The 59,657-nt window shown below is 41.7% G+C and overlaps 3 protein-coding genes across 3 annotated transcripts in view; 2 read left to right on the plus strand and 1 right to left on the minus strand.

Annotated features, from left to right (window-relative positions):
* The window catches only part of LOC307244772 (patched domain-containing protein 3-like), a gene marked incomplete at both ends in the record, with an annotated part of 10,960 nt that extends 959 nt beyond the window's left edge, over nucleotides 1-10,001 (plus strand). Inside the window, 7 exons of the mRNA XM_080020076.1 lie at nucleotides 40-167; nucleotides 402-547; nucleotides 2,436-4,082; nucleotides 5,618-5,623; nucleotides 7,610-7,845; nucleotides 9,631-9,704; nucleotides 9,791-10,001. Of these exons, the coding sequence (XP_079876202.1) occupies nucleotides 40-167; nucleotides 402-547; nucleotides 2,436-4,082; nucleotides 5,618-5,623; nucleotides 7,610-7,845; nucleotides 9,631-9,704; nucleotides 9,791-10,001 (2,448 nt within the window). The remainder of the gene's footprint in view (nucleotides 1-39; nucleotides 168-401; nucleotides 548-2,435; nucleotides 4,083-5,617; nucleotides 5,624-7,609; nucleotides 7,846-9,630; nucleotides 9,705-9,790) is intronic.
* Nucleotides 10,002-11,501: 1,500 nt separating this feature from the next.
* LOC307244773 (mycocerosic acid synthase-like) lies at nucleotides 11,502-22,047 on the plus strand (the record flags this gene model as incomplete). Its single annotated transcript, XM_080020077.1, has 6 exons — nucleotides 11,502-11,559; nucleotides 13,543-13,696; nucleotides 14,072-14,232; nucleotides 14,734-14,940; nucleotides 15,914-16,095; nucleotides 16,477-22,047. The coding sequence occupies 6 exons, from the start codon at nucleotides 11,502-11,504 to the stop codon at nucleotides 22,045-22,047; spliced, it is 6,333 nt and encodes a 2,110-aa protein (XP_079876203.1).
* A 7,564-nt stretch (nucleotides 22,048-29,611) lies between these two features.
* Nucleotides 29,612-41,248, minus strand: LOC307244637 (mycocerosic acid synthase-like; the record flags this gene model as incomplete). The annotated part of the gene is made up of 6 exons (XM_080019894.1): nucleotides 29,612-35,599; nucleotides 35,976-36,157; nucleotides 37,251-37,457; nucleotides 38,594-38,754; nucleotides 40,339-40,492; nucleotides 41,191-41,248. 6 exons carry the CDS (start codon nucleotides 41,246-41,248, stop codon nucleotides 30,029-30,031), a joined length of 6,333 nt encoding a protein of 2,110 aa, XP_079876020.1. The 3' UTR covers nucleotides 29,612-30,028.
* Nucleotides 41,249-59,657: the final 18,409 nt, after the last annotated feature.

Consider the following 59,657-nt stretch of genomic DNA (forward strand, 5'->3'; position numbering starts at 1 on the left):
TGAAATGCAAATCCAGAAATGTTTCCCATTTATTTGCAGGTTGATGTTTCTTGTTTCACGTCCCTGTCCAGAGAAGAGGAATTTGAAAAGAGCTCTGATTCCGTCATTTCACTCTTTTCAGTGACCTATGCTCTGGCCATTAACTTCTCCATCTGGTCCTGCATGAGGTATGTGGAATAAATTATATCTTGCTCATGAATTTTATTTTATTTAAATTGTTGGTGTTGATGAACATTTGAGTTGTGTTAAACATGGAGGCTGTGTCAACGCTAGAGGAAATTATTATTGATATTTGAACAGGATACGCTTAATACTTATAACGTGTCTAAAGAATAATTCATTTTGAGAATGCATTTTGTGGGATGTAGAATATTCCTTCTATGTTCTTGTCTCTTCTGCAGGCTGGACTGTGTGAGGAACAAGGTGTGGGTTGCTGCTTTCGGGGTCCTCTCTGCTGGGATGGCAGTTCTGTCCAGTTTTGGTCTCCTGCTTTACTGTGGAATGCCTTTCTCTGTGACAGTAGCATCAGCTCCTTTCCTAATTCTGGGTAAATTTATTTATATCTACAATCATCGTGGTGAGGCAGAAGTTGTATTTTATTCTATGATAGATTTTTGTAATATTATCTTTACAATGATTGGAATAATTATGATTAGACTATTGTAGTTTCTTTGTTGTCGGCAATGTGTTGATGAAGAAGGACTCTCTGCTGGCGCTGACTTGATTCAAATATTACGTTTATTACAAGTAAGAACAGCATCAAACCAGACTTACCATGGATTGTCTGGGAGAGAACAGGAGCCAGATATATTCTCTCCTGAATGGAACTAGGGTATGTGTTTTTATGCTTGTCCAGAGACAATGTTGCCCATCTGATTCCAATCTATGGGTCACAGTTCACATTCTACCTCTCTTATCACCGGGGCCCCTGGAAATGGGCTCTCTCTCTTGGGACCCCTGGCACCGTCTGTTAGTAATTATATTATACAATGGGGGCTTTCTTGGGACGCCACACATTCCATGACACCTCACTAATAATTTGCATACTTGCCTTTTTACTGCAGTACGTACAGACATGGTTTAGGTCTCAGTAGAACCCAGAAGTCTTGCCCTTCATGTTTGATAAATATCAATGTACGTTTGAAGCAGAAATTTGTGAAAAACTCATTTTCCTGGAAAAGCAAAAAACAATGACGCGATTTCATCGGTTTCAGGAGTGGTGCACTTTAAGACATCATCACCTCAAGACATCAAAGTTATTTAAGTCCAAACTTTGTCTCCCGAAAGTCATTCCCAAGCAGCAACTTGCATCTTGTGAATTGCATAGTGTTTGCTACACCCAGACAGACAACTTCAGTCGATGCTGCGTTGAAAGGAAACTCTAAACTGTAGCCCCTGCTGCGTTTTACAATCCTCCGAGAGCTATAATGGGTCACAGAAGGCGTCTTCACACCACAGGAAGTTCTAAGAACCTTTGGACGAACCGTCCCTTTCCTTTGTGTCGACACTACATGATCCAGGATCGTTCTCGTTAAAACACCGTTCTTGAGGGACATTTAGACCCGACATCACAGTCTACAGGGCGGACTCGGAGCGACCTTTGGGTCGCGTCGCCAGTCAGTCACTCACTCAGTCATCACAGTCGTGAAAAGACCAAACAAATCTCAGAAACCAATGAAAAAAGTTATGAACCAACGAGTGGGAAACAAAACTATGCAGCGTTCAATGTTAACTCAGAAAATTGTAGAAGAAGATCCCAGAAAACTGTAATACGTACCTTATGACTAAACTGGACCCCCTGTGCATTGCTGCCGGCAGCTATTATAATCATTATTATTATTATTATTATTATTATTATTATTATTATTATTATTATTATTATTATTATTATTAATAATAATAATAATAATAATAATAATAATAGTATTATTTGTATTATATTTTCAGTTATTATTTTTGTGTTTATTTTAATTATGCCTTTATTGTTATTATTCGAATGTGCAAGTATGTATATATATATTTTTTATTTTTTTTATTATTTTTTTTACATACAGGTTTAAAAAGGGTACTTATACACAGCATTGAAATTATTTAATCGTCACATTTTTATGTATGATGTTAAAGGTTTGATTTGATCTAGTTTTTGATAAAAACCATGATCCCAAATGAAATTTATTTCAAAATCATGTAAAATGGTTAAAATACATTTTTCCTTTTTTTAATGTATTTTTCTAACAAAGAAGGAAGGCATACCTCTACAACGATATAACAATGTACAAACACAAGACTATAAATTCCTCATGTTTTTTAATTGTGACTTCATGTAAACAACAGAATACACTGATCATGAAAGATGGCGGTTCCAACAGACTCCATTAGATTTAATTATATATATTTTAAAACAAGGTTATATCTAAACTCCTTCCTTCACACAGGGATCGGTGTGGACGACATGTTCATCATGATCTCATGCTGGCAGCAGACCAAGGTGAAGAACACCGTGGAGGAACGCATGGCCGCCGCCTACAGGGAAGGGGCCGTCTCCATCACCATAACGACGCTGACGGACGCCGCAGCCTTTGCCCTCGGTGTCCTGACACCGTTCCGCTCCGTCTGGGCCTTCTGCGCCTACACCGGCATGGCCGTCCTGTTCTGCTTCCTCTATAACCTCACCTTTTTCGGGGCCTTCCTGGCGCTGAACGGCCGACGGGAGGCAAGCAACAGGCATTGGTTCACCTGCCAGAAGGTCCAGGAACCCGGGGAACCGGGGTCCAGGTCCAAGCTCAACTCCATGTGCTGCGTGGGAGGTGTCTACGACCAGGTTACCGGGACAGAGAAGCCCATGCCGGTCAACAGCTTCTTCGAGAAGTTCTACGGCCCGTTCCTGACCAAGGGTTGGGTCAAAGTGTGTGTGGTCCTGCTCTACGCTGGCTATCTGGCCACCAGCGTCTACGGGTGTTTCCAGGTGAAGGAGGGCATAGACCTAAAAAATTTGGCCTCTGACGACTCGTATCTAGGCCGTTACTATGATGACGAAGACGAGTATTTCTCACAATATGGTCCAAGTGTGATGGTTGTGCTGAATGACAGGGATTTTAAGTACTGGGATAAAAGTGCGCAGGATCAACTGCAAAGGTGTCTGGAAACGTTTGAGAACTTGAAATTCGAGAACAAATCCCTCGTCGATGGGCAGCTGACAATATCTTGGCTCCGCTCTTATCTCTTTTATGGAGCGATAAAGAACTTAGATCTTTCCAATGAAGTAACATTCATCACTAATTTGTCCAGTTTCTTCAGTTCGTCGCCCAACACTAATTTGTTCAGACAAGATGTTAATTTCTCGCTTCCTGAGCTAAAGATCTACGCCTCGAGAATCTTCATCCAAACTGTCAATATCAAGACGGCAAACGATGAAAAGAATTTGTTGAATCTGCTCAGGGAGACGGCCAAGTCAGAGTTGTGTCCACGGTCCTTGGGGGTTTACCATCCAGCGTTTATTTTCTTTGACCAGTACGCAGTTATTGTCAGCAACACCATCCAAAACCTGGTTCTGGCCACGGTCATCATGCTAGTGGTGTCGCTCATGTTGATTCCCAACCCGATATGTTCCCTCTGGGTGACCTTCGCCATCGCCTCCATCATAGCGGGCGTCTCGGGTTTCATGGCACTGTGGGACGTCAACCTGGACTCCGTGTCCATGATCAACCTGGTCATTTGCGTCGGCTTCTCCGTGGACTTCTCCGCGCACATCTCGTACGCGTTCATCTCCAGCCCGAAGACGACGGCCAACGACAAGGCCGTGGACGCCCTGGTGCGCCTGGGCTATCCCATCCTGCAGGGGGCGCTGTCCACCGTCCTCGGGGTGGTGGTCCTGGCTGCGTCCGTCAGCTACATCTTCAGAACCTTCTTCAAGATCATGACGCTAGTGATCTGCTTCGGGGCACTGCACGGCATCATGTTCCTGCCAGTGTTCCTCACTCTCTGTGGGGTTTGCGGCGGCAAGGTCCAAGATCAAAAAGAAAACCAAGAGGGAGATTACGATGGCCGTGACTTCTCCAAAGACTTCACTAAAAATCGCTGTGGTACGACTGGCTTTCCAGAAACTCACATGTAACGTGTTCTCTGGCATTCGAAGGACATGTTTTCCAGTTAGATGTCATTAAAATGTTGGCTCCCATCGTTTTTCATAATTTTCCACCTTTTTCCATCATTTGTGGAAGCCGATCTGCCAGGTTGAGAACATCTGGTGCCTACACAGGCAGCAGGGGGCCCCGTCCCTCCCCCGGAGCCTCCGGCAAGCGGCGGGGTCTGTGCAACCTATGTGTACATTATATTTGAAACATAGACTATGAATGAAACATCACCAATGAGGTTCAAATTTGCCCGCTAAACTGAATAATTTTACGACACCGGACCAAGTTCTACGACAGCGGTGGAAAAAAGTGCAATTGAACTCATTCTGCAAATGCGAAAGGTTACATAATGCTGTAACTGTACTGTAATGTAATTCCTGACAAAATGGAAGGGTGTGTGTCATCACTTAACTCACTCACATCAATGTTGGTTTTATGATTCAAATATTGCTTTATTTAATTAATATTGTCAACCATATTCTGCATATCCAACATATACAATGATCATAGTTTTTTTACAGCATTTAATGTATTTTAAACATTGACATAAATTTTGACACTTGAAATATTGAGTGTATGGCATTGATATGTAACACCAGTACAGTAAATTAACTATTTAAGTCAACTGTAAATAAAAACAAATGATTGAGTATATTACTGTGATGTGATATTACTATTTTTTCATATTTAATTGTTAAGCACCTTTCATGAAACCCAAAGACTCTACAAAAACTCCCTTGCTCCATTGTAAAACATGCCACATACACACTCCCCATGATTTTCTCTTTTCCATAGTTATTTCCTCACACCGTGTTATTTTGAATAATAGTTATTAGACATTAACTAAATACATTTTATACTTTCAAACGTTTATGTTTTAATGCACTGGAAGTCACAAGGAAGTTTCCGTCGGGGAGACAAAGAACACCTCATTTGAAGGCACCATAAAGCTTATGCACGGAATCACATGGTGTGAGGACAAGGGAAATGATTACTTTACAGCCAGTTCCAGCAACACAAACTGGAAGGAACAAGGAAGTTATAATCATAAACTTATTTTATTTTGCAATATTTTCTAGTGATTTTCCGGGATACTATCAAAATTGTATTTATATGTCAAAGAATAGTAGAAGTATTAAAGTAGTTGCAGATGATAGTTTGCCACTACCTAACTTCAGCATCATGAGGACTGCACATGGTGTGAGGACAACGGCAATGATTACGTTCCAGCAACACTTCGTGGAAGGAACAAGGAAGTTATAATACACGCATCATATATCATGTTTCCTAGTGATTTTCTCAATTGTTAAATGTATTTGGAATATTATCAAAATGTTATTTATATGTCAAATTATAGTAGAAGTATTCAAAGTAGTTGCAGATGATAGTTTGTCACAGGAATGTCATTGGGTTTGTTGGCTGACTTAGAAATTGATTAGCTTCATCTGTATCTGTAATAAATATAATTTTTATCTTTATAACAGGTACAGGTAATGATGGAGCTTATCAGTTTAAGGAACCTGCGTCTTGATTTATATTTATTTATCAATGTTCCTGGCGATAAAAGAGGAAAGGAAGGGGATTGTTCCGTCTCCTAAATCAAACACAATATTCTCTTTCAAATAATGGAGTTTGGTGTCACCTACTGGCCGTTTATATACATTGCCTGCACTTAAGCTTTTTTTCCCCCAACACTTCATTTGGGGAGGCAGGATTTTAACATCTTCCATTGACCCCGTTTTTATTTGTTTATGCACGCATTGTAAAAGCTATGGCAACATTATTTGGATAAGATATCTATTTTGCGATTGTGGTGTGGGGATGGTCTGATTTGAGCGGCCTCTTCTGACTTTTATCTAGTCTATTGGGGTCAGAGTGGCTGCATACCTGTTGCTCGTTGGTTGGTTTAACTAGCGGCAGGTAAAACCCCCGTCCCCACACACACTCAGGAGAGGAGCCATTGTCATGACATGTTGTATCTGCTCCTGGTCTAATTCCAGCTTGCCCACTCTCTACAATAAACTGGTGTTTACAACTCCACGTCTTCTGTGTCTCTGTGGCGGAGGGTCCTGAATAGGTCACTTGGGGGGCGTGTTGTAGGAGTTATTGGCACAGCGATGTTTATTTGTTTTTACTTTCATGCTACCAAGTGAGATGTTATGCTCTCCAAGCTTCATGTTTTTGTATTTACCTTACATACTTTCCCGTGTAGAGATTATTTGTTATTTGTGAAGTAAAAATGCGTTTTATGTGCATTTTTCAACATGCACGCTACCTTCCAGCGTTGCCGTCACAGGTTCAAAACCTGATTCTTCTAAAGTGAGATTTCTTTCAACAAATGATCGGAGGAGTTAACCAAGCTTCATAAGTCTCAGTGGCTCAAAGAGAGAAGCTGCTCTAGAATGTCTTCAGTGTTGGAAGACCCGAGGGTGTGACACGAGTCCACGTTTAAAAGTGCCCGGAGTCAGTAGTTCAGCAGGTCGGCAACCTGTTGGTACGACGGTTCAGATGCTTCCTTCCAGCAGAGACGTTAAGAGGGGCAGGTGCTCAAAAAAAAAAAAAAAAAAAGCAAAGGCACATGGCCCCCTGGCTCCGGTTTTAGGTACACATACCCATACCCATAGCGGCACATATTGACCAAACCTCGCCAGATTTTTTTATAGGTTGTGAAGGAGGTTCAGGTGGAACAAGGACAGCAATGTGAGTAAGTCAGCAGCTTGTGGTTTGTCTAGGTGGATGTTGATGTCACACAGGATCACAAGCGAAGGGATGTCCTCTGGGATGGATGAGAGCAGCATGCCCGGTTCCCCAACAAAGCTGAGCTGGAACAACAATGTACATTTTAACAGGATTGATAATAGTTATTGGATTTATTGATATTCAAACAAGGTATTATTACAGGGGGAGAGGAGTGGAGTGGAGATTAGCCAACCTGTCCCTCCTCCCCGCCCAGTCGAGTGAGGGGTGTGGGAGGAGGTGATGTGGGTCGAGACGGCAGCAAGCGTCGTGGTGTTCTCTGCGAGGTGGTTCTGCACAATTTAAATCTGAGCCCCAGTCTGGAGAGAGTTCCAGTGCTGTGGAAAACTTCCTATGTGGTTCCAGTACCAAAAGCTAGGGCGCCCAACGGCTGCAGACCAGTGGCCTTAACATCTCACCTGATAACGACCATGGAGGGGATCATACTAAACCATCTCAGACCCCTGGTGAGCTCAAAGCTGGACCCCCCTGCAATTCGCTTATCATTTGCTTATCTATGTACTGCACAGATCCCTCTCACACCTTGAGAACATTGGGAGCCCGGGTGAGGGTCATGTTATTCAACTTTTCTAGTGCCTTCAATACAATCACTGCTCAGGGTGAAGCTAGAAGGTGTGGGTGTAGACGGCCACCTGGGTTGCGTGGACCATCGACTACCTCACCGATAGACGACAGTATGTGAGGCTTCATGACTGTGTGTCTAATGTGGTGGTTTGCAGCACGGGGCCCCGCAGTGTATGGTGCTCTCCCCCAGAAGTTCTCTGATGATACAGCCATCATTGGATGTGTATCAGGGGGAAACGAAAAGCAACACAGGGAGGTCATCAAGGACTTCATCCATTGGTGTGAGCTTAACCCCCTTCACATAAACGCCAGCAAGACAAAGGAGATGGTCTTCTGCAGGAAGACGACCCAGACCACACTGGTGAACATCCAGGGATTGGATATGGTGATGGTAGGAGCGAACAAAAGCGGCCCAGAAACATGCAAACATGCTCTCACTTACACACACACACACACACACACACACACACACACACACACACACACACACACACCGAGAAGACGTCTGCTCCCACTTTCCCGCTCTCTTTAACCCCGTTTGTGTGGGAACCTGCACAATGTTCCTCCAAAACATTCTACGAATTATCTATGGCTGCACCCTCACACCTGCACATCGGGGGAGGGACGAATGGGACAAAAAACTTCATCAGAGTGTGTAGGTCACTTCAACTCCAATCCTCCACCAGCAATATGAACAAAAGCTTCACTGCTCAGAGGGCCTTGGAGCTAATATTGTAAGAGAGTGAGACACATAATATGTGTCAATATTCAATATTATTGAAGCGGAAGTGGAGGATGTTTCAGAATATGAGGATAATGTAGAAATACATTTTGAGTATGAATGTAAATTTAAAGAGCATGCACCAGAAGGAGCATTACACCTGCTTTGCACTATTTATCTCAGGTTATATAGAAGAAGAATCTTTATTCATCATGACATGACATGACACACCGCACTACAACAACACACACACACACACACACACACACACACACCACATGCTTTGGGTGGTGCTGGTGAAATGGCTCCTCTGCATTTGACCCATCCTGGCTTGTCCATCCTCCGGGGGGGGGGCAGCCAGGAGCAGTGGGCAGCGTTCAACGACGCCCGGGGACCTGGTACCAAGTGTCCATCACTGGTCAGACCCTGATGTGCATGATTTGGGTGGGGGTCCTGACTGATGTTAGGTGGAGGAAACCCCATGTGAGCACCTGGAGAACATGCAAACTCCACACAGAAAGGCTCCTGTTTGGGAGATAACCCACCGGAGCACGGTGCCAACAGCGCCCCAGGTGGGAATCGAACCCAGGACCTTCTTACTGTGAGGCAGCAGTGCAATGCATTGCAAAATTCATTCATATTTACTATTCATACTGTGAAACTATCCTGTGCGATTTCTGCTTGTCTCCTGTGCAATCCAATCTCTGTGCAGTCAACGACTTTCCAGTGCAATATTTTATATTTGGAGTACAGACCTCTAGTACACACCCTGTGTGTATAGCAATCATGTGTGCACTTACTCTGTGAGATTATTCATCGTGGTCATACAGTATATGTATAAGAGAAAGGAGTATACAGTTTTTATTTTGATTTTATTTTTTATACATCATTCTGTTCCTCGACCTTGGACTCTGGAGCGACTGTAAGAAGTTACTTTCCCCAGTGTGGGGTTTGTTAAGTTCATCATATCTTTCTGTGAGTGCCAGAACTTGGAGTGCGAAGTGGGTGGCAGAAATGAAGTCATCCTGGCTGCAGACTAGCAGTTCCACAGTCCAATGGAGAAGGAAGTGGCAACATGAAAGGCAGCAGAATTGATAGGCTTCATCGTAATCTGTCATGAAGATAATGAATATCTATGTAATCTAACACATGGTGCTGACTTGGATGGAATATCTGCAGGTGGAACTGTGATCTATCTGCAGGTGGAGCAGCTCTAAAAGCAAATTCAGAATCAGTTTGTAGAATAAAAAGCAAAAGAAAGAAAAAATTGCCAAATATACAGAAATAGCCAACAAACAGAAATAGTCAAACATACCAAGTACAAATATACCAAGTACAGTACAAATATTTCCACTTTCAATATGATTTCAGTTACTCTGGACTCATAATTTCAGATTTATTACATACTATATTTACATTATATTTCATAACATTTACATTATATTATTGTGGCAGTTTCACCTACCATGCACCACCCAGGTGGTGTTGTCAGGGCCCTCCGGCACAGAGACCCAGAAGACGGGGGGGTTGTATACACCAGCTTATCGTGGAGAGTGGCGCCCCATTCAAAAAGATATATATATTTGTAAGGCGTGGCCAGATTTGGCTTTTGCAGGGGCTGCTTGAGGGGTGTCCTGGCTGCTGAGCTACTGGCAGGTCCCGGCGGTGGCTGCTGGGCGAAGAAGCTAGCTGCAGGTGGTCACCCGTGGTGGCTGCTCCTTCACCAGGTCCTCTGCCGGACACCGGACAGTTTTGCTCACCGCATGCCTTCCAAGAGGCATTTCAGGGACCTCTGGCACAGAGACACAGAAGACGGGGCGTTGTAAACCCCACTTTATTGTAGAGAGTTGGCAACTTGGAATTAGACCAGGAGCAGATAGAGCATGTCATGTTCCTATCCTGAGTGTGTGTGGGGACCCTGATCCTGGATCCACCCATTACCTAGATGCAGGACAGGTGTGGCTGCAAAAACCACACCATCACCACACACCAATTATTATTTTGTATGTATTACATTATATATTTACATTGTATCACATTATATTAATTATATATTTACATTATATTATTTTATATATTGACATTATATTACATTATGTATTTACATTATATTACATTCTATATTTACATTATATTACATTATATATTTACATTATATTACATTATGTATTTACATTATATTATATTTTTACATTATATTACATTATGTATTTACATTATATTACAGGTAGCTGTGGATGTGAGATGCCACAGACACCTCTGGAGTTCAAAAAACATCGTAAAATATTCACACAAAAATATCCATTCTTCCTGGATCAATAACTGACTAAACAGGATATTATCTTATGATGTTAAAATGTAATCCATATTAGTAACCATGGGAACATAGACAACAAGCTCCAACCTCTGAATGTCGTGTGTTTCGGGATTAGGAATCTATGAACAGATAACTATCTTTTCAAAACTCACTTCTAGACGATTCAATCATTAACAATTTAAGTGTTCAGATGTAATCAAAATAATCACTTTGTACTACGGTCTTTACTTTCTAAAATTATATTACAGTTATTAAAATAATTATATTATTGTATAATATACTGTATTATCGTTTATTAACTTATATTATATTATATTATACTCTATAATGTTCCATTCTAAGCTGTTACTTTACCTGATATCAGAAAATAATATTTAGAAATATGTTATCAGCATGTTTTCTTAGATGGAAACAAGTCAAATTTGTAAACTAATAAGTGTAAACTATATTTATTGACATATCTTTAGTATAGTTAAAGGTACATTCCACTGTACTCCATCGTATCTTTCATTTGATCTTTCTGTATTTATTTCTGTGACGTGAAGCCAGGCACCTAACTGTCTTTCCATTTCTAAAAAAACATTTTATACAATAAGCATAATGCAAATGTGTCTGTACCCCAAAACATGCGAGAACAGACTACAGAATATTCATATCCAAACAGCTACTTTTCCCTCATCATATCTAATCAAAACCTACTTTTAAGGAGTGGCTCTCGTTATCATCTTGTTCGAGAGAAACTGTTATCATTGGTACCGTCATTTATTTACTTTTTTAAATCATCTTTACAGTAGACCATAGTCAATCATTAATGTTTAATAAACAAAAGAAATAAAACTCCGTTGCCACCAGACACCAGCTCATAGCCTACCCTGACCAAGACCAGCGTCGTGGGCCTTTCCACAGGCTAAACATTCATGTTAAAAAGTGCATTAATTTCTTTTGTTATAAATACTTTTTTTTTTTAAATAAATTCATAAACTGGACCTCACAGTGATGCGCAGTGGGCATGGAGGACACTGAAGACGGCATTGCTGTAGTGGGCATCGGATGCAATTTTCCAGGGGGTAAATCAATTTAAATAAATATTTTTAAAAGTATATAAAAAAATATGATGAGGACGATATGTGTGAAAAATGTGATAAAGCAGTAGTACGTTTAGCTTACTATGATTCTGGAGGGTTTTTTTACCTGGCAGATGCGGAATTATTGTAAAGTTTTATATTATATATATCATTTATTGTTATATGATCAATCACTACTTAACTGTGGTTATAACAAGCAAGTCCTTTTAATTACATTTTTTGGGGGGTTTTCCTTTGTTTTTTTTTATATTCTGATTAAACTTTGTAACATTTAAACATCTGATTTCACTCATCAAAATATATATATTGGATTTTTCTTTATTTTTACTTCTTGTTACGAGTGTCTGATGCAAAACAGGAAGACACCTTGACAGAGCAAGAGACAACGGACAAAATAAAGTTTATTCCCCCGTTTAACGTCCTGCATCAGGTGGATACCTCTGTACTAGTCTGCTGACTCACACACACACACACACACACACACACACACACACACACACACACACACACACACACACACACACACACACACACACACACACACACACACACACACACACACACACACACACACACACACACACACACACACACACACCAAAGTGATATATTGTATATATTACAACACCCTATATTCCTATAATGTAATAGCAATTATTTGTTCTGTGCATAGAATCACACTTTGAAGTATTTGTTTTGTGTTTAAATGTAATATATTTTTAATTCATGTCTGTATATTATATTTTTATATTTAATTGGTTTATGATAATTGTCTTTAGAGAAACTCACCAATCCTGACCACGACAAACACCTCTTCCAGATAATCATATATATAATGTACACTGATCAGCAACAACATTAAAAACACCACTATTAACACTAATACTGTGGAGCTCCCCCTCATGGCCCCAAAACAGCTGTGAGGTGGAGGCATGGACTCCACCAGACTCTGAAGGTGTCCTGTGGTATCTGGCACCAAGACGTTGGCAGCAGATCCTTTAAGTCCTGGAAGTTGGAGGTGGTGCCCCCACGGATCAGGCTTGTTGTTCCAGCACATCCCACAAACGCTCCGCCGGAACGGACCCTAACCCCGCCCATCCACATGATGTAGAAGAAACGTGATTCATCAGACCTCCACCTTCTTCCATTGCTCCCTGGTCCAGTTGTGACGCTCCTGTGTCCATTGTAGGTGCTTTCAGGGGTGGACAGGGGTCAGCATGGACACTGTGAGCGCTCCCATACGCAGCAAGCTGCCATGCACTGTGTGTTCTACACCTTTCTATCATAGCACCGTTCACTGTTTCACCACTTTGTGCTGCAGTAGTTCTTCTGTGGGATCCAACCAGACGGGCTGGACCTGGCTCCCCACAATGAGCCTTGAGCCCCACGTCCCTGTCGCCGGTTCACCGGTCGTCCTTCCTCGGAGCACTTTTGGTCGGTAGTAACCACTGCATAGCGGGAACAGCCCACAAGAGCTGTGCTTGTGGAGATGCTCTGACCCAGTCGTCCAGCATCACAATGTGCTCCTTGTCAAAGTGGCTCAGATCCTTACGCTGCTTCAACATCAACTTCAACAACTGACTCTTCACTTGCTGCCTCAAATAATAATAATATATAAAAGTATATATTTCATAATAGCATATAACAGTATATATACATATATATATATATATATACATATATATATATATATATAACACTATATATAACACTATGACACTAAATAATAATAATATATAACAGTATATATATATATATATAAAACAGTATATAATAATAATAATATATAACAGTATATATATAATAATAATATATAACAATATATATATATAACAATAATATATCCCACCACTTAAAAGGTGCCATTGGAACCACATGATCAACGTTATTCATTTTACCTGGCAGTGGTTTTAATGTTGTGGCTTTCTCAGTGTATATACTCATTTTGTGTGTCCCCACAAACAGGAGAGGGGCTGGAAAACTTCTGGAAAGTTCTTGTGGAAGGAAGGAACTGCTCTGTTCCCATTCCCAGCGAGAGGTTTGACCTGTCCAGCTGGTACGATGCTGACGACAGCAAGACGGGGAAGTCGCGCACCGCCAAGGCCGCGCTCGTCCAGGGGTGCGCTTTGTTGCTTAATTTTAGTTTTTTTGTTTTAAATCTTCATCGTTTTTATGATCTATAATAAAGGATAAATTAATCAGGATCCCCATTCAAAACTTGCCTTGTCCTTATGGCGGACCCCGCCACCAACCATGGAAACACAGCTGAGCACATACATTACTCCAATACTGTGAATATTTGTTTGTTATGAAATTTCAGCTAAATAATTAACAAAATGTAAAAAATTTGAATCCAAATAATCTTAAGGATGACCACTTTAATATCAAAATGTGTAAATTGTAAATGTGTGCATGTCTCCATAGAAGGTGCAGATAGCTGGAATATCAAAATGGAAGCTGACCTCACCCTTCCCCCCCCTGGTTTCTCCCGCAGGTTCAATGAGTTTGACCACAGGTTTTTCGGGATCAGCGACAGCGAGGCAGACCAGATGGACCCGCAGCAGAAGCAGCTGCTCCAGTGCGTGTACCGAGCCCTGGAGGATGCTGGGATACCCCTGGAGGAGGCCAGCGGCACCAGCACCGGAGTGTTCATTGGTGAGAAAATGTGGTGATGAATTGTGAGACTAGATATTGTCTGGGCATACGCTGGACATTGGACATACAGTATGTATTCAGACGCTTACATTAATGTTAAATAACACTGTAGATAATAACACAACACTATAATGGGAAACTGAGAAATTATAAACTGTGTTTGTGAATCAATGTGTTTGACCGCCATTCGTGTAATATATTTAAATAACAACATACACTCCATGTACTACACTCCATGTAGTAATGATTTATAATTTAAACCCAATATACCCATATCAATAAATTATCCTGTGCATAGAATCGTATTTTGTATATTCTGTATATTTTTTTTAATATTTGGCTATTTGTGTTCAGAGATGTAAACAGAGTTCTTATTGAGTCTTCTGACCACGGTGTTCTGGGACATGGTCTCCGGTGGTTCTTTCGCCTTTCTTCTTGTAAAGTATGCCTCTGCTTTGAGGGTTGATTCTGATTCTGGTTCTGGTTCTGGTTCCGACTCAGGTCTGATGAACAGGGATTTCGAGCAGTGTGCCGCCCACATGCACCCCGCCGTCATCAACCACTGGACGGGGACGGGCCTCGCCATGAGCATCGCAGCCAACCGCATCTCCTACACCTTCAACTTCACCGGACCGTCACTGTGCATCGACTGTGCGTGCTCCTCGTCCCTGGTGGCGCTGCACCTCGCCTGCCAGGCCATCAGACAGGGTCAGTACGACTTAGAACCACTAATAAAAGGAAAAAAAAACAGAAATTCAGGTTGTCAGCGGAGTCTGCCAGAGAAATACTGGCTGGTGATTCCAAACCCCTTATATTTCACTAAAAAAATATACATTGCAGAAAAGGTTGCATTATACCATTACATGTCTGCATGTTATGGTATAATGCATAATCTGCATGTTCTACATGTCCAGGCTCGACTACATGGCAAGAATCGGGGTGACATGGGATGTGCAGCTTGTTCTCTGTGCATTTAATTTGGTCTTCCTAATTTTGTAATTCTCAACTTCTCAAAATTATAAGAGAATTTTGGGAACCCCTGACCAGTGTTGGAAATATGGGGGAGCCAAAAGGGACTCAGGCCCCTGAATGAGACTTCTCTGAAAGCAACAGTTGAAATTAGGGTGGGTCGTGTAAGTAATAAAGTAATACAATTAATAATTTGTTAAACGTTCTCTTACTTATTACAATATATATCCATTCCTACAGTGATTGATAAAAGTTAAAACGTGCACTGTGTTGTTTAGAAGAAGTATGTGACGGCTAAACATGTGTCAGAGGGTGTTCAACCAATGGCGAGTGAGAACTTAGAGCAAGTGTCAATGGATGTCCCGCCCCCTCTGTCTCTGAGCCAATCACGGTGCACAGAAGAAAAACACTATCTTATGTCCTTAATTACAACTTTTTATGAAGTGTGTTGATGAAAAACTTGCATGATGGCATCATTCATGGATTATTACAACATTTGGCCATTGAGAACCCCCCCTGAAAGCGCTGCCCTTGACCCTTCTGATGGAGAACTATTGGCTAGACTGGTTAATGCTCCACTCACTGTTTCACCAGCTGCTCCGACAATGGTTGCATCTCTATTTCTTTCTTTTCATTTGCCTTTCGATACACTGCGTCTTTACATATTTACTGAATATTTTTCATAACTCAAATATTTGCTCTATCTTATCAGGGGACTGTGAGATGGCGTTATGCGGCGGCGTCAACTCCATCTTTCAGCCCATGGTCTTTGTTGCCCTCAGCAAAGCCAAAATGATCTCACCTGAAGGAACCAGCAAACCTTTCTCCCGCCGAGCCGACGGCTACGGCAGAGGAGAGGGATGCGGCGTCGTCCTAGTCAAGCCTCTGAAAAAGGTCAGGATAGGTGAAGGAAAGTGCCAGCTAGCTTTTTCTATTTAATAGACCACTTCCTACTTCTTCCCCAAATCTAATACTCTCGTTTACAGCAGTGCATTCCATTCAAGGTCATGTTACTACTATAACATTAGTTTCTGATTTAAAATTTAATCACATCAATCAATAAAGATGCTTTTGTATCAGTGATAGGTAATCATTTCTATGTTCTGAAATTACAATTGGTTTTGGTAATGGGTTTTAGAATCTATTGTTGATCTTACTAAAGTAATGCTTGTGCTATGAGCTATAATTACAGCATGATTCAGTTCATTCAGGTATTTAACAATTTTGATAAATGTAGAAAAGAAATAAGTTGTGAAACTGTTGTATTTTAAACAGGCTTTACAGGACCGTGACAATGTATGGGGTGTCATCAGCAAAACGGCAGTCAACCAAGATGGCCGCTCGGTCACTCCTATCACTAAACCCTCGATGAGTCAACAAGAGGAACTCCTGAGGAGGATCTACTCTGAGTCGGACATTGCCAACGTCCAGTACATCGAGGCGCATGGAACTGGAACTCCGGCTGGAGACCCGACGGAGGCAGGCAGCATCTCAAACATCATCGCCAAAGCCAGGCCCTCGGGGTCTGACACACTATGTATCGGCTCCGTGAAGAGCAACATCGGACACACTGAGTCTGCGGCTGGAGTGGCAGGACTCATTAAAATACTGCTCATGATGAAGCATGAAACCATCGTTCCTACAGTGTTCTACTCTGAAGACAGTGCCAGTGTAGATGCAAAGGCTCTGAATATCAAAGTTCCCTCTGAGGCACAGAAGTGGAGGAACTCTGGGGAAAGGATAGCCGGAGTTAACAATTTCGGATTTGGAGGAACAAATGCGCACGCTATTGTCAAACAACACAAACGGTCGCACTTGCCTCGAAACTGCGAGGGGAAATCAGGCAAGTTTTTTGTCATCTCAGCAAAGTCACCGAAATCACTCAACTCGATGCTAGAAGACACCATCAAACAGGTAGATGCTGACAACAGGGTTGACCTTGATTCTCTCGTGTTTACAGCCGCATGCAGAAGAAGCCACCTGAAGCATAAATACAGAAAGGCCTTTCTGGTGTCCTCTTTAGGTGATCTCAAAGATCAGCTCAAAGCGGCCTTGAGCAAAACCGTTGCACCTTCCTATTCAGATGCAAGGTTGGTGTTTGTCTTCTGTGGCAACGGTGTCACGTACCATGGCATGTGCAAGCAGCTCTTAAAACGAGAGCCTGTGTTCAGAGAAAAAGTCAAAGAGATTGGGAAATATTTCCAAAGTTTCAGCACGTTGGACATATTGAACAGCCTTGAGAGTGAGATCGAAAGGAGTGACTTTGAAAAGCCAGATGTTGTGCAGCCCCTTCTCTTTGCCATTCAGGTCGGCATCGCCACACTCCTCAAACACTGGGGTGTGAAGCCAGACGCCATCCTTGGACACTCTGTTGGCGAGGTTGCTGCTGCTCACTGTTCTGGCCTATTGTCTCTGGAGGATGCGATCAAGGTCATCTACTACCGCAGCGCTCTCCAATGTCAGGTCACTGGAGGGAAGATGCTGGTAATTAGTAACATGGCTGTGTCTGATGTAGTCAAGTTCCTCACTCCTTACAACAACAAGATTTGCATTGCTGCTTTCAACAGCCCCCAGTCCTGCACCCTGTCAGGGGATGCAGATGCAATAGCAAGACTTCACAATGAGCTTAAATTCTCAGTCAAGGGTCCGAATCTATTCCTCCGTGTACTGGATGTGCCTGCTGCCTACCACAGCCACATGATGGACCCAATTCTGTCCGACATCAGTGAGAGTATTGGATCATTAGGGGTGAATGATCGAGACACAGAGTTGTTTTCTACAGTGACAGGCAAGGAGGTTGAGGATCCAGATTTTATCACAGGAGAATACTGGGCAAGAAACATCCGCGAGCCAGTTTCTTTCGAGCAGGCATTGAGTGCAGCAACTAAAGGGAAGAAGAATGTAGTGTTTGTTGAGATTGGCCCAAGGAGGGCTTTGCAAAGGAACATCATGGAAACTCTGGGAAATAACACCCCTGTTTTGGCCTCTGTCCAGCCAGAGAAAGATCATGAAACAATGCTTGCTGTGGTATCAAAGCTTTTTGAAGCAGGAGTTCACGTAGATTGGAAGCAGTACTACGACGGGTGCGAGATGAACCCATTGTCTTTTCCGAGGTACCAGTTTGATTGCTCTAAGAGGGATGTAATCATTGGGGCATCACAGAAAAACACAGCAAGTAGTCACCCCATCCTCTCTCAAACTGGCAGTGAAAGCAATGTTTTTACTTGTGATCTATTATCTGACTCATCCTTCTACCTTAAAGAGCATAAGCACAATGGCATCCCAATCATCCCGGGTGCTTTCTATGCTGAGTTGGGTTTGGCTGCTTTCATGGCGAGTGCCAATCCAAGAGTTCCTCTTAATTCACTTCAGCTCAGCGTCAACTTTCAAAGCCCATTTGTTCTAACCCAGAATGCACCAGAGATGAAAGTGCAACTAGAACAAACTGGGAATGAAGCAGGTTTCAAAGTGTTCTCTTCATCAGCAGTCTATGCATCAGGCACAGTAGTTGCCAAGCAGGGGAAAGTAAACGAGCAGCCACGCATTTCCTTAAGCTCCATCTACAAAAGAGGCAAATCTGTAGTAAGTTTTGAAGAATTCTACGAAAAACTTTTTGAGGGTGGTTTTCAGTATGGGGATGTCTTCCAAAATAAAGGGGATGTACATTACGGCCAAGAGCTGATGGAGGCTTTCTCACTTGTCACAGTTCCAGAAGAATTGCGGTCTCAGTTGCATGACTATCACATTCATCCAGTTATACTCGATTACCTGATGCAGCTTCTCCCAGTTACCGTGGCACATGCATTTGCTGGCAGACCAGGATTTCCTGCCAAAATAGGCAAACTTACAGTTTTCGAACCCCTCCAACACGAGATGGTTGTCTATCTAAGAACAGTGGCTGTTGGTACTGATCACTTTGAAGTGTGTGGCTGCTTCACCGATAAGCAGGGCTGTGTGTTGGCAGAGCTCGAACATGTGTTGGTCAAATTCCTTGGCAGTGCTTCCCATGTGGTTGAGGAGTACTTTTACCACAATGACTACCATGTAATCTCTGAGGAAATCACATTCTCCAACCCTCCAAGGGCTCTTGTCTTCTGTGACCATTTAGGAATATCCACAGCCATGAAAAAATATCTTGACGACACATCTATATACATTTCCACTACGCATGCAAAGGATCTCGTGATCTATGGATTCCCAACTCTGTTGGCGAAACTAAACATCAAAGATATTGCAAAAAACTTTGATGATGTCTTGTTTCTTTGGGGTAACGAAGACCTGACAACATTGGCAGCAGATGATGTCCTGCAGAATCTGGTGAGCTGCTGTGAGATTTACCGTCAAATAGTCCTTGAACTAAAGGTTTTAAATTATCCAAACTCTATCAGAGCTGTAACCTACCGCTCAGCTGAGATCACGGTGGACCGTGTGAGTGCAGGCTTTTCTCTCTATGGAATGACAAGATCACTTTCTGCAGAGTTACCAAACCTTAACTTTCAGCTGATTGATATAAGTTCTACCTCTGGGGAGGACATTGCAGCTCTGTCTCAGGTGTTAAAATCATTGCCTTGTAGTCGTTACCCAGAATTGGTCATAGAAGATGGTTTGATTTTGAAGCCCTCAATTGTGCGCACTCCTACTCAAATGATTGAGAGTTCGGAGGGGAAATTCGGCCCATCATGGTCCGAGCCTTGTATCCTTCACACAGATGATGCATATGAAGTAACTAAGCTACATGCCATTCCCTATGTTGTGGAGGACCAGCCAATCAGTGGGACATCGGTGGAAATTCAACTCAGTAAGATATGTGTTCATTCCTCTGATTATTTTCCAGTCAGCGATTCACATGTCAAATTTGGCCAGACAATCTACTGGAACGAGCACACATCTCAGAACCACAAGCTTCTTGCTCTGGATCTCAGTGGTACTGTAACAGCTGTTGGGAAGAATGTAAAAAAACGGAAAGTTGGCGATCATGTTGTTTGCTGTTACCCTGTTGTTGCGGCCACCAAGGTTGTAGTACCAGAGGAAGTGTGCTATAGCACAAACAGGTTCCCATTCCTCAAGGAGACACCCTGTGTTTCATACTTTGTGCTTGCTTGGGAGATCCTGCACAGAGCCTTGCCCAAAGCCAAACATCATCTTGGGATCATATCCGTTGTCTCAGACTCGGCCCTAATGAAAGTCTTGGCCCACACCTCTTACAAATCAGGCTGGAAAGTCATTGTAGAGCCACAGTGCATTGGACGTTTTGTAGCTGTTCACCAGGTGGAAGCGTTTGTCATTCTGCCTCCATTTGACGAGTCTGTGATCATTAAATGTGGCAACATTCCCGGGGTACGAAATATTGTCATCATCGCCGAATCTCAATCTCAGTGTTTGCTTGCTCAAGAAGCCTTTCAAAGTGTCAAGGACAGTGTTCAAGTGCAAATTTTACAGATGTCAACGGTTCTGCAAAGGGGATCTCTGAGTGGACAAAGGCCACATATTTATCGTTGGCTGAAGGCCATGAATTTGAACAGGAAGTCATTTGCTCTGGAGAGTTTCACCTTTCAGAGAGAGACTTTCAAAAATAACATTGTCCCTCCCACAAAGACAGCAGCATCGTACTTCAACGTAGGGACCCTCCCTGTTGTGACCTTAGGCCTGAATGGCAAAGATCTCAAGAGTGCACTGTCTGAGATTCCAGTTCTGTCTCCAAAAAAAGAGCTTTTCAGAAAGAGAGCTGTGTACATTGTGACGGGCGGCCTATCTGGCCTGGGCTTTGAAACAGTCAAGTTCATCTCCAAAAGTGGAGGAGGACATGTTGTGATATGGTCCAGGAGCAAACCCAAGCCAGAGATGCAGAGAGCGATACACAGTGTTGAGAAAGAGCATGGGGTATGCATCACTACCATGGAGTGTGACGTGTCTGTAACAGAACATGTGCAAAAGTCTGTCAGTGCTATTTGCCAGAGATTTCCCAGCTGTCCAATCAAAGGAGTGTTTCACAGTGCAGTGGTCCTTCATGATGGGCTCATTGAAACTCTGGACAGATCTCTCTTTGAAAAGGTTCTCAAGCCTAAAGTGATGGGTGTTCTGAATCTGCACCATGCAACACTTTGCTGCCAGTTGGATTACTTTGTGTGCTACTCCTCCATCGCTGCTTTTGTGGGGAACGCGGCACAAACAAACTATGCAGCAGCCAACACTTTCCTGGACACATTCTGTCAATACAGACGCAAGCACGGACTCCCCGGTCAGTCCATCAACTGGGGGGCAATGAACCTTGGCCTTCTTTTGAACAAAGAGCACTTTCAAAGATTTCTGGAGGCCAGAGGGCTAATGGTGATGGAGGTGACTGAGGTGCACAAGAGTTTGGAACAGTGTCTCATTCTCAACAGACCTCAGCAAGCGGTGTGTCGGTTTCATTTCAAAAACATGCGCAACAACATCCTATCACAAAATAAAGCATTAACCATGCGCTTTACTGCGCTGACAAAGGAATTGTTAGAAAAATCCAATGAGGTGGATTCACTGACAACGACACTAGACACCAAGTCCAATATTTCGCCAAACGATTATGTCAAGTCTCTTCTCTGCAACACTATGGGCCTCGAAAAGAGCGAGCTGAGTGATGAATTGTCTCTTTCTTCTCTGGGCATAGACTCCATGCAGGCCATGACTCTGCAGAATCTCATCTTTCAGGAGCGAAGTGTGAACGTGCCTCTGGTCAAACTGTTAGACCCCAATGCGACCATTTCAACCCTGGTAGTCATCCTGAATGAGGGTGCTGATGATCAAAACTCCAGTGACATCAAACAAGTCTCAACACAAGACACAAATGCTGCCGCCACAAGATTCTAGAACTCTCGAATGCAGCATTTGTATGCGTGCAATGCGTAACATTCTTCACATATTGTATTCTAAAACTAATCAAAACTATCTGAGTATATTTTTTTGTAAATTCAACAACAAAAGAAGTTCTGGCCTAATGAGATAATGAACCCTTTACATGTGTATTTTGCATTTAGCCTGATTTTATGGTTTGGTAATGAAATAAATGATGCACAATAATTCCCTCAGAGGCAGTTGTAGTTGAATAGTTTTATTTTTAGAGGTTCTGTTTTAAATTGATGTTTATGTTTTATGTTTCATTTAACACAACTATGGGTAAATTCATTTATGTTTTTTCATTTAATTAAATATATATGTGGTGGTAATTTGAAGGTGGGTTTAACATCAACTTTATCGTTCATCGTATCAGTTACATATGTCATACTGCACAATTATATACAGTATATTTTTTAAATACTGATTTACACAAGGATATTACACAATGACAATTTTTTTATTTTTTTAATAATGGGAAGCTTTAAAAAATCTTTGATTTTGTTAATATGTGTATTAAAGTTTCAATCTCGAATTTCAGCAAAAAGTCTGCAGATCTTTTTTTCTTGCATGCTTGTTCACTGTTCATCTCCTTCAGGTCATTTATTCCCAATCAACACAACGACGTGTGATTGATAATGATATTTATTTGATGACGGTAATAGAACACGTCTCAGAAACTCTTCTGTTGTCTCCAATAAACATCTTAAGTTTAAATACAGAGAAGCAGCAGTCAAGGAAAAGGACAATTTTATTTCATTGTTTTTTAAGAACATAATCTAATTATATTCTAATTATACTTACAATATATTACAAAACTGTAGGTATAGCTATGCTCCAATAGATGAAATAAGATGTGTTTGTAAGCAGTCAATATGATTGGATATACATTGATAATTCCAATGAGGTGCTTAAAGTTGGCTTTTCCAGTAACGACTGTCCGTTAGTACAACGATATGCCAGATGCATGTGTTGATGAAGAAGACTGGATCTGAAATTTACCCTCAGTCTCTGCATGCTCCACTGTTACTTTCATTTCAGAGTGTTTGAGCTCAGTGCCAGCAGACTATGAAAATATCTTTATCTTATATATCTTATATAATATCTTATATCTTATTTTTGTTTTCTACTCGTATGAATCAAAATTTTTAACCACAAATGAGTTATCACTGCATCACTGCATTATGGAATAAGAAAAACAAAAAACCCATGTGCCCTGTGCCACATCAAGCATGTCTCCCTGCTTTCTGTTGCTAAAGGACTTAATTTAGTAAAAACTGGATGTTCTTGTGTAAATACAAAAGTGCAGGATTTATTATTTAATAATAGATCCTGCACATCTGTAACAGGAAGACTCAATTTCCCGACCAGACTTTAATATCACGGCATTAGCGCGTGATGGGTACACACTATCGCGGTAACGGACGTTTAAGTGGGCGTGTCACTCAGAGTCTATTAAATAGGTTCCAACTCTTAACAATCAGTTACACACAAGATAACGTGCATGAACAGGCAAGCAAAAAACACAGCACAGCCAACTTAAATCGCCCCCCAGTGTATGATATACAGTGCAAAAATTCTAATGGCATAGAATGTCCTGTTTACCCCAAGCTCAGAGTAAATTTTCTCAGTTTTTATAGTCTGTGTCAGTATACCGAAGACTTTTCTGTTCCAATGAGACTTTGGTGTCATCAACAATTCCCCATAGTAATGTACTCTTGGGCTCCGGAGGTACCTCCTGCTCGAGGATCCAGGCAAGGTGGTTGGTTCCCAGGAATTTACGGCTCAGGAAGGAATGATCCGGGTAATGACTGAGGGTGTAACCAGGTGGATGGTGTGCCAAGTAAAGACCCATTGGATCCTGGTTGGTATTGAGGGACGACAGTCCAATGTAGTGGACTTATCACGCTGCCAGGGGTAGCCCGACTAGCGATGAACTCTTCGGATAGTCTGGCCACTTCCCTGTGTAGTTTGTCCACTCGGCAGTACTTTCCAAACGGCTTTTTGAATGCCCTCTTACTTCCGCATGGGGTGTCTCTTTCTGTGATGTAGGGGGCATGCGCTCTTAATGGCTCAGATCGCCACAGTACTTCCGCTTACGCAGAGGATGTCAGTTGATTAAGCAGTCCTTATATGTAGCCCAGGACATAGTCACATTTACACTGCTAAAGGAATGTGGCCAGGTGTGGCCCAGACCACCTCCGAATGTGGTCTGAGCAATCAGATCTCAGTACACATGTGATTAAGACCAGTTCCAAATGTGGTCTGAGCAATCAGAACTCAGCTACCAAAACATCAAAGCGGTTTTGATAGTTTACAGGCAACATTGACTTACTTGTATACTTAAATGTTTTTAAATAATTTGTAATGATACTTCAACTTCTAACGGATTTTTTTACTTGACAGTTACTTGTACTTCTACTTAAGTATGAAGATTGTGTACTCTACACCCACCTCTGATCACCAGTCAAGTCAAGAGCACCAGTCAAGTCAAGAACAAGTGAGTACACTGGTCCACTTTCACTGGTACACTTGTTCACGGCACTTACGACTAGTGGTTTGGGAATCGTATAGTAGGTATGCATATTTAAGAGGACCGCAAGGATGGTGTACTGGTGGGTGGTGTCCGACCGATTGTAGTGGGCCATTCAAGCCAAAAATACAGGGCAATTTTTTTGTCCCAGTCAAGCCCTGCATATCCCGATATTCTTAGGCTCCAAAAAGATGAAGTATAGTTGCTACTGAGAGATTGCAAGTGTACTCATTATTATCCTGCTTTGTTTTGCAGATGAGCAGATGGTTGGAGGAACATGTTGATTAATTTCCTGCCCTTACAGCTTCAAATACATATCTGTCATGAAGTTCTCAGGGTCTCATGGCCATGATTAAAAACAATGGTGCCGGGTGGTTTCTGGCCTGCGACCCGGCAGGGTGGCACAGAGCGCCGCCAGGTGCTTTCCAGGGCCCCTTGGAGACTGCTCGCCGTAATGGGTGTGGGGTGAGGTGTGGAAGGCAGCTGTCAGCCTTGCCCCAGCTGCTTAGATTCTCTGAGGTGGATGCCCCGGCTGCCGGGGTTGGTGGAGGGCCCACATATCTGGCTGTCTATGAGTGTCGGTGGGGGGGCTGACATCCAGGTGTCCTGCGCCAAGCACCTTGGCTACATGGGTGGGCGATCGGGGCTTGTGGCCGGGGTGAGGCATCTCGCCGGTGGTGGTATATTCACCTTTGCGCAGGCCATTGGTGGGCATAGGGGAATGCCAGCTCACCGGATGGGCGGACGGGTCTGGTGGGGTGTCGGTCACACACACACATACAGGCGGACTCATCACAGGCACACACACACCACCAGCACCTGCATTGAACACACCCCGAAACACCCTCCTGGTTACACCCCCTCCTTTACTCCCTCATTTACTGCTGTAAATATAACAGGAAGAGGCCACGTGCCACATTGACCTAACCCTAACCCTAACCCAGTTTTCCTGGACTTAATTTACTGTTTTGTTGATAGATGTTGTTGTCTGATGTCTCAATGTTTATGTTTTTCCATGTACATGTTGTTTGATTTTATGTTTATTTGTTGGTTCTATGTTTATTGGTCTCACCCGTGGTGATTCTCCCTCTTGGAGTACTAATGATGGTTAGTTGTTCTGTGTAGCAAAAAACTGTGTTCTTGTCATCCCACAGGTCGTCCACAGGACAGTTATTGTTATTGGAGCAGTTGCTGATAATTAAAGAATGAGTATAGAGTTGCATTGCAGGTTGAGAAGTTAAACTCCACTTGCAGACTAACTCTGTCCGAGATGCAATAGAACAAATACTCTGTGTTGTATGCCCAGCATGGTGACAGCACGGATTAAAAAAATACAATTTTAAAAAGGAAGTAAATACATAAACCTGCGTAAATACGTCATAATTGACAGGCAAGAGATCAAACCTTACCTCACTGAGACTCCACATGTACTCACACAGACAAGGTAAGTATAATGTATAATAATAATTGTATAATAATGACAAGGTTTGGTTTAAAGTAAAAAATAAACAGTTGTTTCAAAGAAACTTAATGTATAAACAGTTTCCTACAGTTAAACAAGGCAAACTTAAATGAAAAGGCAAAAGGTGTTAAGTATTGACAACTTCTTCCATAATTATTGTAATACCAAATTAATGTTGAAGTGCCATAAATGTTTTCAGCATTACAATATAGACAAGTAATCTATTAAACTGAAATTTCTAACTGTAGATTCTAAACAGAAAAAATAAATAAAGACAAAAACAATAAAGTACTTATCAAAACTAAATTAATTACAAAGTTTGTTTTTGTTATTGTTTCAAATGCTGAAAAATAGCCGAATGTCTAAGACAATAAAAAAACAATTAGCCAAAAATCTAGTACTCCAGGTCAGTCTCAATATTCAAAAATAAAAAATGCTAATGAATAATACTGTGAAAAAAACTCAAATGAGAAAACTTTTAATATAAGTGTTAACTTATGATCATTGGTCTAGGTCTCGTTGGAATGTGAGCGTTTCATACATGTTACCGACATACATCCGTAGGCACTTTACAGTACATTTTGCAAATTCACTGAAAATTGAAATTTAAACATTGGCGTTATATTGAGAACACAGTCACTTTGTGACATCATGAACCAATGCTGTATAAATCCACGGTTCATCTCGTAAAAATTGAAAAACTGTAACTCGTGCTACATTGCACAGAATCCAGAGAACCGTAATACATATCTAACACGACTAAACTGAACCCTGTGTATTGCTGCCTGGAGCTATATTTATTATTATTATTATTATTATTATTATTATTATTATTATATTTTATAATTTGGTTTTGTTCTACAACAAATTAAAAAGAATACAACCCTGCCATTGCAGTGGGGTGCCTAGTGTGGATTCCAAGACAACTCACAATCGAAATTGAATACAATCAGATTTTGTTTTAATTTATTGTACAATGAAACCAAACACATTTTTGGAAAGGATTCATCTTGCAGATGTATGTGTGTGTGTGTGTGTGTGTGTGTGTGTGTGTGTGTGTGTGTGTGTGTGTGTGTGTGTGTGTGTGTGTGTGTGTGTGTGTGTGTGTGTGTGTGTGTGTGAGCGTGTAGGGCAGGCGCTTTCTATAGACGACTCCGCTGGGCGTCCCCATGCCTCTCCGTTACCTTATTGAACAAAAACAGAAAACCACTGTGCACAACGGCTCATCAGCTCACGGCTCACTCTTAACCCCCCCGCAAAGTTCTACGGCCCGTTCCTGACCAAGGGTTGGGTCAAGTGTGTGTGGTCCTACTCCACCCTGGCTATCTGGCCACCAGCGTCTACGGCTGTTTGGCCTCTGACGACTTGTGTCACGGCCGTTACTATGATGACGAAGACGAGTATTTCTCACAATATGGTCCAAGTGTGATGGTTGTGCTGAACGACAGGGATTTTAAGTACTGGGATAAAAGTGCGCAGGATCAACTGCAAAGGTGTCTGGAAACGTTCGAGAACAAATCCCTCGTCGATGGGCAGCTGACAATATCATGGCTCCGCTCTTATCTCTTTTATGGAGCGATAAAGAACTTAGATCTTTCCAATGAAGTAACGTTCATCACTTATTTGTCCAGGTTCTTCAGTTCATCGCCCAACACTAATTTGTTCAGACAAGATGTTAATTTCTCGCTTCCTGAGCTAAAGATCTACGCCTCGAGAATCTTCATCCAAACTGTCAATATCAAGAGGGCAAACGATGGAATAATTTGTTAAATCTCCTCAGGGAGAAGGCTAGGGGCGCGAGGGGCGTTCCCTGGAAGAAATGCAAAGGAAGTGATAGCATACCGGGGTTTTGCTGTTTTATTGCTGGTATGTTGGCCAAAATTGATCCGCAGCATAATTCAGATGTGAAATTCAAAACCTACCAATTACTTTTTTGGTTCGAAACCCCTTGCCTGTCTCTGCATAGAATGGGCGGACGGACCAGCTACATTTTCGGCGCTTTTGTCGGTTTAACCGCCAGGAACAGCAATTCTGCTCGGCATAAAAAAAGCTCCGATGCTGTGTATGCAACCATGTTCGTCGTTTAACGCTCTTCTTTGTGTACTACTTCCTGCTTCACACTGTACTGTCTCTCTACTGCCCCCCATGGTTTCTGAGAATACTGTAACAGAGAATGGCGTAATCCATGATCCAACCTTGGACCCTTAAGTTATAGAGAAAAACTCAGGATTCAAGATACTTTATGACCTTTAGGATACTTTTATCATTGCATTCATCATTAATTGCTATTGAAGACTGTAGACACATTTTTTTTTTAAATTTGCTGATTTTTTTGGCAGAAAAAAATGATGAACAGTTTACTTTTAAGTGGAAATCGAAAAAAATGCCTCAAGGGATAAGCAATGAGTGGACAAAAATAAGAAAGAAAAATATATCAATGAATTAATTACTACATTTAAAAAATATCCAAAATGCAAATGGCTGAGGGCACCTCACTAGAATATTCTAATCATTACTCTATATCTAATCATAATGACTGCTCACAAACCCATCTTATTTAATGAATTGGAGCAAGACTAGGCCGACAGTTTCAGACTATATTGTAGATATAATAAAAATGTAATAAGAATGTTCTTAAAAATAATAAAATAAAATGTATAATTGTCCTTGTCTGCTGCTTCTCTGTAATCAGACATCATATTGTTTATTGGAGACAACGTAACAGTTTCTCGACGTTGTGTTCTACTACCATCATCAAATAAATATCGTTATCAATCACGCAACATCGTGTTATTTAGGAAAAATTTCTGACCATGACCTGAAGAAGGTAAACAGGGAAAACGCACAAAAGAAAAATATATTTGCAGAACATCTGGCCAAAATTCCAGATAGAAGCTTTAATACCCATATTAACGACACAAGCTTTTTAAAGCTTTTCATTATTAAAAACAAAAAACATTGTCATTGTGCAAATGAATTAAATGAAGGAAAGTAAGTTCAACATTTAAAAATATACTTTATATACGCAGTGTGAGAGAGGCAACTGACATGATGACCAATGATAAATTCTATGTTAGACACGTTTTCAAATAAAAATAACAAAAAGGATTGAGTTATAACTTTTCAGCCAATAAAGTGACATTTATGCATTTTTATAAATATTTACATTACATTAAATTACGTTGTTTATTAGACACTATTGTCCAATGCACATTTTGTCAATTTACTGTATATTTAATTAAATTAAAGACAATGTCATAAACCCATAGTTGCGTTGAATGTTTTGAACCATAAAACATAAACATTATTTTGAAACAAAACAGCAAAAAATACAACTACCCTGCCCTTTGGGAATTATTGTGCATCATTCATTTCATAACCAAACATAAAATCAGGCAGAATGCAAAATACACATGCAAACAATGCAAGCTGTGTTTGACAAAAGCTGTGCTCGACAGTTCTAGATATTTTAGAAATAAAAAAAACATTGACATCATTGTGTAATTAACTAAGAATTTAAAAAATATACTGTATATAATTGGGCAGTATTACATATGTAACTGATATGATGAACGATGATAAACTTGATGTTAAACGCACTTTCAAATCACCACCACATATGTATTTAATTAAATGAAAAACATAAAAGAATTTACCCATAGTTGTGTTAAATGAAACATAAAACATAAACATCAATTTAAAACAGAACCTCTAAAAATAAAACTATTCAACTACAACTGCCTCTGAGGGAATTATTGTGCATCATTTATTTCATTACCAAACCATAAAATCAGGCTAAATGCAAAAGACACATGTAAAGGGTTCATTATCTCATTAGGCCAGAACTTCTTTTGTTGTTGAATTTACAAAAAAATATACTCAGATAGTTTTGATTAGTTTTAGAATACAATATGTGAAGAATGTTACGCATTGCACGCATACAAATGCTGCATTCGAGAGTTCTAGAATCTTGTGGCGGCAGCATTTGTGTCTTGTGTTGAGACTTGTTTGATGTCACTGGAGTTTTGATCATCAGCACCCTCATTCAGGATGACTACCAGGGTTGAAATGGTCGCATTGGGGTCTAACAGTTTGACCAGAGGCACGTTCACACTTCGCTCCTGAAAGATGAGATTCTGCAGAGTCATGGCCTGCATGGAGTCTATGCCCAGAGAAGAAAGAGACAATTCATCACTCAGCTCGCTCTTTTCGAGGCCCATAGTGTTGCAGAGAAGAGACTTGACATAATCGTTTGGCGAAATATTGGACTTGGTGTCTAGTGTCGTTGTCAGTGAATCCACCTCATTGGATTTTTCTAACAATTCCTTTGTCAGCGCAGTAAAGCGCATGGTTAATGCTTTATTTTGTGATAGGATGTTGTTGCGCATGTTTTTGAAATGAAACCGACACACCGCTTGCTGAGGTCTGTTGAGAATGAGACACTGTTCCAAACTCTTGTGCACCTCAGTCACCTCCATCACCATTAGCCCTCTGGCCTCCAGAAATCTTTGAAAGTGCTCTTTGTTCAAAAGAAGGCCAAGGTTCATTGCCCCCCAGTTGATGGACTGACCGGGGAGTCCGTGCTTGCGTCTGTATTGACAGAATGTGTCCAGGAAAGTGTTGGCTGCTGCATAGTTTGTTTGTGCCGCGTTCCCCACAAAAGCAGCGATGGAGGAGTAGCACACAAAGTAATCCAACTGGCAGCAAAGTGTTGCATGGTGCAGATTCAGAACACCCATCACTTTAGGCTTGAGAACCTTTTCAAAGAGAGATCTGTCCAGAGTTTCAATGAGCCCATCATGAAGGACCACTGCACTGTGAAACACTCCTTTGATTGGACAGCTGGGAAATCTCTGGCAAATAGCACTGACAGACTTTTGCACATGTTCTGTTACAGACACGTCACACTCCATGGTAGTGATGCATACCCCATGCTCTTTCTCAACACTGTGTATCGCTCTCTGCATCTCTGGCTTGGGTTTGCTCCTGGACCATATCACAACATGTCCTCCTCCACTTTTGGAGATGAACTTGACTGTTTCAAAGCCCAGGCCAGATAGGCCGCCCGTCACAATGTACACAGCTCTCTTTCTGAAAAGCTCTTTTTTTGGAGACAGAACTGGAATCTCAGACAGTGCACTCTTGAGATCTTTGCCATTCAGGCCTAAGGTCACAACAGGGAGGGTCCCTACGTTGAAGTACGATGCTGCTGTCTTTGTGGGAGGGACAATGTTATTTTTGAAAGTCTCTCTCTGAAAGGTGAAACTCTCCAGAGCAAATGACTTCCTGTTGAAATTCATGGCCTTCAGCCAACGATAAATATGTGGCCTTTGTCCACTCAGAGATCCCCTTTGCAGAACCGTTGACATCTGTAAAATTTGCACTTGAACACTGTCCTTGACACTTTGAAAGGCTTCTTGAGCAAGCAAACACTGAGATTGAGATTCGGCGATGATGACAATATTTCGTACCCCGGGAATGTTGCCACATTTAATGATCACAGACTCGTCAAATGGAGGCAGAATGACAAACGCTTCCACCTGGTGAACAGCTACAAAACGTCCATTGCACTGTGGCTCTACAATGACTTTCCAGCCTGATTTGTAAGAGGTGTGGGCCAAGACTTTCATTAGGGCCGAGTCTGAGACAACGGATATGATCCCAAGATGATGTTTGGCTTTGGGCAAGGCTCTGTGCAGGATCTCCCAAGCAAGCACAAAGTATGAAACACAGGGTGTCTCCTTGAGGAATGGGAACCTGTTTGTGCTATAGCACACTTCCTCTGGTACTACAACCTTGGTGGCCGCAACAACAGGGTAACAGCAAACAACATGATCGCCAACTTTCCGTTTTTTTACATTCTTCCCAACAGCTGTTACAGTACCACTGAGATCCAGAGCAAGAAGCTTGTGGTTCTGAGACGTGTGCTCGTTCCAGTAGATTGTCTGGCCAAATTTGACATGTGAATCGCTGACTGGAAAATAATCAGAGGAATGAACACATATCTTACTGAGTTGAATTTCCACCGATGTCCCACTGATTGGCTGGTCCTCCACAACATAGGGAATGGCACGTAGCTTAGTTACTTCATATGCATCATCCGTGTGAAGGATGCAAGGCTCGGACCATGATGGGCCGAATTTCCCCTCCGAACTCTCAATCATTTGAGTAGGAGTGCGCACAATTGAGGGCTTCAAAATCAAACCATCTTCTATGACCAATTCTGGGTAACGACTACAAGGCAATGATTTTAACACCTGAGACAGAGCTGCAATGTCCTCCCCAGAGGTAGAACTTATATCAATCAGCTGAAAGTTAAGGTTTGGTAACTCTGCAGAAAGTGATCTTGTCATTCCATAGAGAGAAAAGCCTGCACTCACACGGTCCACCGTGATCTCAGCTGAGCGGTAGGTTACAGCTCTGATAGAGTTTGGATAATTTAAAACCTTTAGTTCAAGGACTATTTGACGGTAAATTTCACAGCAGCTCACCAGATTCTGCAGGACATCATCTGCTGCCAATGTTGTCAGGTCTTCGTTACCCCAAAGAAACAAGACTTCATCAAAGTTTTTTGCAATATCTTTGATGTTTAGTTTCGCCAACAGAGTTGGGAATCCATAGATCACGAGATCCTTTGCATGCGTAGTGGAAATGTATATAGATGTGTCGTCAAGATATTTTTTCATGGCTGTGGATATTCCTAAATGGTCACAGAAGACAAGAGCCCTTGGAGGGTTGGAGAATGTGATTTCCTCAGAGATTACATGGTAGTCATTGTGGTAAAAGTACTCCTCAACCACATGGGAAGCACTGCCAAGTAATTTGAACAACACATGTTCGAGCTCTGCCAACACACAGCCCTGCTTATCGGTGAAGCAGCCACACACTTCAAAGTGATCAGTACCAACAGCCACTGTTCTTAGATAGACAACCATCTCGTGTTGGAGGGGTTCGAAAACTGTAAGTTTGCCTATTTTGGCAGGAAATCCTGGTCTGCCAGCAAATGCATGTGCCACGGTAACTGGGAGAAGCTGCATCAGGTAATCGAGTATAACTGGATGAATGTGATAGTCATGCAACTGAGACCGCAATTCTTCTGGAACTGTGACAAGTGAGAAAGCCTCCATCAGCTCTTGGCCGTAATGTACATCCCCTTTATTTTGGAAGACATCCCCATACTGAAAACCACCCTCAAAAAGTTTTTCGTAGAATTCTTCAAAACTTACTACAGATTTGCCTCTTTTGTAGATGGAGCTTAAGGAAATGCGTGGCTGCTCGTTTACTTTCCCCTGCTTGGCAACTACTGTGCCTGATGCATAGACTGCTGATGAAGAGAACACTTTGAAACCTGCTTCATTCCCAGTTTGTTCTAATTGCACTTTCATCTCTGGTGCATTCTGGGTTAGAACAAATGGGCTTTGAAAGTTGACGCTGAGCTGAAGCGAATTAAGAGGAACTTTTGGATTGGCACTCGCCATGAAAGCAGCCAAACCCAACTCAGCATAGAAAGCACCCGGGATGATGGGAATGCCATTGTGCTTATGCTCTTTAAGGTAGAAGGATGAGTCAGATAATAGATCACAAGTGAAAACATTGCTTTCACTGCCAGTTTGAGAGAGGATGGGGTGACTACTTGCTGTGTTTTTCTGTGATGCCCCAATGATTACATCTCTCTCAGAGCAATCAAACTGGTACCTCGGAAAAGACAATGGGTTCATCTCGCACCCGTCGTAGTACTGCTTCCAATCTACGTGAACTCCTGCTTCAAAAAGCTTTGATACCACAGCAAGCATTGTTTCATGATCTTTCTCTGGCTGGACAGAGGCCAAAACAGGGGTGTTATTTCCCAGAGTTTCCATGATGTTCCTTTGCAAAGCCCTCCTTGGGCCAATCTCAACAAACACTACATTCTTCTTCCCTTTAGTTGCTGCACTCAATGCCTGCTCGAAAGAAACTGGCTCGCGGATGTTTCTTGCCCAGTATTCTCCTGTGATAAAATCTGGATCCTCAACCTCCTTGCCTGTCACTGTAGAAAACAACTCTGTGTCTCGATCATTCACCCCTAATGATCCAATTCTCTCACTGATGTCGGGCAGAATTGGGTCCATCATGTGGCTGTGGTAGGCAGCAGGCACATCCAGTACACGGAGGAATAGATTCGGACCCTTGGCTGAGAATTTAAGCTCATCGTGAAGTCTTGCTATTGCATCTGCATCCCCCGACAGGGTGCAGGACTGGGGGCTGTTGAAAGCAGCAATGCAAATCTTGTTGTTGTAAGGAGTGAGGAGCTTGACTACATCAGACACAGCCATGTTACTAATTACCAGCATCTTCCCTCCAATGACCCGACATTGGAGAGCGCTGCGGTAGTAGATGACCTTGATCGCATCCTCCAGAGACAATAGGCCAGAACAGTGAGCAGCAGCAACCTCGCCAACAGAGTGTCCAAGGATGGCATCTGGCTTCACACCCCAGTGTTTGAGGAGTGTGGCGATGCCGACCTGAATGGCAAAGAGAAGGGGCTGCACAACATCTGGCTTTTCAAAGTCACTCCTTTCGATCTCACTCTCAAGGCTGTTCAATATGTCCAACGTGCTGAATCTTTGGAAATATTTCCCAATCTCTTTGACTTTATCTCTGAACACAGGCTCTCGTTTTAAGAGCTGCTTGCACATGCCATGGTACGTGACACCGTTGCCACAGAAGACAAACACCAACCTTGCATCTGAATAGGAAGGTGCAACGGTTTTGCTCAAGGCCGCTTTGAGCTGATCTTTGAGATCACCTAAAGAGGACACCAGAAAGGCCTTTCTGTATTTATGCTTCAGGTGGCTTCTTCTGCATGCGGCTGTAAACACGAGAGAATCAAGGTCAACCCTGTTGTCAGCATCTACCTGTTTGATGGTGTCTTCTAGCATCAAGCTGAGAGATTTCAGTGACTTTGCTGAGATGACAAAAAACTTGCTTGATTTCCCCTCGCAGTTTCGAGGCAAGTGCGACCGTTTGTGTTGTTTGACAATAGCATGCGCATTTGTTCCTCCAAATCCGAAATTGTTAACTCCGGCTATCCTTTCCCCAGAGTTCCTCCACTTCTCTGCCTCAGAGGGAACTTTGATATTCAGAGCCTTTGCATCTACACTGGCACTGTCTTCGGAATAGAACACTGTAGGAACGATGGTTTCATGCTTCATCATGAGCAGTATTTTAATGAGTCCTGCCACTCCAGCCGCAGACTCTGTGTGTCCGATGTTGCTCTTCACGGAGCCGATGCGTAATGTGTCAGCCCCCGAGGGCCTGGCTTTGGCGATGATGTTTGAGATGCTGCCTGCCTCCGTCGGGTCTCCAGCCGGAGTTCCAGTTCCATGCGCCTCGATGTACTGGACGTTGGCAATGTCCGACTCAGAGTAGATCCTCCTCAGGAGTTCCTCTTGTTGACTCATCGAGGGCTTCGTGATAGGAGTGACCGAGCGGCCATCTTGGTTGACTGCCGTTTTGCTGATGACACCCCATACATTGTCACGGTCCTGTAAAGCCTGTTTAAAATACAATAATTTCACAACTTATTTCTTTTCTACATTTATCAAAATTGTTAAATACCTGAATGAACTGAATCATGCTGTAATTATAGCTCATAGCACAAGCATTACTTTAGTAAGATCAACAATAGATTCTAAAAACCATTACCAAAACCAATTGTAATTTCAGTACATAGAAATGATTACCTATCACTGATACAAAAGCATCTTTATTGATTGATGTGATTAAATTTTAAATCAGAAACTAATGTTATAGTAGTAACATGACCTTCAATGGAATGCACTGCTGTAAAGGAGAGCATTAGGGGAAGAAGTAGGAAGTGGTCTATTAAATTGAAAAAGATAGCTGGCACTTTCCTTCACCTATCCTGACCTTTTTCAGAGGCTTGACTAGGACGACGCCGCATCCCTCTCCTCTGCCGTAGCCATCGGCTCGGCGGGAGAAAGGTTTGCTGGTTCCTTCGGGTGAGATCATTTTGGCTTTGCTGAGGGCAACAAAGACCCTGGGCTGAAAGATGGAGTTGACGCCGCCGCATAACGCCATCTCACAGTCCCCTGATAAGATAGAGCAAATATTTGAGTTATGAAAAATATTCAGTAAATATGTAAAGACGCAGTGTAAAGAAAAGCAAATGAAAAGAGAAAAATAGAGATGCAACCATTGTCGGAGCAGCTGGTGAAACAGTGAGTGGAGCATTAACCAGTCTAGCCAACAGTTCTCCATCAGAAGGGTCAAGGGCAGCGCTTTCAGGGGGGGTTCTCAATGGCCAAATGTTGTAATAATCCATGAATGATGCCATCATGCAAGTTTTTCATCAACACACTTCATAAAAAGTTGTAATTAAGGACATAAGATAGTGTTTTTCTTCTGTGCACCGTGATTGGCTCAGAGACAGAGGGGGCGGGACATCCATTGACACTTGCTCTAAGTTCTCACTCGCCATTGGTTGAACACCCTCTGACACATGTTTAGCCGTCACATACTTCTTCTAAACAACACAGTGCACGTTTTAACTTTTATCAATCACTGTAGGAATGGATATATATTGTAATAAGTAAGAGAACGTTTAACAAATTATTAATTGTATTACTTTATTACTTACACGACCCACCCTAATTTCAACTGTTGCTTTCAGAGAAGTCTCATTCAGGGGCCTGAGTCCCTTTTGGCTCCCCCATATTTCCAACACTGGTCAGGGGTTCCAAAAATTCTCTTATAATTTTGAGAAGTTGAGAATTACAAAATTAGGAAGACCAAATTAAATGCACAGAGAACAAGCTGCACATCCCATGTCACCCCGATTCTTTACATGTAGTCGAGCCCGGAGACCAACTGCAGATCTGGACTGATGCCTTGCTCAGGGGCATCGGCCAGAGCCTCTAACCATAACGTGCCTGTCTTTATGGGGTGGGGAAATGGAGCACCTGCAGGAAAATTATGTGAATATGGGGAGAACCTGCAGATTATGCATTATACCATAACATGCAGACATGTAATGGTATAATGCAACCTTTTCTGCAATGTATATTTTTTTAGTGAAATATAAGGGGTTTGGAATCGCCAGCCAGTATTTCTCTGGCAGACTCCGCTGACAACCTGAATTGCTGTTTGTTTTCCTTATTTTTAGTGGTTCTAAGTCGTACTGACCCTGTCTGATGGCCTGGCAGGCGAGGTGCAGCGCCACCAGGGACGAGGAGCACGCACAGTCGATGCACAGCGACGGTCCGGTGAAGTTGAAGGTGTAGGAGATGCGGTTGGCTGCGATGCTCATGGCGAGGCCCGTCCCCGTCCAGTGGTTGATGACGGCGGGGTGCATGTGGGCGGCACACTGCTCGAAATCCCTGTTCATCAGACCTGAGTTGGAACCAGAACCAGAACCAGAACCAGGATCAGTTTAAGTAAATTAGTACATTATCATACACGATAAATTTTAAAGATTAAAATTAAAGATTGGTGTTTATTTCTTCTACAGTCTGAAAATAAAAGATTAAAAAAAAAATTATAAAACAATAATATAATATATATAAATCATAATAAGAATTAAAATTTAAATAGGATAAAAACCTCCAAATAGACACAAATTGCCCCCAAAAAAAGAACCAAAATAGCCAAATATATAACAATTTATAGAATAAACAAATGTGATGCTATTCACAGGATATATAATTGGTATAGGTATCTACTTTTTAAATTATAAATAATTATTATGTACTTACCTGGTACTAACAGAGTCAAGGGTGTTATAACAGCATTATTATAATATATAGCACAAGGGGGAACATGAATGGATAAATACACAATTAATAAGCACACAATTTATGATTATTCAGTTTCCACATTATACAGTTATTTTTATAGTGCTATGTTATTATTATCATTAAAGTATTATCTATCATTAATGGAAGCATTAAACAAAGACATTTTTCAAATGTCTACATTTTACAATTAAATTACTACAAACACACTTGAATTTAATGTAAAACATAGACAAATAAAAAGTCCCGTCTGGCTTATGACAGCCCCACGTAACCTCACACATAATACTAACAACAAGAATAAGAATAAAGGCCTCTGGTACCGGAATCAGCACATGTGTATTGGAATTGAAAGACAGTGGATCTAGTCACATTTAGACAAATTCAGCCTTTCTCCCGATTCCAGGTGATGGATCCAGGCGGTGGTGGGGGACAGGACAGGTTCTGCACGTGGTGCCCCGGGAAGGAGTGGGACACAGGGCCTTCCTGCTGTGAAGCACCGTGCCACCGTACTGACTCCGCTCGCCTTTTTCGTCTTTTATTATAAACTTGCGTGGGCGAGGCGCAACCAAAAGTTCCACCTGTTTTTGTCCAGTGACAATCACAGATAGAGCATTCTGTGACGTTCAGTAAATTTCATTATTTACTGTCGCACTCTTATATCTCGTCCCATAATCGCGATAATCTCCGTTTGATTTTCCCCATTTTGTTATATTCATGAGCAAATTTTCTCACCAATGAACACTCCGGTGCTGGTGCCGCTGGCCTCCTCCAGGGGTATCCCAGCATCCTCCAGGGCTCGGTACACGCACTGGAGCAGCTGCTTCTGCTGCGGGTCCATCTGGTCCGCCTCGCTGTCGCTGATCCCGAAAAACCTGTGGTCAAACTCATTGAACCTGCGGGAGAAACCGGGGGGGGGAAGGGTGAGGTCAGCTTCCATTTTGATATTCCAGCTATCTGCACCTTCTATGGAGACATGCACACATTTACAATTTACACATTTTGATATTAAAGTGGTCATCCTTAAGATTATTTTGTTCTCAGAAGAAAATCGTATTTGTAGTCATTTATTGAGCTGGTATTTTACAAGAAACAATCATTCAACGTAGTGGAGTAATGTACAGTGGTACCTTGACTTACGAGTTTAATTGGTTCCGTGACAGAGCTCGTAATTCAATCTGCTCGTATAGCAAATCAATTTTCCCCATTGAAATTAATTGAAATGCCATTCATCCGTTCCAGCCCCCAAAAAAACACCACAAATTTTTTTTGGTTACGTGTTTTTCAATAAGAAAAATGTATTTATAAATAACAAATATTGTATAAAAACATAATAAAACACAATAAAAGAGAATGTGTAGATCTCTCTTCTCTTCTGCCTTCTCGCAGATGAAACCCTCCGTCACGCTGTCTCCTGCGAGCTGCTTCTCCGTCAACCACACCAACAGCAGATTCTCCATCTTTTCATGGACGCGGTCCGCAGCTTAGACGTTATTGTAATGCCCTTGGCTGGCGTAGTACCCTTTATCGTCTCCTTCTGCTTCAGTACTGTACATATGGTAGAAGTACTACGCTCGTACTGCCTCGCACCTTGCTCATGTTTTTCTATGATTTTGTGCTTTAAGTCAACGACATCATCCGCTTCTTCTTCTTAGCACTTTTTTTTCCGGACCCTCGGTTCGAAAAAAAAATTGTCAACAAAACACAAAAGCGATGCTTTTGAGACGCGGGATGTGGCCGCGTTCTCTGGCCACGCCCACCAGCGGCCGTGCACCTGGAGCTCGCTCCTCCTAACTCACATTTTTGCTCACAAATCAATACAAAAAAAATCGACGGAACGACGGCTCGTAACTCGGAAAAACTCGTAAAAACTCGTATGTTAGTGCGCTCCTCCTCCTCCTCTTGGTGGCGCAGTGCATTGCACTGCTGCCTCACAGCAAGAAGGTCCCCGGGTGTGTCCACGAACGCTGCCCACTGCTCCTGGCTGTGCCCCCGGAGGAAGGACAAGCCAGGATGGTTAATTGCAGAGGCCTCATTTCACCGGCACCATCCAAAGCGTGTGTGTGTGTGTGTGCATGTGTTGTAGTGTGGTGTGCTGTGTGACAAATAAAGATTGTTCTTCTTCTTCTCCTAACTCAAGTTACCACTGTATGTTGTTTTTCTGTCGTTGGTGGCAGGGTCCGCCATGAAGACGACGACGTCTGACTTCTGAATCCCCCCCATATCTTATTTTATTTTATTTGATCTCATTGCAACACCCCCCCCCCCCCCCCCCGACACTGATGATCTTATGGATTACCACTTTAAAGAATGCTGAGCTCTGTAGCATGTGTTGATGCAATTTTTTTTCTCTCCACTTGTTCGTTACCGTTTTATACGTTTCAAATGGTGCTCAGCAAGCAGCGGCTTCGTCCCTTCTTGCAGATCATAACGTAACACGGATTTAAAACGATCAGAGAAAAGGAAGCAACAAAGCGCACCCCTGGACGAGCGCGGCCTTGGCGGTGCGCGACTTCCCCGTCTTGCTGTCGTCAGCATCGTACCAGCTGGACAGGTCAAACCTCTCGCTGGGAATGGGAACAGAGCAGTTCCTTCCTTCCACAAGAACTTTCCAGAAGTTTTCCAGCCCCTCTCCTGTTTGTGGGGACACACAAAATCACAATAGGTAATATATTCTGTATAAGAAGATAAAATATAACATAGAGAAATACATAAAAATGAAATATATAACCCATATACTGAGTACAAAGTGTGCACAGAATGAAGTATTGGTATTAAATTACAGGTACATAGGGCGTTACTTGTAATAGCCATAATTTAGTTGTATTTCCTTGATAACTTTCTTCTTTTCTTTCTTGTTCTTATCAATATTTATTTCTGTTTTGCATTACGGACTTGTGATAAGAAGTAAAAATAAAGAAAAATCCAATACATTTACATCAAAAGTGCTGTCCTTAAGTACTTATGGTGCAGTGCATTTGTTAATCCGGCGTATAACTTATGCTATAAAGCTTAATAGATTTAAGAAAAGATAAAAAAAACAAAAAAACAGCAACTGTTACTTGAAATAACTTGTATTATTTGATGACATAATTAAATCAGATGTATAATTATTGTAAAAAAGATTGAAAAGATTGAAAAATTAAAGTTATAGTAAACTAACTGATCTACTTCTTTATCACATATTTCACACATAAGTCCTGATTTATTTCCTTAAAATCCAGAATCTTGTTTAAAAATATATTTCAATGTTAATAGAATATCCATATATCTGTCAGTTCCACTTACAGGGATGTATATAATATTATACACATTCATTTAAATTGATTTACCCCCTGGAAAATTGCATCCGATGCCCACCACAGCGATGGCATCTTCAGTGTCCTCCATGCCCACTGTGCATCACTATGAGGTCCCTTTTGCAAATTAAAAACAGAGAAAAAAATTAAAGAAACAAATGCAATTTTAGGGACACATGTTAAACCGCTTGACGTCGGCTGCATCGTATTGGACGCGTGCGTCTGCTTTCGTCTCGGTTATCGACAGATCAACGCCTCCCTGTAAAAAAATGTCTTCTGACCTCTTCAAATCCTTGCTAATTTTAACAGTTACCGTCGGAGTAACATTTATACTGTTACGAATATTTCAACTTGAATATTTACTGGTTTGAAGCAACTTATAATTATTTAATATTTCTTACCTTATGTTATAATAAAATTGTGTTGAGTGAAAATGTGTTTATCAAATATGACACAGCAGTTGCAATATGCAATATGCCTACCACAGTGCAAAATACACTGTTTTGATTATTTAATTAAACCAATTATAGACTGAAATGCAATATATTAATGATGTATTGACATATTTACAGTGCAAGTTAAGACATTTATATGTAAAAGGTCAACCTCTTGTGGGCCTCCTGATGTGAGAAAGGATGGCATTGATCATTTCCCAACACATAGGAAACCCGGAAATCGCACGTCTACTGTGGGAAATGTGACGTCCATCTTCGCCCCGAACAAGGACAGAAACAGCCTTTCTGACTACCACCATGCAAAATAAAAAGTGTAAAGAAAATACGATGTAAAAAAAAAAAAAAAAAAAGGAACATGTTTTTGTGAAATGTTGAACATATAATTTAAAAGTTATTATTCTTTTTTATGTCAAAAGGTCCAGTAAGCACTGCAGGAATGATTGGGAGCCAATGGTCAATATAATGTCCTATAATTATCATAAATTGCACTAAAATGTCGATAAATTGGACTATAATAGCCAAACTCCGTCACATGTGAGGGACCATTTTTAAATAAAAATGACCAGTAATGTATTTTATGATACTCCCCAAACACACAAGCTGCTGCCCAACAGGTTGGGCAGCAGCTTGCATCAAAATAGGCCATAATAATAATAATAATAATAATAATAATAATAATAATAATAATAATAATAATAATAATAATAATAATAATAATAAATCATCATCATCATCATCATCATCATCATCATCAGCAGCAGCAGCAGCAGCATAATCATAATGATAATAACAACATAAGAATTCAAATAGAAAAAAGAAAATGGCAATTTGCAGGATTTTATTATGTGTTGCCTTGCAAGAAATACCTTTGGAATCTTATAGATTGTAGATGAATGACCCAAAACTGAAATTCTGTATATTTAACTATTTTTATGTTTGTGATATTAAATAATTCCAAAGTTTCTGTTTATCTCTGTTCCAGATGCGGAAAAGTACCTCAAAGTCTAAGGCAATAAAGAGGTGATTGCCGAAACCTCCAGCCTTAGAAGTCAGTCACATTGTTCTAAAAGAAAATACTAAACAGAATTCAAAAAACTTTGAAAAAAACGTATGAAACACAACTCAAAAATTTGCCGGAAATACCCACTACAAAATAATTTTAAAAAGGGAAATATTAAAACCATATCTCTGAAAGAAAGTTAATGTTGATGAGAAGCAATTAAACACAGTAAAGTGTTGATTTCCCATTCGTATCGATGTAAAGAGGTTCATTTCATTAGGATGATTCACAATTTGGATACTCAAGGAGCAAGCAGTGTGCAGCTGTCAGTTTAACAGCAGTTCTTAAAAACAAGATCCAGAATGTTTTCACATGGACACCAAATGGCTTAGACAATGTTTTCATTAAAGGAACTAATCTCTATCGGGATATAAAAAAGTCGGGAGAATAAGAAATAATGTTCCTGGAAGAGATTATATCGCAATTATCAAGCAGGGATCGTGCTACGCAGTCATTTATTTTCACAGAAAGGAGCAAAGTTGGACACCATCAGTATGACTCACCCAGTAGTTCTCTAGCTTACTACAACAAGACTGAATCTGTCGATAGTCATTTCTGTGATACTACACATTCATTCAGGAGAACTTCACAATGACATAGTCTCCTTACCAGAGACGCATAAAGAGAGAGCTTATGTTAGTTAGTACACTACAAAAAAGGTGAACTTAATACTGTTTATGTTATATTTATGGTATTTCAATAAATGTCTCTTCAAATTATACCTATATAATGACTAAGGACTACAGAAGGAACTTAATAATAAATTGCAAAATGATTAATCTCATTTGAATTATTAAAAAAAACAAGATTCCATTGAAGAAGAACAACAATAAAGACTTTGGATGCTACAAATATATGCATATAATAAATCACACTTTGTTTTTGTCTATATTGTCCTCATCGTATGTAGGCTACATTTTATTAGGATACATTTATTCCGAGTGTAATGAGGTGATGGTAACGGAAATTTGCACATGGACCCAACAGACCAACAACAGACCCATGTTGGGTCCATGTCCATAACCTACAAAGACATGTGGGTTACATTTTGTATTCACATGAGTAACATGTATTTTCAAACCTCTCCAAATGATGTACTTCATTAAGTCCTATTTGTTGTGAAAAAAAAAAAGATAAATATCACTGATGTCATTGACATGTTGGAGAAATACAAGTCAAACTTATCAAGACGGTGTTGGCAACCGAAATAGTGAATGTTCCTGACGAAAACAGGGAATTACTGGAGTGCTACGTCGGGGGCACGGCGACAAAAGGACAATCGTACAGAATGAAGATGCTGACGACCCGCCGCCAGCACAACTGTGTGTATCCGTACGAAGCACAAGCAACACAATTATTCCACCGAGATTGTTGCAGAGAATGACACTGACACAAAATTCCCAGAGGAGAAACTTTTAGAAATAGTTAATGTAATAAAATCCATTAGTTTGACAAACAAACAAACATCGCCCCAGTCAAACCTGACCTGGGTGTCACAGTAACTATCACAATATCTGTCGTGCACCATGACTTTGTAAAATACACAATTACCAACTTTGTGACACACATTTCAGCCATCCTGCGACAATTTGTCAGGTACATCAACAACAATATGATGACGGATATTATGAAAGTAGAAAAAATGGTAAAGACATCCTTCATTTATGTCTTGTTTTTGTAATATATCTATATAACAAGTGCCAAGCTTTCCAAAATTAGCTTCCTGAAGATTGGCTTTTTTTGTGTTAAAGGATTACGTATAAGAGGATTTATATAAATACAGTTTTATTTGATACTTAATTTAAGTTTTTTTCAATTTATTGGAATTTCTTGGACTTTTGGAAGTTTGCCATTCTTTCTAATACAAAATTATTACATGTCATGCGATCTTAATAAATAGTGAGATATTTTGTTTGGTTGTTTTGTCCAGATGTTTTGGACAACTGTTCAATGAAACAATTATCTGACCTGTCCTGTCATCATTCCTTCAAACTTACCGATCTATTTGTAAAATAAAACACATTCAACCTATATATGTGCTACTGGTCTAATATTTAACATGTAAGAATTAGGAATTTTGTCATTTGTGTCATTAAAAAAACATGTGTTTGACGGCACCTCGTCAAATTGTTATAGCTGCCAATACAAGACCACACCTGTGTGTAAAGCAAGGCGAGAACAGAGTGGATTACCATTACAGCGCCGTACAGACCTCGTATCACATCCCAAACAACCAATGCTGGGACGTCATACGTCTCCCTCTGAGAGGGCATCACCACAAGCGTCATGGTGAGTTACACCAATGACAAACCGTGATTTACAGCCAACAAGCAGACGGCTGCTTTTTGTAACTTATTCTGTGTTTTTCAGAACTGGGAAAATTGTGATACGTGCCTTAAATAACTAAACTGGACCCCGTGTATTGCTGCCTGCAGCTATATTTGTTATTATTATTATTATTATTATTATTATTATTATTATTATTATTATTATTATTATTATTATTATTATTATTATTATTATTGTCTTGTGATATTCAGCTGAGCTACATATGCATTGTAAGTTGCTTCGGACTAAGGATTCTGTTAAATGACATGCAATGTATAGAATTAATACAATAAACCTACAAATAAAAATCTGGAAATATATAATACACTTATTGCTAAACAATATCAAATAAACATAACCTAACACATAAACAATAATTAGTAATAAACCAAAAAAACCCACAAAGAAACCCCGGAAATATAAATTAAACCTAAAGTGTTAAAAACAAACAATTCAGATTCTGACAGTTGTGCAATTGGTGCAGTTTTTTGCAGTATCTTATAATATCAATATCTTTCTCATAAAAAAAACCCCAGAATGTACCTTTAAGAGAGAGGGTGATCAGCTGCAGATCAGTTCAGTTCAATGTCTAAATCTGAAAAAGTTTCCCACTTAAAGCACTGGCTGACATCAGGCTCAGTGGGGAAAGTACTTGACCCCGCCCTCGTGTATTTCCCAATAGACCATAATCTACTGGGAAATAATAAAAAAAAAAATTCCCAGGCCATCAGCCCCCCCAATCGCCCCTTTTAGTTCCTATTTTTAAAACACACTTTCAGTTCACATTTTAAATATATTTAAACTGTTATTTTTTTGTCCCTGTATCAGGCTCTGTAAAGCACCTTTGGTTACCTAGAAAAGCGCTTTATAGATCAAATGTATTATTCTTATCATTATTATTAGGGGTCGAGCCTGCAGTGGTTTTTTTTTTTTAATCTTTGTGTTTTTTAGGCAAAAAATAATTTAACAAGACAACTGCAGTATGCACAGACACAGTTGAGGTTTCGTTAGAGCCAAGACGTTTCAGACGGCTTATTGTTCGAGTTAGATCAACATCGATCTAAATTTGGAGCAGAAATTAGTGAAAAACTGTCGTCATTTCATGAGTTGGAGGAGCGGGCACTTTGTGACATAATCATTCAAAGTTATATCAGTCCAAGCTTCGTCTTTCGGAACTCATTCCCCTCCAGCCAATTGGGAGTGCGACACCCAGACAGCTTGAGCAAGCTGCGCTTAAAGGAAACTTGGAAAACTGTGACTCGTGCAACGTTTTAAAAAAGTGTGACGTGAACAGCCAATCCTACAGCAGGAGCGCCGGCTCCCGCCCCCATAAAAGGAGAACGGTTAAAGAAAGAATCTGGGAGCTGCTGGACATGGCGGATGCTCTGGGCCCTTGGCTGACCACTGTAGGTTGGCTTGATCGGCCCCCCCTCCCAGCCTGGCTGGAGTCCTGATGGCTTGCGCCTGGTGGCTTGGGATGTGCTGCGACCTGGCGGGGCTGCGGAGAGGGCTACCGGGTGCCTTCCGGGCCCCTGGGGGGGACTGCTTGCCGTAGTGGGTGTAGGTTGGGATGTGGGGGGCGGCTATTGGCCTTTTGATTCTGCGGCGCGGCTTCTCTGCGCCAGGCGCCCCGGTTGCTGGGGGTGGCGAAGGGCCTGTATACCTGCCGGGGGGGGGTGGTCCTGCCGGCTCAGGCGGGGTGTCGGTCTGTCGCCGTGGGGCCATGATCTGGGCCCACGTTCCGTGCCTTGCGCCCGTGGCCCGGGTTCTGTGCCGGCGGCACACACACACACACACACACACACACACACACACACACACACACACACACACACACACACACACACACACACACACACACACACACACACACACACACACACACCTGCTTGGAGTGCACCTCAGCACCTCCTGGTTGCATTCCTCTCCTTTCCTCCCTCATTTGCTGCCATAACTGACAGGAATAGGCCACGTGACCAGTTGTAGTTCCAGTTTTCCTGTTCCTAATTCACTGTTTCTCAATTCATCTTGTCGTCCAATGTTTATGTTTTTGTGTAAATGTTGTTTGGTCCTATGTTTATTTCTCTCACCGTGGTGATTCTCCACCTCTTGGAGTTGTGATCAGTTGTTTATAGACAAAAACGTGGTAAAATAGTTCTCCAAAGAGGGGGGTTGGTGGTGACTATAACCAAAAAAGCTGTGTTCTTGTCGTCCCACAGCTCGTCCACAGGACAGAGTTATTGCAGCAGATGTTGATGATTTAAGAATGAATAAAGAGTGTCATTGCAGGTTGAGAATTTGAACTCCACTTGCTGACTAACTCTGTCCTAGATGCAATTGCACAAATACTCTGTGTTGTACGTCCAGCATGATGACAGCACAGGTAAAAAAAAAAGAAAGAATCTGAGATTTTCGGTGACGTCTCAACTGGCATGGTCCCTTGGTCCGCTCCAAATGTCCCCACATATAATCACAGAGTGCAGATTCAGGAACCTGGATTACGGAACCTCAGAGCCTCGGAAACCTTTAATACATACCTGACATGATTAAACTGGACTCTGGGTATTGTTGCCTGCTGCTATATTTATTATTATTATTATTATCATTATTATTATCATTATTATTATTATTATTAGGGGTTCAGCCCACAGCCCCTATTTTTGTCGCTCCTAACCTTAAAACTATTTGAAACAGAAACAGCAGAAGCTATGAACACGGTACGTCTCGTTTGAACCGGTACGTCACAAACATCTCCTGGTCAAAGTTTCATCCAAGTCGATTCACATACGGAGCAGAAATTCGAAATAAAAACAAAAAAAAAAGACTCAATTTCACCCAAATCACAGACACGAGCTCATGCGTTGAACGGCAAAATATGTCCGACGTGGCTAAAAGTATCTGGGACAAAACAGTGACACTAATTCTACGAATACGTTTGAGGTGTCGTTTGAGCCGCTATGTCACAAACATCTCCTGGTTTAAGTGTCATCCAAATTGGTTCACGTACCGAGCAGAAATTTGTGAAAAAAAACCTCCCAAATTTGACCCAAAGTATTACAAGTAGATCATTCACCAAAAAGATTTGAGTCGTTCGCTAACTTCACCACACTGCAATCTCTTGAACACCGCCCTAGTTCCACTTTCGGAACATGCTTTCACTTCTGGTTTTGAAGTTCCCCTGCTGCGTGTGATGGATTCACGTTCATTTCCTTCATTTAGATGTGATGTGGGTTTAATTTTGCCAGCGGCGTGCTTTCTGAATTGCAGTGGTTACTACCAACCAAAAGTGCTCCAAAGAAGGACGACCGGTGAACCGGCGACAGGGTCATGGGGCTCAAGGCTCATTGTGGGGAGCCAGGTCCAGCCCGTCTGGTTGGCTCCCACAGAAGAACTACTGCAGCACAAAGTGGTGAAACAGTGAACGGTGCTATGATAGAAAGGTGTAGAACACACAGTGCATGGCAGCTTGCTGCATATGGGAGCGCTCACAGTGTCCATGCTGACCCCTGTCCACCCCTGAAAGCACCTACAATGGACACTTTCACTTTCTACCCGTTGTGCAATTGGTGCAGTTTTATGCAATATCTTATAATGTCAATATCTTTCCAAAAAAACAAAACTTTTTGGCCCCCGATTTCAAAGCATGCTTTCTCTCCAGGTTTTAAATAAAACCTTGAAAATAACCATATTAATCAAACCGGCGGTAGATATGAAATGAAAATGATGTTCTATAATCCTTAAAGAACGGACCCACGCCCTGGTCGTTCAGCCATCTCGAGGGTGTGTGTTCATATCCATCGCCCGTGAGGCAGCTCATCGGCTGTTCTCTCTGTCCATCAGCGCTCGCTATTGTGGAATCAACTATTCACTCACATTTACGAGTTATAAATTAGGATACTGATATAAAGAATATATCCTATCAAGACAAGCCGTTTGAGCGTTTATTCACTTTTTCGAAAACTGATTGCAATTCTGACCAAACTAGTTCTTTGATGTGAAGAAAACACACTGTTGATATGAAGAGCAGACATGAGGCCTTTTTGCAGTGTGGGAACTTACAGTTTCTAAGAACCTTCGGAGGAACCGTCCTTTATTTCAATTCCCTACTTTGGGGAACCGGAAAACCATGGTGATTCTTAGAATGTCGCTTTGAGCAACTTTTTTTTTGTTAGTGCAGGGGGTTTTCTCTGAGGGGAACTAGGCCCTGGGCAGTTGCCACGACAGCAAAATACCTTCAAGTGGCCTTTTTTTTTTTCCCCCGCTTGCGTTTACACCGGCAGCAGGGACGCTGAAGGGACGTCCGGCAGCAGGGATTTTGGTTTCAGTCCAGCGTCGCATTTACTCTGTGAATTTTCACTGATTTCACCTCATCGGTCCATGAAAAGCTGTTTTCCAAAAAAATTTGGGCGAGAAATAAACAAATCTACTCACTGGGTCTTCACTCGCTTTGGATCTACAAAGGCCTGATTTTAAAGTTTGTTCCCGCTTTCGTGAGGCGGGGGCTCAGAGCGGGACGACGCACTGCGGTTTGGGTTTCATTCAATTAACGTCAGAAAATGAAATTAAATACATTCGTTCACGGTAAAAATACAGATTTTTATTGGATTTTACTTTTATTGTTTTTTTGGCGCAGGGTGAACGGTCGGGGCGCACTGAGGACAGTCTGTTTTTGGGGTTGTCCTCACACCGACCCACTTAGAGCATGGGTTGGGGTGACGTGTGATGGTGTACGTCTACCGCTTCACGTGACCTGTCTCCGGAGATGGGAGCGCGTGGACCCCGAAACTGCGGCGTCCCTGTAGCGTTGTATGGACAGTATGTGCACATTTAAGGCTGGAGCCGACTGAGACGTAATCATTGCCCTTTGTTCTCACACCAAGTGCATTTCTCATGATGCTGCCATTTACAATCAAATGGTTTGTTTTTGTTTTTTTTCATCGTCAGTGGGATCAGAGCCTCGGAAAATGAGCATTAGGTAGCTCAGCCAGACTGTTGCCATGGGGGATATCACAAATAATATATAAATATATATATATATATATACACACACACACACACACTACTCACAAAAAGTTAGGGATATTTGGATTACGGGTGAAATTTATGGAAAATGTAAAAAGTTCAGGCTACAGTGATATATCATGAAAGAGGAAGAACAATCTCATCGTCACACAGCAAACCACACAACACATGCACGCACATGCTGTGCCCCCGGAGGAAGGACAAGCCAGGAGCAGTGGGCAGCATTCGTGGACGTGCCCGGGGACCTGGTACCAAGTGTCCATCGCTGGTCAGACAATGATGTGTGCATGTTTTGGGTGGGGGTCCTTACTGATGTTAGGTGGAGGAAACCCCATGTGGGCACGGGGAGAACATGCAAACTCCACACAGAAAGGCTCCTATTTGGGAGATAAAGCGGGAATCGGTGGGAATCTAACCCAGGACCTTCTTGCTGTGAGGCAGCAGTGCAATGCACTGCGCCTCCATGCCACAGAAGTAGGTAGGGCATTTAAGTAGAAGCATGCAATGGCGATTTCTTCATCTCAAACAATTTATTGAAACAAAAGCCAACAACAGTGGTGGGTTTTCCACAACAAAACATGTCAATGTCTCAATAACTTGTCATGTGCCCTTGAGCATCAATTACAGCTTGACAACCACGTCTCATGCTGTTCACAAGTCGACTTATTGTCTGCTGAGGCCTGGCCCCCCACTCTTCTTGAAGGGCGGCCCTCAGGTCATTGAGGTTCTGGGGTGCAGAGTTACGAGCCTCTACACGGCCACTCAGCTGATCCCATAGTTTTCTATGGGATTCAGGTCTGGAGAAAGTGCAGGCCACTCCAGTTGAGGTGCCCCAGTCTCCAGCAGGAGAGGATGAGGCCTGTGTTGTTCATGCAGGGGCACAATGACTGGATGAATGATGTAGGTATGAATGATGTGGGGGACGGTAGCTCAGGAGCCAGAGCTGGTCGTCTCGTAATCTAAAGGTTGCTGGTTGGATCCCAGGCTCCTCCTGCTAGCATGCTGTAGTGTCCTTGAGCAAGACACTTAACCCCTAATTGCTCCTGATGGCTGCGTCCGTCTGTGTTTTAACAAATTGTAAGTCGCTTTGGATAAAAGCGTCTGCTAAATGTAATGTAATGTAAAAAATGTTATTCAGTTAGTATGGCCTTGTTACTGTACCATTCACAAAGTGTAGGGCAGTTCTGTCTTGACTAGACACACCTGCCCACACTGTAACACCACCACCACCAAAGGCTCGTCTGGTGACACCAGTGGCTGATGCGTAGCGCTCTCCTTGACGTCTCCAACATCGTTGGCAGCCATCATTTCTGCTCAACGTGAATTGACTTTCATCAGAGAACAGCACTGAGGCCACTGGCCCCTCGTCCAGCGTAAATGCTCCCTGGCCCGTGCAAGACGATTATGCCTGTGCCTGGTGGTGTGGTCAGGTACCCTTGCAGGTCGTCTAGCACGCAGACCACGCTGATGTCAACGGTTTTGAATGTTCTGACGTGACACTTGATGCCTCTCACCTCCCTTAAATGTGCCTGGAGTTGAGAAGCATCATCCTGCGGTTCCACAGAGCACTGTTCACAATGAAGCGCTCATCAGTGTGGGATGTGGCCAAAGGACGTCCACTTCTATGTCTTTCTGTGACTCTTCCAGTCTCTGTATCTCTGTTGCAAGCTGCTGATGACACTCTGTGACGCTCTAAGCTCAGTGGCCACTTCCCTCTGACAACATCCTGTTTGAAGCCTCGTAATGGCGAGGTGCTGTTGATCAGTTGTTAGGTGTCGTCTTGGTCTCATGATGTCAAAATGTGAACAGCATGACGAAGAGGACTGTTTAAATACCAATTCTAATTGAACCAGGAAATGTATTGATCGATTCCTGGATCAAACACCTGTTGTTAATTTTGCCGTTCAGCTCCTTGTTAGAGAACAGCAAGTTGGTCAAAAAGTACTGAAACATCGAACAGTTGGACATGTGCATTCAAAGGTTTAGAGAAGGTCAAATTAAGTTAACCTGTAAAGGTCATAGTGCATTTTAGGTTCATCCTGAAATTTGACCCGAAAGCCGAATATCCCTAACTTTTTGTGAGTAGTGTGTGTGTGTGTATTTTTATATATATATACTTTTGACGTCTTTGTTCATATATGATATGAACAAAGACGTCAAAGGTAGATCGTGTAACTTCTGCCGCTTGGGGTCTCTCAATCACAACAATAACAGACAAGATGGCGTCCGATGACGTCAGGGGTAGCGTGGGATCATGGGAGTAGTAGTCTTTAATTGTCGCGCGTGTGCTTTACGGAGACTGTTTCCACGACAGAACGCGCAGAAAACGGCAATAATTAATCGTTCTCCATCAAACAACAGTTGGTGGAGTAATAGTAGAGTGACGCAAACAATAATGGAGTTGAAAAAAAGTATGGAAATAAGTGAAACGTCGAGATCTCCGGCGTCACATCCGGTGTTTCCCGCGTTGCCCCGGAAGTTGTAGTAGCAGAGTCGGTAAAGGGCATGGACGCATGGACGCCATGACAATGAAACGGTCCGTTACCGACATTTAAATGACCGTAAAAAATCGGATTCCTCTGGATTTTATTGTTGTATACGTTTGGAATAATGTAAGTACACAACTCAACAAAATATACCACATGGGTCTAGTAGTCGGTTTTAGAAATTCTAGTTATTGATGATGATGAATCAAACGACCAGGAGAAGACCTGCTTCGGAAAAATGACAGTGGCTAATGTGTGGGTAATGTGTCAAATGTGTCCACTTTTTCGTGAGGAAAATTTGGAAAATGTGAATAGGTTTGATGTATTGAAATTTTCAAATGGCCGCGCCCGTGCACGGAATCCATAAAATATCAATTGCCACACTGGGACTGACACGTGTGGAAAGTTTTGTGAGTTTCCAAGAATCTTTTGGAACATGAAATTTTACGCGTTGCCAAGCCCACACCGTGTGTCCTGTTTTTTTTTCCAAAATCTTTGAATGACTTTTAACCGTGAAGGTGTCTTGTTGACACTCGTCAAGTTTGAAGTCGATGCGATGAATCGTCCAAAGGAGTTTGCGAAAGAACATGAACATGAACATGAAGCATGAAAATGACCAAAAGTGACTAAAATTGTACCTTAAATCCAAAATGGCCGACTTCCTAGTTGGTTTCAGTCATGGCGGCAATATATTGTTTTTTAAGTCTAGAGATGTTACATATGTGTACAGAATCTTGTGAGTCTTCGTCGAAAAAAAGTGAATAGGTTAGATATTTTTATTTTCTTTTGAGGTGGCTTGGTGGCCATTTTGACACCCCATGCACAGGACCCATAGAATATCAATTGCCGCTCTGGGCCTGACGAGTGTGCAAAGTTTCATGAATTTCCACGTATCTCTTGGAACATGGATGAGGTGTACCGCCTCACCTCTCGTGCATTAAAGTTAGCAAAATCAATCAAATGTAGGTAAATGATGCTTGATAATTGAATCCCAGCTTTCCATTGATGCTTTTTCATTTATTTTGTTACAAAAATTGTTGGCAGCACATTCTCAAAACAGCAGCCTCAGATTGCTCCTCCGTCAGGAAGGTGATGCCCCCTCACAGCCCTGGATGAAGGGAGGGAAATAAGGGGACGGGTGTATTTCTTCTGCATCCATCAGGAAGGGAGTCGAGAGCAGCTTGTTTTCTTTCTTATTGATAGAAAAATTTGGAAGCGCTGACTGAATTCTGTCACGAGAGATGTGATCACAGACACATATTTCCCCCCCTTTTTTTTTAGCAGAAAGCTTGGCCTTTTGGAAAAGCAAATTTGATTTTGTGGGAAGTGTGCAACATCTAAGTTGTCTCAAAGAGACGGAGCTTCACACGGAACGCTTTCTTTCTTTGATCGCTTCTGTTTTGTGGAGAAGCTGCCTTGTTCAAGACAGTGGCACCACCCAGTGATAAAACTAAAAAGTACAATACAGTCAAGCGCAAGTTTCATGTGTGGGCCACATTCCATTGTATTTTTAGAAATTGCTGCGGGCCAATTAAAAATGGACCACAGTGGCCACAGTTGGCCCGCGGGCTGTAGTTTGGACATCCCTGCTGAGTGTAAGCCCTCCCTCCCCTCCCACTCAACATCTGCTTATAAACAGTGGATAAACAAACAAAGATGATTAGATAAATGATTTATTTATCGCCTGACAATATTCTAACATTGTGCAGACTGCGTATCTATCACTGTCACAGCTGAGCTCCGATCGTGATGTAAGGTTCCACTCTTTTTTGAGACTTGGTTCTTGACGAGTAACTCAGTGAAACAAGTCGTTAGGTTTGATTTTTTTAACGCACGGTGAGGGAAGCAGGACGTCAGTGAACGAGAGTGAGGAGAGTCGGCCATTTATTTTTTAGTTTATTTTTATGTAATGATTGCGATTTATTTGCAAAGAACCATATAAATATAATATAAATGTATATTTGCACTTAAAGTGAAAGAGACTTTCATTTGAGGTTGGAACTGGGCATTTCCATGTTAGTTATACGTTGGGTCCTACAAAAACCCAGTGAGAGTTACAGGTTGAATTCCACTGAAACTTGGTGACGTCCCATGTTCTATTTTATTGGAACTCAGGGACAGTTTCATGTTCTGTTATTGTTCCACAGCGAATGATGAACAATAATAAACAGTGTCAAAATCATCAATCTCACTTATTGAGATAACTGAAAAGTGCAGCTGTCCAATCACGTGAGCGTGATCAGATCATGGGATGTATTTGTTGTTAACGTACAGCAGATCAGAAATCAGAATCTGCAGCTCAGACTTCTGAAATAGGAATTGACCAAGAAAACGGTAATCGATGCATCTCTAGTTGGTAAACATGTTCTGTAACTTCACGATATGATGCATTTCAAGGGGGATATCCTGGTGAGATTAATGTGTATACTGTATATAGTATTACTATATGAATGTGTATACTGTATATAGTGTAACTACATGAATGTGTATACTGCATATAGTTAGCAGTAGTAGCTCGCATACGATGTGATTGGCCTCGTTGTGAGATGCTACAGTGTGAATAACTGATTATTCATTCAGTTCATTCATCCTTAATTATTTCGCTGCAGTAACTCAAACCCCACGGAAACTGCTTGTTACACTATTGTGGTACTCAAAATATCTTCCCAAGGTTGGCAGGTCTGCATGTACAACAACATACATATAGAAAATACCAATTATGCTGAAAACAACAAATGGACTGAGTGATTACAAAAAAAGCAATGATAATTAAAACAAATTACAAGTTATCTCTTCACAGGTTGAATGGGTATGAATTCTGGCCTATTTACAATGTATCTTCATCATATTTCCAATGTATAAAATCCACCCCCTGCTTTCGTTCTCCCAGCCGTACATGAATGTTTACTTTCGCCATGGCATAGATGCAGGTTTAGTGTAGCTAACTTAACGTACAACGTTCCAATCAGACACTCCTAAACAAAAACAACTATCAACACCAACAGCCATACTATTAAAGACATTAACCAGGGTGCTGGCACTGGTCATATCTTATAACAATTAACGTAGCCTAACTGAAACGATGTGGCCTCACTAAATACAGTTCAGTTCTACACAGACAGTACAACTACATTAGTAAGGGTACACAGAACAAATAAACACACACTAATATAATAAAATAATGAATGCACGTTACTTACCGCTGAATATAAAATTAAAAAAACAGCTCATAGAAAGACTGCATGCTCTTACTTCGAAATGCGGAAAAGATGTCATCAGCAACCGCTCATGTGGTAAGCAGGCGTGTGGATTCTCGTTCCGACTGGTGGAAAGTTTGTCTCAAAAATCCGTCAGTGTAAAATGCAGATCCACTTATGTTTTTATTTTTTCAAAATATCTTTGAATTTACAATTTTTGTAAAACAACAACAATTTTGGTTTACGACTTTACACGTGGATTGTTGAACTGTTCACACAAATCATTTTGAGACAAATCTATCTTGTAAATATGACTTGTAACGTTAGATCAGTGAGCCCTCCGCAGCAGCTTAGTTTATACTAACGTAGCATTAGCATCAAAGCTTTGGTCAAAGGATGGGTCCGTGCATCGATGTAGTTGCTTGTTTAACCTAAAAAACGGTTTTCGGATTCATATCGGTGAATAGCTACACCCCTATAAGGTAAATTCAGTAAGACCTTAAAAAGTTGCAAATTCTTTAAAATGTTGCATGTACTGTAAATCAAATGTATTTATTAAAAAATGTATTATAAACAATTTATGAAACAATGTCACTTGGCACTGAAAGACCATCTGAGCTACTGATGAAAGACATTGACCCTTAGAACTTTTATTGCAACCTCTGTTGTCAAAATTAACCCTGCTATTATGTTAAAATAAACAGACATATTTAATGTTTGGGGCCCAGCCAGTTTAAATCTACAAAAAAAATCACTATAATTATAAGTCACCCAAGTTTACCCTTCAGAACATTAGCAAGGAACACATAGCAGTTGATCAATCATGGGGAAAAAACACCAATAAAAAGTACTGTGTATAAAAAGTCAATAAAGGTGTGTGTCTGGTATAAGCCTACCAACGTCCAGGGTAAGGCCAGACTCAACGGGTCATCAGAGCAGAGAGGGTCATCGGCTGTGACCTGTCCACCCTTCAGGACCTCTATACTTCCAGGTCAAGAAGGGCGAGAAAGATAATCAGTGACCCTGGTCAGGGAAAAATGATTCCCTCAGTAACCTGGATCCATCCATGGATTCAGATGTCTGGACAAGTCTTTATTCCTTATACATGTACATGAAGGAAGGACTCTGGCATGAGAATCATCACACATCACTACAACTCACTTTTATCCATTTATTGATTCATTTTATCAAACAAATTACTTGCAGTGCAATTACTATGATTATGATTATTTTCTTTGAGGGTTAAATCTGTCTCCCTCTGGCCATGGCAACCTCTGCTTGGTACCAGTTTTGTCCTTGGGCCTCCAGGATTTTGATGATAATCTGAAAAACAATTGGAAAATTATCCAACCATTCCTTGTGCTGTCCTACATAGTGCTCTTTTTTTCCAGGGGGTAAAAGATTGAATTACTGAAAAACTACAGGAAAAATAGGAAACACTCACAACGGGGAAATCTATGAATGGACAGAGACTGACTGGGGAACACAAAGTAAATACACTGGGGTAATGATGAGACGAGACAGCTGAGGGGGAAAAAACACAGAGGCCATCTGAAGGACAAACAAGGGAACACAGGACCTGGAGGAAACAGAGATAGTCAGAGAGAGGCAGAGGGAGCTATCAGGACAGGTGGAATACAAGACCACATACACTAGGGAGAGACGGATCACAACAAGGAACAGAAAAACTTATCAAACACAGGGCAAAATCCTGACGCTAACCATATAATAACCTCCCATTTGTCAGTAAAATTCTTGAAATGATAGTTCACAAACAATTACATTATTACTTATCGCTAATAATATCTATGATGGTTTACAAAGCTCTCACTGGCCTTGCATATTATATTTCCAACATGCTGGTAATCTATGAGCCAGTCAGGTCTCTCAGGTCCTCTGCCTCTGGCCTTTAGCAGATTCTAAGAGTTAATACTAAAGCTGGCAAAGTAGCCTTCTGTTTTTAGGCTCCCATGCCTTGGAACAGCTTCCCAGTCGATCTCTATGCCCCCACAATTAATCTATCTTTAATAATACTAGTGCATGCCTGTTTAAAATTAAAGACTTGCGAAGACATTTCAATGGCACAGTTTAACAAAATGTCAATGATTTAGTCCTGTGTTCCACAATGGAAGGGAAAGACTGTCGCAGAGCCCTGAAGCCTCGCCGGCTCGTTTATTGAAATTATATTAATAGTACACGTGTCACGTGTCAAAATTGCACCAAATTCGACACTGTACCTTCTTGAATCCCCAGCAATAAACCTACCAAGTGTGAAGAGGAAGGGATGAACGGTTGGCAGGATAATCAAAGGACATACATTCACACAGGACATGTGTAGCTCCCCTTCGTGTCCCCAAAACAGCTGTGAGGCGGAGGCATGGACTCCACCAGACTCTGAAGGTGTCCTGTTGTATCTGGCACCAAGACGTCGGCAGCAGATCCTTTAAGTCCTGGAAGTTGGAGGTGGGGCCCCCACGGATCAGGCTTGTTGTTCCAGCACATTCCACAGATGCGCCATCGGATCGGACCCTAACCCCACCCATCCACATGATGTAGAAGAAAACATGATTCATCAGACCTCCACCTTCTTCCATTGTTCCATGGTCCAGTTCTGATGCGCACATGTGCAATAAAGTCGCTTTCGACGGTGGACAGGGGTCAGCATGGGCACTCTGACCGGTCTGCGGTAATGCAGCCCCATAAGTTTCCAGCTGTGATGCACTGTGTGTTCTGAAGCCTTTCTATCATAGCAGCATTGACTTTTTCACCACTTTGTGCTACAGTAGTTCTTCTGTGGGATCTGTGGGACCTGTCACCGGTTGTCCTTCCTTGGACCACTTTTGGTAGGTACCAACCACTGCATACTGGGAACACTGTTTTGGAGATGCTCTGACCCAGTTGTCTAGCGTCACATTTTCCCTTGTCAAAGGGGCTCAGATCCTTACGCTTGCCCATTTTTACTTTTTCCAACACATCAACTTCAAGAACTGACTGTTCACTTGCTGCCTAATAAATCTACCCCTTGACAGGTGCCATTGGAACAAGATGAGCAATGTTATTCACCTCACCTGTCACTGGTTTTTATGTTGTGGCTGATCGGTGTATATATATATTTAGAAATGTTATTATTTTGGGTTATTTTAAAGTGACTTTAACCAGTAACACACACAGCCTACATTATGAGCTGGTTTCCCGGACAGGCCCTACAATACAGATGGTTAGTTGTGGTCAGACCCGTTGAAAGAGAGCGTTGCCTATGTTTGCTGGATTTTTCGATATATTAAAGTTTCATAGACAACATTGAATAAAATCATATTCCAATTTAGACCAAAATTAGCGGGTATACCCGGGTCCTTTTAAATAGTCAATTGACACCTTGCACTTTGCCAGGAGAAATGCAGTTTATTTATGACATTTTTCTGGTGTTTCACGTTCGACAACACAAACACGCTGGAAGCGTTCCTGGGAGAAAGAGAGGAAAGAAGGGGTGAGGGGGAGGAGGAGAGAGCAGCAGATGTGGTGTCACGGTGACGGTCGCTAGGCGACTGACGCGTCAGCGAGAGAGAGGCCGCGTTCTGAGAGGCAAGTGAAGACAACCCTTTTAATTATACTTTTTATTTTTTTACTTTCTGCTCCTGCAGTGCGAAAACACACCGCATATGTAAATGTAAATATCGTATATAAATGCATGACACGGGTGTACAAATGAACTTTATAACACCTGCAAATGATCCCATATAGATCAAGAAACCTTGTAGGAATTAGAAAATGAACTAGATACTATTTATGTGAGGGTTAATGCACAGCCAACAGATTATCGCAAAAAATAAAATCGTATATTTGGATGGAACATTGATTTGAAATATTTCTTTAACTAGTTTAACAGCGTTCACTAAGAAAAACAGAACACATACAACAACGTGGCAAACTATTCACATACATACATAAGACA

Source organism: Zeus faber, assembly GCF_960531495.2.
Source record: "Zeus faber genome assembly, chromosome: 19".
Taxonomy (NCBI): domain Eukaryota; kingdom Metazoa; phylum Chordata; class Actinopteri; order Zeiformes; family Zeidae; genus Zeus; species Zeus faber.